General features: G+C 44.1%; 1 long non-coding RNA gene across 1 annotated transcript; it reads left to right on the top strand.

The window, feature by feature from the left end:
- Positions 1-15,890: 15,890 nt before the first annotated feature.
- Positions 15,891-68,958, top strand: LOC115892702. The gene is made up of 3 exons (XR_004052597.1): positions 15,891-15,914; positions 17,978-18,013; positions 68,868-68,958. It is a non-coding gene; the product is annotated as an uncharacterized LOC115892702 (long non-coding RNA).
- Positions 68,959-72,089: the final 3,131 nt, after the last annotated feature.

The raw sequence follows: 72,089 nt of genomic DNA, 5'->3' as shown, positions 1-72,089 counted from the left end.
AAACCAGGCATTGCCCTTTCTAACTGGAGAGTTCTGTGTGACTATGCAGGTCACATGCCTGTGAAGCTGGTCCTGTCTCTGTGGCAGCATGGACATTGTAGGTCTGGTTTATTGCCGCCTCCTCCTGGCCCAAGCCTCATGCGGTGCCTACTTCTCATGCACATCTCATTTAAACATCAAATGAATCAATGAAGGAAAGAAGATGCAAAAATAGAAGTTAAATAACCTCTGAAAAAGGGAATTATCTTTCTTCCCTCGTAGGTAGGCAGTGATGACTCTGAGCCTTGCGGCCACTGGATCATGTTACACATGTACTGAATCATCTGGGACCACATGTCCAGGTGGCTAGAGGACAGAAGTCAGCCCTGCGTGGGGCAGAGTGAGGCTGACCTGATAAGGTCAGTGGACTCTGCTCTCTTCAGGCAGCCAGCAGGCCTCCTATGACGTACTTCTATCTGGCTGGAGCCCAGGGTATGGGGATAGGCTGTGGCCTTCCTCTTCTTCATAAAACCTATTTAGTGAGCACCTACCATGTATCAGGTCCCGCAACAGGCACTTTGCATGCATTATCTTTTATCTGACTTCATTTTGCAGAGGTGCAAGTCAAGGGTCAGAAAGTAACAATGCCATGTCCAGGGTCAGTCAGCTGGTCAGGGGCAGTCAGCTGTGGAAGCCGGATCTGCCATGGCCTAGACAGGGGCTTGCAGAGAACAAATAATGTTCACTGAAAGGGGGATTTGTGCACAGAGCTCTGTGTGTGTTGCTTGTGCATGTGTGCAGGACTCCAGAAAACATCCCGTGCTTTGGCTTTAGATGCTGCTGACTTTCTCTGGGGCCCGAGCAGCGACTCTCCAGGCAGACCTGCTATGTTCCTGGGGCTAGCGGGAGCACAGATTTCCCACCAGCCTTGACTCCAGTCAGTATCAGGAATACCCAGTGGTATTGAAACTGTAAGACAAACATTGCTGATTTTCCTGGTGTAACGTTTTTACACAAACTTTTGTCATATATTTCCCTTTTTGTCTTTGTTTTTTTCTGATTAAAGAAGGAATAGTTTTTTAAGCTTAAATTTGCACTAAGACTTTTGGGATACTTGTATAAGCTTGTTTTAAAAAATTAAGAAAATGTACAATGTAAACAGAAAAAAAAAGACTCAGAGTCCTGAAACTCTTTGCTTCCACTACAAAGCCATCATGAACTTGTATGTGCACACACACCATGTGCACACACACCCCACACACACACTATTACACACACCACACACATGCACATATACACCCCCCCACATGCACACACACCACAGAAACAGACACCATGGATACACTCCACATACACCACACACACTCTCACATACACCATCCCCCTCACACACACATATATGCACACACACACCACACATACACTATTACACACACCACACACATGCACATATACACCCCCCACATGCACACACACACCACAGAAACAGACACCATGTATACAATCCACATACACCACACACACTCTCACATACGTCATCCCCCCACATACACATATATGCACACACACACACCATGTGCACACACTACACACACACTATTACACATACCACACACATGCACATATACACCCCCCCATGCACACACACACCACAGAAACAGACACCATGGATACAATCCACATATATCACACACTCACATACACCATCCTCCTCACACACACACATATATGCACACACACCATGTGTACACTACACACACCACACACATGCACAATACGCCCCCCACATGCACACACACAGCACGGAAACAGATACCATGGATACAATCCACATATACCACATATACTCTCACATACACCATCCCCCTCCAGCACACATATTTGCACACACACCATATGCGCACACACACTATTACACACACCACACACACCACACACATGCAAATGTACTGTATATACACACTAAACACATGCACACACACCACACACGCCACATGCACATACACATTATGCACACGCACCACATACATACACCACACACACCACACATATATGCACACATATACACCACAGATGCACATACATGCTGGACATGCACACACACACCCCACATGCACACACACACCACACACGCCACATGCACATACACACTATGCACACGCACCACATACATACACCACACACACCACACATATACACACATATATGCACACATATACACCACAGATGCACATACATACTGGACATGCACACACACACCCCACATGCACACACACACCATATACACACAAACACACGGCACCTGCATACCCACACATACCACATTTTTTTCACTCTCTTTTCAAAGACAATGGAGGTCAAAAGCCGACTGCCTGCTTTGAAAACTGGAATTTGAATGTTTTTACACGGAGCTTACGCTGTGCAGTTTGACACAGGCCTCACTTCTCCCTGGAGCCTCACATCTGTCCACTTTCTACCTCGTGACTTGAAAACATTTGCATTTTAAAACTTGGCAAGATGGATACTTTAAAAAAAATGGGTCCCACCCATACTTGGTGCTATGACACTCACTTTTTTCTTTTGCTTAACAATGTGTTTGGGACATCTTGTCTGTACAAAGTCTGACCTAATGCTTTTTCATAGCTGCTCGGTGTTCTGAGAATTTGCAATGTGAAACATTGCCCTTTATAATACGACAGCAGTGGGCATCTCTGGATTAGGAAGTGTAAAACAGGAGACTTCAAAGACATGCCTTGCTCAGGCAATGCACCGTGGTCAGGCTCGCAGAACTGAGGGGAGCTGTGTGCGCTGGCTTTAACTTTCAGGTGAACCTGGGTTGGAGGCTCTGGGCCCTCGGGAAGGGGCACGGGGCTGGGTTCTGCATGCTGGGATGCCCTCTCTTACACACTGATTTCCACTCTCCTGCTCCCACATCCACACTCTTTCCTATTCACAACACAGTCCCCCACCAGAACCTAGTCACAGTCCCTGATACCAGTATGGGCTTCCCTGCCACGCACCTGACTGCTGTGGCAATTGTGCATCTGACCTCCAGGTTGTGGAGAGGGCAGACTGACACACTTACTGAGCCCCTATTGCATGCCCTGCTGTCCTAGGAGCCTCGTGTGTTGTTGCCTGTGGTCCTCAGAAGGTTTACAGACTAGGAATCTTGGAGGCTTAGACAGGGAGCTGCTTCCATACAGACACAGGCAGAGCCTGGTCCACATTTTGCTGCCCTTTTGGATCCGGGAGAAGTTGCCCAAACCTGGCCAGATGTGGGACCTGGGGCCCTTAGTGGGGCTGTAGCTTGTCCGTCATGGGTCCAGCTGTCTCCAGCCTCTTTTAGCACCCAGAGCCCCAGAAGAGACGCTCACTGATGCGATTCCACCACAACAAATTGAGAGCCACGAGGGCCTGTTTCCATCATCCCCCTGGGCTAGAGGCAGAATAATGGCCTTCCAAAGACATCCACATCCTAATCCCCGGAACCTGTGAATGTGTTGCCTTATTGTGGCAAACAAGGACTTTGCAGATATGATTAAAGTCAATGACTTTGAGATGGAAAAGATTGCCTGGATTATTTGGGTGGAACAAATGTCATCAACATGGTTCTCCAAAGTGGAGAACTGTCCCAGGTGTGGTCAAAGGGAGATGTGGCCAGGGAAGCCAGGTTAGAGAAATGCAACAGTGCTGGCTTTGAAGATGGAGGAAGGGAGGCATGAACCAAGGAACACAGGTGGCCTCTATAAGCTGGAAGCGGCAAGGAAATGAATTCTCCCCTACAGCCTCCAGAACTGAATATTGCACCGAAGACACCGTGAATTTAGCCCAGTGAGACTTGTGCCAAATATCCAGCCTATAGAATTGTAATGAAAGCTATAATATAGAGCTACCATTTATCCAGAAAGATCCATTTGTTCATCCACGGGGTCCTTCTCCAATCATACCACACACATGTACATGAATACAATTAGTGCTACTAGTGAACTGGGAATGAGTGTTTATGGGGTCAGGCGTGTTTCTAAGTAATAATCATGGTCATGATAATATTATTAATACTAATTCTATTAATACAGATACTAATGATAGTAATGATGTTGAACACTTCAGTCATGTCCACCACCTGCCTTCTGCTAAGCGCTATGCATTCATTAAATCATTCAATCCTTATAGCCATGCTCGGAGGCAGGTTACTTTTCCTTTACCCATTTTACATCTACTAATTGTGGGGAAACCAAGACACAGAGAGGTTAAGTAACTTGCCCAGGGTCACACAGCTAAGAAGTGGAGCTGGGATTTGAACCTAAGGCATCTGGGTTACATTTACTTACTCATACAGTTTCAGACATGCATCCCTTTACATTCACATTCACAATCACATACACACATTTCATGCTGTTCCAACCAGCCTCCCTTCCCAGACTCTGCTCCCCTCCCCCACCTTCCCCCCAACAACCCCTATCACTGGCAAAGGGGCACGAAGCACTAGGTAGATAAAACAGTCTGGAGTCCCTGGCTCTGAAAGGGGTTTTCTAAGACAGGTCATGTCAAAGCTTCAAACAATGTATCTGTCAAGAAAAAAAGTTGCTATTTTTTTTTCCTGGATTTTACATTTCCTTTTATGAAACTTCACTCATTTCAACCAGATGATTGGTTCTATGTGTAATTAAACGTGAGTCAATGTGTCAGGCTTGGCAGAATTCTTTAGACCTGTCAGCTCACCGAAGAGGGAGGGACACTTTGGGATGTCCTGTCCCTGGACTGTGGTAGGGTCTGAAATGCAGTCCCCTTGTCCAGAACAGCCTGCCCTGCCCCCCACCCCCACCCCCAGGGCTCTGTGCTGGGCTGGCTGGGCAGGCCAGCAGACTGCAGAGGTAATTGGTGCTTTCAGACACCCCAGGAGTCGCCGCCCTACCTCCTTACCTGCCTGTAGGGCAGGGCCAGGCCAGGCCATCAGGTCCTCTGGGACCGGTTGGGCCGGTTTGGAGGCGGTTATTACCAGGGCTCTCTGGGAAGAGATGGAGACCCAGAAGAGGAGGAGGGAGGGGATGGAGGAAGGGGTGATGGGGATGCGGAGGATGGAGGTGGGGGAGGTGTGGGGGGGGGGATAGGAATTGGGTAGGAATGGAGAAGACAGAAAACCATTTTGAGAAGCTCCCCCTAAATCACCAGCAGCCCACAAGATGGGAGTTGAGCCCCGCCCTGCTTCTGAGGCTTTCCACTCAGTCCAGTCCGGGGTGTGGGGGACCCTAATTGAGTCTGAGATGCCTTGGGAGGAGAAGGTAAATGAGGCATGGAGTCCACTCCATGGGGATCCTGAGAAGTGATGAGCCTGCCTACACAGCCAGTTACCTGGGCAATCTGGCTGAACACAGTCACCCGTCTTCCTGTTTCCAGCCACTTTGGACCTAATTACCGAATAATTAAGGCCCAAGTCATTTTCCACTATTATTCTCCATTGTCCAATCTCATTTATCAACCCCCAGCTGCCTTCTTCTGACCCACTTAATTCTTTCCTCTCCCTCCCTTCTCTCTCCTTTCAATACACATCACACAGCTGGCCCTGTGCTGGGGTTCACAGCCCAGGGGCCAGCGCTTAGTCTGCCTGGTCGAGGCACTCACAGAAGGCATCTCAGGGGAGGGGATGTTTGAGCTGAAAGATGAACGAACGTGGAGAGATGGTGACCACATGGGGTCAGCACAGGGAATATCCACTGAGTTCTCACTCCACGCCTGTCACGCCTCATATCCCTTCTCAGGGAATTTCCATGAAAACAGTATGAACTGGGCCCGGTGGCTCCAGTTTTACAGTTGAGGAAATCAGTGTTCAGAGAGAGGGCATGACGTGCCCAAGGTGACAAAAAGGACCCAGGGACAGTAGTGGGATTCAGATCCCCGTAGGGCTGGCTCAAAACCTCATTGCCCAGTCCACTGGAGATTCCTCCACTGGGAAGGGTGTTCCAGGCTGGGGGAACTGAATGCACAAAGGCACAGGAGGGTGGAACATGCGGGAGTTTAGACAAGCTCCAGTGGTTCTGCACAGTTGGAGTGCGCCTGCTCCCCTGTGGGAGAGCAGTGTGTGTGGGAGCCATTGTAGGGTAGAGGCCAGACTAAGACAGGCCTTGACAGCCAGACTAGAGAGTTTGGGCTTTGTCCAAGAGGCACCAGGGAGTTTAACCTGGGAGCACTGCAGGCTTGAGAGGTAGGATGCCTGGTGCTTGGAGGCAGACAAGCAGAGTTTGAATCCTGACATAGCCTGTCTTACACACTTACGGCTGCTTGACCGTGGGCAAGTCTCTTGATCTCATATTGCTCCCCCTGAGGCGATAATAGCACCTACTTCCTGGAGTTGTCCTGAGCACGGGAGAAGTGTGGTGTTCAGCACAGAGCCTGGCATACAGTAAGGCCTGACAGTTATTCTTGTTTTCTTTCAGAAAGCTGACAACAGGGGCTGGTATGGGGAGTTGTCAGGAAGCCCCAGGAAGGGTGGTTTTGATTTCCAGAAGAGAGATACCAAGGTCTCTGGAGGCTGAGATGGGGAGACTTCTACAGCTCAGGGTGAGAGTGGGCCTACACGTTCCGAGAGGCTGGGCTGGGGACAGTTGTCCTCCAATCCCTGTGCCCAGTCTTCTTGCCAGGAGTGATGGGGGGAAAGACAGAGATGCCAGAGGTCATCCATGGGGACCCATCTCTTCCCAGGGAGCAGATGTCAATTGCTGGAGCCTGACAGTTCCAGGAGGAGGACACAGAGCAGCCGGAGCCTCTGTTCACCTCCAGTGCTGGGGGAGGGGCAGAGCTGGTGCTTCAGGCAGGCTGGATATTCCTGCCCTTGCTCTGTGTGCACTAATTTGGCCTGGTCTGAGTCTCATGGCTGCTGGGCCTTTCCTGTCTCTGCCTGTTCAGTTGAAGAGGTGGAGATGTCTCAAAAAGTGCCATGGTGACGGGGCGTGGTGGCTCATGCCCGTAATCCCAGCAGTTTGGGAGTTCAAGGCGGGTGGATCACGTGAAGCCAGTAGTTCAAGACCAGCCTGGCCAATGTGATGAAACCCTGTCTCTACAAAAATGCAGAAAAATTAGCCAGGCACAGTGGTGCATGCCTGTAATCCCAGCTACTCAGGAGGCTGAGGCAGGAGAATTGCTTGAACCCAGGAGGCGGAGGTTGCAGTAAGCCGAGATCACTCCACTGTACTCCAGCCTAGGCAACAGAGCAAGATTCTGTCCCTCCTCCAAAAAAACCAAAGAAGTGCCATGGTCAGGAGGCTGGCCTCCTGCAGGGGTCCCTGGCATGTGCCACGGGAGCACCCCCGACCCACTGGGTAGCTCCGGAGGGCTACATCCTCACAGAGTAGCTCTGGTTGGTTTGAAAGGGGACTGATTGCTTTCTTAATACAGAGATCACACCCATGAAGCACCTTTGACCACGGCCAACTTCACCAGCAGGCACAGTAGGCACTGTTCCTACAGCCTGCAGTATTTCAGGGGTCCATGGCATTGTTTTTATTTCTTTAAAATCAGCAGGAAAAAATGTTAATATAATGCATCCTGGATTATGTTCCTCTTTATTTTAATAGCCATAAATTAGAATTTTTAACATATTTCTGTGGAGAAAGGGGCACATAAAAACAAAAGTTGCAGGGGCCCATAAAATTCATATGCAGCCTGGTCTTTGCACTTCCTTCTCCTGTAGGACAAAATCCCAACAGACAAATAACTCAGGTGTTAGACTCACATGGAACTGGGTTCAAGCCCTGATTCTACTACTTACAAGCTTTGTGACCCTGGGTAAGCCACTTAACCTCTCTGAGCCTCTGTTTCCTCATCTGCAAAATGAGATAAATAATGAATGAAAGACCTTTAGCAAGGGTGCCCCTGAGCACATAAAAAGGATTCAAAGCACCAAAGCTGTCAAAATGCTATCAAAGCCGTCAAGAAAGTCCATCAGCCTGGTGGTCAAGACCATTTGCTTTATAGGTATTTCCTGAGCATCTGCTACGGGTCAAGCTGTATGCTGGGTACTCTTGTCATTTGCTCCCTGCCTGTTCCTCTCTCTGCAGACCCTGGTCCCCACCCCACCTGTGTCTGTATCTTCATCACCCCACTCACCATTTCTGTCTTACAAAGACCCTAAGATTCTCTGTCTAATTTCGCTTTCCTTTCTTTATCTTCACTTTCTTGCTTGCCACTGGATCCTTGGAATCTGCTCCCTGACCTGGGCAGGCAGCCCTACCTAATCTAATGGAGATCAGCTATCATCTTCTTACCTTTTTCTCACTGCAGAGGGATCTGCCCAAACTCTGTTCCACCTGCACCCCCACATCCCAGTGAGTCCCAATTGGACACAAGACCGACCCCTTCCTTCTCCTCTGCAGAGCCACATCCAAATTCAGCCCTGAAGTTGTCTTCTTTAACTTTTCCCCAACAATCTGCAGAAACATGGGTCAGGTAACCTCCCATTTGAAATGTTGACAACCTCAGCTTCCTAATACAATAAAAGCCTGCCTTCTATCTTTTTCCTGCCAAAGGCATCATGAATGATTGATTGATTGATTTAAAGAAATTAAAACATGTCACATAATTTTATAAGCAATGTAACCACCCGTATTGGAGCCTGGATACCTGATGTAAAGATTCCAGCTTTATTTTATTTTATTTATTTATTTGAGATGGAGTTTTACTCTTGTTGCTCAGGCTGGAGTACAATGGTACTATCTTGGCTCACTGCAACCTCCAGCTCCTGGGTTCAAGAGATTCTCCTGCCTCAGCCTCCAGAGTAGCTAAGATTACAGGCATGTGCTTCCATGCCCGGCTAATTTTGTATTTTTAGTAGAGACGGGGTTTCCCCATGTTGGTCAGGCTGGTCTCAAACTCCTGATCTCAGGTGATCCACCTGCCTCCACCTCCCAAAGTGCTGGGATTACAGGACTGAGCCACTGCAACTGGCAGATTCCAGCTTTAAATGTGGAAATATATATTTTTCAATACCAAAATCAATATAACATGAGAAAGATGCATAAAGAGCAGAAACAACTTTTTTCCCTTTTAAATGGGAGAAGTTGTTTAAGAACTTGTTTCTGGAGCTGAAGATTTGTCATGGTTTTATCTATGACTTAAAATAGGAGAAAAAACACAAAAAGTAGGTATTCAGAAGTAACCATGAATGCAGTCAAGGACACTAGGTCAACGGGTTGGAAGTTGACTCTTCCCCTTGACACAGCCAAATCTAGAACCCTCCCCTCATTCTTATCTGCTCTCAGGCACTCAGAGCCCTCTAGACCCTGGTCCAATTCGACAGCAGCTTCTTCTCAACTTGCACTTCACACCTGCTCCATTTGATGAACCCCATATTCTTCCTCCCCAAGACAAACCTCTTTCCCTCCCTGCTCTACCTGCTCCTCCTGGAAGAGCCTCACTCCCTGGTCCTCTTGAATATAAGTCCCCTGAGGACAAAAATCTTACATCCTCACTGATGGATCCCAAACTCCTAGAACAGTGCCAGGCATACGATAGATGGTTATTAAATATTTGGAGACTGAATGGGCAACCCAGAAAACTCCTATGTAAGCTTCAAAACCTCAATCAAATGGAGTCTGCTTTTTGTGCTACCCTTGGTCCCCTGGCAATGTCCGGCACTGTGGTTTCTGTTTCCACACTGCTTTGTGTTGACTCCTCTTAGTGCACATTTTACATGTCTGCAAATCAAGAGGCATCTTGGCCTTTGGAACAGACAGACCCTGCTTCCAGTCCTGCTTCTGACACTTCATTTATTTATTCAACTCACTTGTTCCACAAAGATTTACTGGGCATCTACCTCTATTGTACCAACCATTGAGAATTAAATGGTGAACAAAGGCAGATTAGCACCTGCTCCTCATGTACCTTCTCCCAGGCATGCCCATTAGCCTTGCGGTGCCTCTGTTTCCTCAGCTGTGACACAGGTAATGGCCCCTTCCTGAGAGGATTGTTGAGCAGATTAAATTGGGAGGTGCAATAAGGCACTCACTGCATGGTAGGTGCTCAGTAGATTTTGCTCTGTGGAGACTGAGCTCCTCCTCGGGGCCAAGGAAGGATTCCCATTTCTTTCCTCTTTCCTTGGGCACAGAGGAGGTAGTGGTAGATGTTGGCTGGTAACGAGGATGGTGGAGATGCACTTTGTGCCTGTCTCTCTGTGGCTGTCTCTGGATACACACACCTACACAGACACACAGACCCACACATGCATACAGAGAGAGAGAGAGAGAGAGAGAGAGAGAGAGAGAGAGAGAAAGAAAGAGTCAGATCCAGCCTGTCCTTACCACACTAGCTCTTCCAAGGCCCAAAACCATCCTTCACCTCTGAGTGGGTCAGTGCTAGGGGCAAACAAGAGTCTCTAGCACACTGGGACAAAAACCCAGGATTCCCAGGCCTGGGAAGGTGCAGGATTGACCTGGTGGCCCAGTATGCCCCATCCCTGACCCAGGTGGCTGAAGCTCCAGAGATGGTACACTTTCACCCAATTTCTCAGTATCTCTGGGGACAGTGACGCAGAGCAGTTTAAAAAATTACCCCCCACCCTGCGATCCACCCCCGCACCTATGCCTCTGTCTGGCCATTCACACTCCAATGCCTGACATGTGACCAGATGGCCACAGGCCCGCTCCCTTGAGCAAACAGCAGTGCACGTGAGCAGTGTCTGGCCTCAGGCTTGGACATGGCCAGCTGGCCACTCAGGACTCTTGCCCCATTCTGCAGGAGTGGAGGGGTAGATGGAGCACTGGGACATCTGGTTTCTAGCCCTAAGTTCAACCTCAAGGCAAGGTCTGGCGTGAGTCCTTTTTTGTCTCTAGGTCTCCTCAGTTTCCCTATATGTATCAGGCAGGGTCTGGCTGGCTGGTTGGAGAAGTAAGCCTGAGAGCCTTTTTAGCCCCTGTGTTTTTCTATCATATTCTTGGGTTCAGGGCAGAAATAAATGTATGGGCCTTTCAGATTTAGATCCTGGGCACCTTGGGCACCTGCCATAGTCCATTCTCAGCAATTGCTGAGATCATCTCCAAACTTATTTCATTCTGAGTTTCAACCTCTCCAACCTGCTGTTTTCCTCAATTCTCTCTAAGACTTTTAATGTTTTTAGGAACCTTCCAGTTGATGTGGAAGAGTTTGAAGAGATGAGGGTGGTGAGAACCCTCTGGACCAAAATGGAGCAGTGTCTCACATCTAGGAGTTGGGGTCAAGGCCTCGGGAGGTGTGGTTAGAGGGGCATGGTGGAATTCAAAGGGTGCAGATTACATAATTTTATTTGAAATTATTATATAATTTCATATTTGGAAAGATTTGAAAATGACAAACCTCAGAAAATAATGAGTGTCAAGGCTTTCTTTGCTGATTGGGACATTGCAGAAGATAGCTTGAAAGGGGCAATAGCTTAAAATTAACCTGAACCATTGAAATTGCTGGGTGATTTTTTTCTTCGGTCCCACATGGTCAACTATTGTCGTTTCCTGTGTTTCAACTTAATATTTTGGGGTTATCAGAAGAGCACATGAGCAACTGAGAACTACGAGTGTTTTGTGAGGCGGGAACACTCACATGTGGCAATGATTGGAGAAAGAGAAGGCAGCCAAGGAAACGGAGAAGAACAGTCAGAGATGAGAAGGAAGCCGGGGGCTCCAAGAAGCAGAGGTGGTCAGCTGGCCAGCAGTTTGGGACTGGGGCTGGATGGGGACCTAGGCTGGGATACCCCATCCATTTCCACCCGGTAGCCCTGTCCAGTGTCTCCTCTCACCACTCTGCCTCAGTGTCTTTGTTCCAGCCACACCAGATATCTGTTGTGTCCTTGAATGCCTCATGTATTCTCTCAACCCAGCCTCCCCTCCAGCTGTTCTCTCTTCCTGCAGTTCTTGTCTCTGCCCCTTCCACATCAGATGGGCACTGCCTCTGTTGTTCAGCCCTCTGATGGTCACCTTCTTAGGCCTGTCCCGCTCCCTTTGCCAGACATGGTTAGATGACCCTAAGGCTGTGCGTCTCCATTTTTAACTTAAAATTTCTTATGTGATGTCCGTCTTCCCCACTGGACTGTGAGCTCCTGTGGGCAAGGCTGGTGTCCATTTTGTTTATCGCCATATCTCTATGCCTAGCACAGTGCCTGGCATAAGGTAGCAATGCAATAACTACTAATAAATGAACAGATGGGACACCAAAATTATCAGGACGCTGAAGTCCAAGTCTCTAGCAAGCCTGGGCTCTTACTCAGCCAAAATATCTGGGTCAGATATGACTTTCTGAACGGTCCATGCGGAGCTTCTGACTTTGAAAATCAATGTGCATTTCCATCAACAAGTTGAGAGCATTGAGAAATGAGGAGCTGTAGGATCAGATGGTGTTCTGATTATCTCTCTTTTGCTGCAGAGCAAACCACCCCACAACTTGCTGGTATAAAACAACACCCCTTTCAGTACACTCACAAGTTCAGTGGGTCAGAAATTAGGAAAGGTCACAGAAGAGACAGCTCATCTCCGCTTCATGACATCTGGGCACCTCACCTGGGATGACTTGAATGGCTGGGACTGGGGAATCCACTTTCAAGATGGCTTCTTCATTCTTGTTTCTGGTGCCTGGGTTGGGCTGGTTGAAGACGGGGCTCACATGCAACTGTCAGGTGGAACACCTACATATAGCTTCCAGCATTGTGGTCTCAGGTTAGTAGAGCATGAGAGTTTCTTAATAGCCATCTCCTGACTCTCAGTACAATTGCTTCATTAAACAAGGTAGATGCCTCATGGCATATCATGATGTAGCCTAGGAAATCATATAGTGTCACTTCTGTACTCTATTGGTCAAAGCAGTTGTAAGTCCCTCTGGTTCGAGGGGACAGATCATAGGCCCACATCCTACTAGGAGTAATGTCACAGGATTTATGGCTATGTTTTAAAATTGCCGTAGAAGGTTTATGCTGCTGTAGATCTCTGGGATCAGGCCTGTGAGCAGATGCTGAACTGCATGACCAGACACATTTTCCCCTCAACTCTTAGCATTAGAAAAACACTTTAAAATCTTCCAAGTCACCAGGTGTGGTGGCTCATGCCTGTAATCCCAGGATTTTGAGAGGCCGAGGTGGGTGGATCACCTGGGGTCAGGAGTTTGAGACCACCCTGGCGAACATGGTGAAACCCCGTCTCTCTAAAAATACAAAAAAGTTAGCTAGGCGTGGTAGCGCATGCCTGTTGTCCCAGCTACTCTGGAGGCTGAGGCAGGAGAATCGCTTGACCCTGGGAGGCGGAGGTTGCAGTGAGTGGAGATAGCACCATTGTATTCCGGCCTGGGCAACAAGAGTAAAACTCTGTCTCAAATAATAATAATAATAATAATAATAATAATAATAATAATAATAAATAAAAAAATTCTTCCAGGTAGAGGAGGAAGGTGACTTGTAGCTTTGTAGGCCTGGGTTCAAATCTTGCTTCTATCACTTTGTGTCCATGGGGTCTTGGGCAAGTCGTTTAACTCATCTGAGTCTCAGTTTCCTTACCTGAATAGTGGAGGCAGCAGTGATGCCGTAGTGAGGATTTGGTGAGCCAGTAAAGGAAGATCTGATGCCTGCTGAATGCTTATAACAGTTACCTTTGTGATCATCAATGCTCTTTCATGTAAAATGAGAATAAAAATAGAGACCTTACAAAAACTGTCTTCCTGGCTCTAGGCCATCTGTGAATAGGGGAAATTCAATTCATGTTCTTGGACCAATCACTCGGCAAGAATCTGCAGACGCAGAGATGAACGCAGCAGCGCGGTCAGCCCTTGGATCTCCACATCCAGTGGACAGGGGAGGCATAGCGAGGCTGAGGGAGGTGGTAGGGGGCAGAGCATTAATTCCCGTGGAATGGTCATCAGTGCACTCATGGCATTCTTGATGGGGGTCTCTGGACCATGCCAAGGGGTCTTCTTTGGTCCATTCTTAGCCAACATATTTAACATGTACTCAGTTAAAGTCTGACAAAGTCTTGCTGACTTTGTTGGAAAAGACCAAAGATGGGAAAAACGCAGTTTCATAAGACCTCATGTGAAAGAGACATAGCTATGACTTTTAGCCGGCTCCCAATATTACCTACATTTTTTCAGTATTGTGTTAAGAGCTTTTCATGTATTGTTCCATTTAATCATTCCAGTAGCTTTATGAGGTAGGTGCCTGTATTGTCTTCACTTTATGGGTAGACACTGAGACTCAGAGAAACCAAATGGTTTGCCCAGGGCCACATGCTGTGTTCCAGCTGCCAAAATGCTAATGCTACCCCTGACTGCATGAATAGAAGAAAGTGTCCTGAGCAGGGGATGAGACACATTGTGTTCTGCACTGCCTAGATCACCCTCAGGGGTGGCTCTCATTTAATTCAGAGGTACTGGAGACCTTCCAGTGGAGGGAAAGAGTGAGACCTTGGAGACATAAGACCTCACAGTCATGTTCTGTGAGGGAACATGCTCCTGATGTGGGGGAGAGAAAGCTGACATCAGGACCACTCCTTCATATTTCCAAGAGGCTGTTGTGGGGCAAAGAGAGCTCCATGTTTCCTGTGAGCATGGTCCTGTGTTAGCCATTTAGAGCTGTTTGAAAATCTATCTGGTTCCCTTGTGATGTAGTGAGCCTCCTATCACTAGAGGTGTTCAAACAGGTTAGAAGTGCCGTTGAAGGCAGGCCTGTAGTGGATGGGCTGCTGGATGTGTGTAATGCCTCTAGCACAATGCCTGGCATAGGGTAGGTGTGTGCATCAGGGAACCCTTAAGGTTTAGGAGTAAACCTGGATTCTCTTAAAAATCATTTTTTTTTTTTTTTTTTTTTTTACATCCAAGCAGCTCCTTATATACTTAGGAGGTAATAATCATTTTAATGATGACCAAACATATTACATACACAATTTCATTAGAATTTTGTAACAATGCTATTAATTGTGCCTACCTTATGGGGTTACTATAGTTGAGGAAACTGAAACACAGAGAGATTGAACAACTTGCCCAAGGCCACACAGTAATTGGCAGATCTGGGATTTGAATCCAGGCCTCTGGCTCTCCCTACGGTTGTCCTTGCCCATGGATCTTCCAGGGGCAAGTTTGACCCTCGAAGTCTCTGGCCAATGTTTATAATAATGGAAGGCGTTCCAAGTTTCTTCTCATGGCTCTGCCTCTGGGATCTTTGGATTTACTAACTGGAGAAGTGAGGACACGTGATAGAATCGCTCAACCAGTGGTTGGCTGGTGGACCCAGCCCAAGCAGGACATAATTTTGATTCACCCAATGTGCCTATGTAGGGAATGCAGCCATAAACAAAATGGAAGAGATGCCTGTCTGCCTGAAGCTTATTTTCTTGTTGAAGAGACAGCAGGGAAGAGGCAACTGCAGTGTGGGCTGGTGGGGCTGTGAGTAGAGCGGATGTCAGGGCCCCACTTCCCTCCCTTTGGACCTCACTGTTGTAGTCCTGACTTACCCTTGACCACTTAGTCCCTGCCCGGGACCTTTCTCTCCCTGCCCAAGTCCACTGTGCTACACTTAAGGCAAGCTAGAAAATTGACGTCCGTCGGGAATAGCTCCAACCAATGATTGATGGGCCTAGTGGATTAATACCATGGCTCCTTCCCTCTACGCTGAGATAACTCAGAGCTGTGTGTTCTACACTGAACTCTTAGCTGAAGTTGCCCACGGTGGGAACTTGCCTGATAATATTCTTTATTGGCTGCCTTCCTGTCCCTGCCTCATTTCTCATTTCCCTGCCAGCAGATGCTGAGATCACCTTCTACATACACTACCTTCAATCTTCATTATAGACTTTGCTTCTGGAGGGACCCGAATGACCATGGCATAGGACAAAGCTCAGGGACTCTGTGAGCCTAGAAGAGGAGGCGCTGAGCCCAGCCAGGACAGAGGTCCACAGAAGATCCCTGAAGGAAAAGAAGGCTAAATGGAGACTTCAAGAGTGAGTGGGAGTTAGTCAGCTAAAATGGGGTAAACAGAGAGAGAAGAGGGACAAGTGTTCCAGCAGGGGGACTGGCATTTGAGGAAGCTCAGAGGCAAGGAAGGGTGGTATGTCTGTGAATGGTGGATGGACCATTACAGCTGGTCTGTGACAGTGGAGGATGGGGGATTGTGAGTGATGAGGCAGACGCCAGACTTGGAGGCCACAGGGAATGATTTGTATTTTATTCTAAGAGTTCCCAGGGACAACTGAAAGATTGTTGGCAAAGAAGTGCCAGCCAGTGGGCCAGGTAAGAGGACCTGGGAGCTGGGAGGGTGTCTGAGGAGGCCAGGCCCCACAGTGCCTCCTGGCTCTGCTTTCAAAGCCCCTCAGAGAGCAAGGAGAAAGAGGCCCTTCTGGGAAGATTCCTGGGTGCCTTTCAAGGAACTTCCTCTTGCTGCAAAGTCCCCCTCGCTGGAGCCCATAAAGCAGGGCACTGAAAGTAATTACAGGCTGGGAGAGGCCAGGGCAAGGACGCTGGGGACGTGCGGGGGGCAGGGAGGCAGACAGGAGCCGTCATGCTGGCCTGGCTGCCAGGGAGGGAGTGTGCAGACACCAAAGCCCCCATAAAGTCGCCCAGAGTAGGCCCTTTTACAGGCATTCTGGGCTGGGGCATGACATCACCAGGAGCCAATCAGAGGCTCCCCCAAGCCCCTTTTTCTTCTTTGGGGCCTGTTTCTGTGGTTATTGAGGTACATTCTTGGTGAAGGGGGTGTTTTCTTTTGGAATGCTTGAACCCAATAGATTTTGCAGCCGCTGGCTAGGACAGTCCTCCTTCAGGCAAAGTCAGCTAACCGTATGTTCCCTTTCAAGACAGAAGGGCCTCCCAGGCAGCCTGAATGGGCTGCTGGGGGTTCCCTTCAAGCCACAGCTTCAAACTTCTTTTAGTGAATCAACTTCTTTTAAACTACATCCATTTGAGAAAAATAATCAACATGAATTGAGAAACACAACAACAAACAGGCTATGGAGTAAAGAGTCGTGGATTTGAATCCTGGCTCCTCTCCTTACCACCTGTGTTATTCCTGGACAAGCCTCAGTTTTCCCGTCTGTAAAATGGGGATGATACAATCCACTTTGCAGGGTTGTTGAGCACCAATTTTTTTTTTTTTTTTGATGGAGTTTCGTTCTTGTTGCCCAGGCTAGAGTGTAATGGCACAATCTCGGCTCACCGCAACCTCCGCCTCCCAGGTTCAAGCGATTCTCCTGCCTCAGTCTCCCGAGTAGCTGAGATTACAGGCACGCACCACCACGCCTGGCTAATTCTTGTATTTTTAGTAGAGATGGGGTTTCACCACGTTGGTCAGGCTGGTCTCGAACTCCTGACCTCAGGTGATCTGCCTGCCTCGGCCTCCCAAAGTGCTAGGATTACAGGCGTGAGCCACCATGCCTGGCCCACGAGGACCAAATTTAATGGATGGGTCTGAAGTGGTCAACTACCATCAGCCATTGTTTTGACAAATCCATTCTTCCTCACAGCACTGGACTTAAAGACTTAAAAAGGCTTGCCAGGCCTATTTCCCACACTATATTTATGGGTGAAGGATCTTAAGGAACATGGAAACGAGGCCCAGACAGGCTGAGGGTCTTGTGAAAGCTGCTGTGTCTAATTAGGCACTGTTTGTAGTTCTTTTGTGAAGCATGATCGTTTGTTAGCTCCAGTTAAAAGAAATTATAAAACCATATAGAACCCAACTGAAAGTTTAGAAAACAAGGGGCAAAAGCCTTCTCCATAAGGCTACCAGCCTCCCATTGCAAGTACAGTGACTTATATGTTAATATGTAGTTTGTACATGCTGGTCTTGATAATAAACTTGAAAGGTGAATACAGTATACGCGTGCCTTTGCTTGCTCCACCAATAGTACAGATTATCATGTTAATGACTCCCTATTATTTCATCAAATTGATGCTGAGTATTGTTGAATTTTACTTTCAATTTCCCCCTATTTGAAATAATGCTTCAATGAACTCTTCTCTTTTTCCACAGAAAAATAATTTCCATTTATTTGTCTAATTTCCTTAGGATAAATTCCCAGAAGCAGAATCAGTGGGTCTCAGGGTAAGTACATTTTTGTGGTTTGTGATACATATTTTCCAATTTACTTTCCATAAAGGATGTTCTAATTTACATTGCCTCCAGCAAAATATGTCCGTTTAGCCACTTCAAGGAAACCTCACCAGCATTAGGTATTATTGTTTATTATTTTGTTTGCTGCTAGATAGACAGTTATTCCTTATTCTTCTAAAATAAAATATATAAAATGATTGATTTGTGGATTCAAAGATGCATATATATATATAGTATACATACCAATAGATTTATATTCTCTCTTTAACATTATTTGATATTTGGGGAGGTATTGAGTCAGGTGAGTCTTTTACTACAAAATGCAAGAATGCCATTCCTGTTTGCTTGTGAAAGGCAAGTATATTCTCTCCCATGCCAGACAGTGATCATTGTAATAAATTGGGGCTGCCGCCAAAGTCGAAATAAACAAACTGTCACAGCAGACAATGGAAGCTCAATCCTGACCCTGATGAATGAAGTTGCTAATGTGACTTCCTGGAGTGGATGTCAGCCAACGGCCTCCCCTGTGACTTACATTAGGTCCTAGTGACAGTGGTAAGTGATTTGAGGAGGTAAAAAAGGTGCTTATGGGGCTGAGGAGGGGGTGCTATTTGGGGTGAGTGCACAGTCTGGTTTCTATAGCCAGCAGAAAAGGACTGATTTGGAAGAACTTCACAGGGAAAGTTTGCAGGGTGTTCATGAAAAGATAGAAACTGAGAGTATTTGAGGTAGGGGCATGTGGTGGTGAGGTTAGCCATTTCAAACAGAGGCTCATAAGCCAGCCCAGAACTGAGCACCTCTGTTGGGTCTGACAGAGTGTCATGAACAGCCAGATGTAGGTTCCGATCTTGGTGCTGCCATTGAGACTTGTGGAAGATGTCACTGTGGATTGAGGGACAACTGAGAACTCAGTAACACGTCCTGCCCCATTTGCTCCTCCTGGTTCCAAAGCTGAGCCTGAGTCCAGCTGGCTCCAGGCTTCTCAGATTTCTGTCCTCAGAATTCCAACACTTGTCTGTACACTGGATGGGTAGCGAGTACAATCTGCCTGTGTCCACCCCTCTTGTGTCACTGAAGACATGCTGATTCTCTTATTAGAGTGGAAGCTTGCTCAGACTTAAAAGGTGAAGCCTCAATGCTCATTCATCCTTGCAGCACCAATGCTAACTCCCTTTTCTTCCAGGAAGCTTTCCTTGATCTCACCAGTTAGCTAATGACCACCTCCTTTGCCCTCCTCTGTGGAAGCTTTTATGGCTGTTCTTATTGCATCAGGATCGTAATTGATCTTCATTCGCAGACGCCGGACTCTGCAGCCACATCTGTGTTTCCCTTACTTCTTGCTCTTGTAAGATAACCTCATTCCTAGCTGTAGCCTTGGTCCTTTGCAGGCTGTCAAGGAATGGTAAGCTAATGAATGAGTGATAAAATAAGCCCTCCACCATTTATAAAGCACACTTAGCACACATTATCTTATTTGGTACAACCTCATTGTAAAGGTGGAGAGGCTGGATATTGTTATACCCATTTTACAGAAGGGATCAATAATACCAGCTGGCACTCACTGAGAGTCTCAATGCAGCAGGCTCAGGGCTCAGCACTTTACAAGCATTGTCCCGTGTCATCTTCCCAACAACCAAGGAGGTAGGTACCATCATCATCCTCATTCCACTAAGAGGGGACTGAGACTTGCTGAAGACAAATCACTTGGTGGGGCTGAATTTCTAGGAAGGGACAGATCTGGAATCTGACCCCAGTTCTGTGTGTTGCCAAAGTTTCCACTCTGCTGCGCTGCCCCTCCTGACGATATCACCTCCACTGTCTCCACCTCTGGCGTTTGAGTTCTTAGAAACAGTGTCTTATTTGTCCATTCACTTCCAGTGCCAGGTCCGAGGTTGGGCATAGGTAGGCATCCATAAATGCTGATGAAATGGAACGATAGGTGGATGAATGGTCAGTTGGTGTCTGCTCCAGCTCTGTTGCAAGCGGAGGGAGTTTCTGCTTTCATGCAGTGCAGTCAGGGGATGGGAATTGGGATTAACTTGGGACTGATCTTGTACCTGAGTTGTTCTGGTCATAAAACATGAGGGTGTGTCTTCTTGGGGACATGGTGAGCCATGTGCCTGCTTTCCAATGCATCAGATATGTCTGGCCAATCTCTGAGGGCAAAATGAAATGTCTTGGGAGAACAAAGAGCTGCCTCCCTCCTGTGCCAGGAGAGCAGGATCATTTTGCTCTGTCTACACACGCATTCCTGTCCTCTCCCTGCTGATGGCCTTGGGAGATAATGTGTTTCATGTGTGTCCCTGAGCATTGTGACAGCTGTCGTGAATTTAGTGGGAGCTGCAATGGCCCGTGTGTCTGGGTGAAGTGGGTTCCATGTCTTTCCAGGTTGCAGACTCTTGAGGGAAGCAGGATCCCATATCGCAGGGCTGTAATGTCAGACAGGGCCTGCCAGGGTCAGTATTTGCCTCTCTACCTAGCTCTGGGCAGAGCCTGAATGGCTGGCCAGCAGACTCCAGCCATGGAAGGTAGAGCTGGAATTAGTCCTTCTGCTCTAAGAATGGAGTGTGGGGCCTACCTGGCTGGACATGGAGCTTCGTTTTTGATGTGCACCCAAGGTCCCAGTGCAAAACACAGGGCGCCGGTTTGCACATGTATCTTATCTGGTTTCCCCATCAGAGCACTCAGCTTTGTTGATGAGACTGTGGATTCCAAGATAGGCAATGATAGAAATGAGCAGAACTGACATTTATTGTGCATTTGCTCCTTGTCAAGCATTTTACACGGAATTTCTCTTCTAAGCTGTTGATATCTCAAAGTGCTTAACAGCATGGATATCAGAGTTAGCAGGACTTGGGTTTAGATTATGACTTTTCTGCTCAGAGCTGTGTGACCCTGGGCAAGTCACCTGTCTGAGTGCCTGTCTCCTCACCCTGAAGCATGTTCTGACTAGTGACAGCCCTCGTAACTCGCAGGTTGACAGAGAGCCTGCATGTGTGTGTTTCTGTTCAGGACAGTACAGTGCTGGTGGGCAGGCATCATCATTCCACGAGGCCTGCCATTCTGCTGTTCCCTGAGATCTCTGCTCTCCTAACCGTGAGCCCAGGCTCCTTCCTGGCCAGGGTTCTGACCTTCCTTGCCCTGTCCCTGTCAGCTCCCTCTTGCTGCAGCCTCTGGCCTGGAAGTCCTTTTTGCATTCTCTCCTCACTTGTGTCTTGGATGAGGGCTTCCTTCTTCAGTGCTGATGAGGACTGTGCCTGGGAGGGCTTTCCTCTGCCGCATGCTCCATTCCCTGCCTGCTCCATTCCCCGCCTGCTCCATTCCCCGCCTGCTCCATTCCCCGCCTGCTCCATTCCTGTGTGCTGTCTCCATCATGAGACTCTGGGTGTGTGAAGGGGTGAGAAATTCATGTGAGTGTCTGTGATTGTGAGGGTTGTACCCATAGCTGATATCTGGATGTTTGTGTATGTGTATGTGTGAGTCTGCACTGGCATGGGGAGGAGCACGGATATCCATGGTGGTGAATGTGCAGGTGTGACACGCTGTGTGCCCATGAGTGAGACCAGGAATGCAGGACTCTCACTTGTGGCATTAAGCCCATGTGTGTACAGCCTGCAGACGTGTGATGTCGGAATGTGCCAGTGAGGGGCTGTGTGTGAGATACACACATGTGCATATACACACAAGCACTGTGTGAGGAGGTATGTAGGAGAGTGGGCAAGGACATCAGCCTGTCAGGGCCCCACTCTGTGCTGCTGGGGGCTCATTCTCAGCTCTTTACGAAGTGCAGGGCAGGGGCAAGACCCTCCCTGGTGGGCCAAACCTGCCTGCCCTCTCTCTGTCCCACGTAGGCTGGACTAGAGACAGTTCTGGGATTCGCTGAGGGTGAGGCAGGCCCAGGGCCTGGGAGAGGTGGTAAGAGGAGGAGGCCTGGCCTAGGGCAGGTGGATGAAGTAAAGAAGAGACCACCTCAACATAGTCTCTGGAGTGCTAGTGGGGACCAGAGCCTGCCTGGTCACACTTAGGTCTGAATTCAGCTCTCACATTCCCAGCCAGGCTCTCTCCAATTCTCTGTGCTGCTTCCCCAAACTGAGGTAGGAATCACAAAGCAGGTGACAAAGACTTTCTTCCCCAGCTCTATTCAGAAGACCAGGGATGTCTCTCATCCTTATCACCAGTATCCTAATGAAGCTTCAAGAAAAATGTTTGTTGAATGAATTAATGAAATGAGAGAGAATGCTTATGGTTGCTGGGGGAAGGAGAGACTATGTGAAACAAGCTCATCCTACCACGTGTGGGACAGGGCATGCGGTCGTGCAGGGCAGAGTGTGCGTGCATGTGTGTGTGTGTAGATATAGGCGTGTGGAGGAAAGAATCAGGTAGCCACTCCCTGGCTGCTCCTAGAGCTGAAGTTTCCCAGGCGGGATTACGATCTCAATGTTTCACCTTCCGGCTACTAGGAGTATGGGATGGGGGCTTTGGGGGGCTGAATGTCAGTCTGGGGTTCCGATCTTCCTGGGAGGGGGTACAAGTCCTCAGCGGAGGATTTGTACCAGCCGCTAAGCAGATAATTGCTTGTCAGATTGATTGAAGGCTTTTCAAAATGTCTTTTCCTTGGAACACCCTCCCATCCCCCCCGATGAGTGGATTATTTGAGTTGGAACTGTTCCCCCTCAGTTTTTTTCCCCTCCTTTCTCAAAGTAGTAATTACTGCCGAGTAGCCCTCCGTGGCGTTTCCTGTCATTTGCAGGCTGAAGCCAGCGGCTGTTTCCTCTGCTGGGTGAAGGACAAGCAGGCCAGTTAGGGAAATACCCCACCCCCTAGCCTGGCCCTGAGCCCCTGGGGCCCCTGGTGGCCTTGGTGGGGCTAATGGGGCCTGGCAGGTGGAAAGGAACTGGCCGACTGATCAACTGAGGTAGTCCTGGCTCTCTTCCAAATCCTGAGACTTTCTTCACCCTTTGTGTCCTTGCTCCCTTGTGTGTGTGCGCGCACACACGCACGTGCATCTAACTGTGTGTGTACATGTAAACTGTGCACAGGCTCTTGAGCCCCAGTAAAAATCTCCACCTGCGTCACCCACAGTGATTTTCCCAAGGGAGCTTAGCCTTGACCATTTCTTCAGATTTGAAAAAGTCTGTAAAGTATCTTCATTGTAAGTGGATCTATGGCTGGTGAGATGCGTAGACGGGAGATCAAGCAAGAATAGTGAGAGGCTCATTGCCAAATCAAGGTAGTGGGTTTAGGGGCGCCCATGGCACAGTGCTTTCAACTTTTCCATGCTTTCAGAATATTCACAATAAAACGTGGGTAAAAAGTTTGCAAGGTCGCTCTACAATCCTCCTGTGCACCCCACCCACACTCAGGATTCGTAATCTCCGCTAGCCTTGAGTTTTGTTTTAATGCTGCTCCTCTTCGTCCTCCTCCTCCTTCCTTCCATCTTCTCCTCTTCCTCCCTCTGAGAGTTTGTTCTCAGTCACAGAGGCCAAAGCTGAGCAGGACGCAGACTAAGATGAGATGAAGAGTTGAGGCTCATGAGTCAAGACTGTTTGAGTCCATTCCAAGTTCTCCCTCTTTGTGACCTTGGGGGAGTCTTTGTGCCTCAGTTTACTCATCTGTGAAATGAGGCTAATAACAATAGAACCTTCATAAGGTTGCAGTGAGGGTTGAATGAGAGAATGCATGTAAAATGCTGGGCACAAAGCCTCAGTCCATAATCTGTGCTTAACAATTGTTTGGTAAACAAATGATAAAATGGATCTCATAAGGAGATGTGGGCCGGGCGCGGTGGCTCAAGCCTGTAATCCCAGCACTTTGGGAGGCCGAGACGGGCGGATCACGAGGTCAGGAGATCGAGACCATCCTGGCTAACACGGTGAAACCCCGTCTCTACTAAAAATACGAAAAACTAGCCGGGCGAGGTGGCGGCGCCTGTAGTCCCAGCTACTCGGGAGGCTGAGGCAGGAGAATGGCGTGAGCCTGGGAGGCGGAGCTTGCAGTGAGCTGAGATCTGGCCACTGCACTCCAGCCTGGGTGACAGAGCGAGACTCTGTCTCAAAAAAAAAAAAAAAAAAAAAAAAAAAAAAAAAAAAAAAAAAAGGAGATGTGGACCTCAGAAAGAGATGGGAGGGAACATGCCAGAGAGATGAGCATGGCAGCGAATTGTGTGTTTGGGGGACCCCATGGGTTTCAGCGTGGCTGGACTACAAGATGGGTGGTGAAGTGTGGAGGGCTGGGAGCTAGAGGGAGGCTGAGAAGGAGGCTGGGACCACGTTGCTGTGGTGATTATGAGCATGGTCTCTGGGATCAGGTGTGGCTCAGGTTGAATCCCAGCCCTGCCACTTCCTAACTGTATGACTTTGGACAACTGACGCATCTCCATGGCTTGGTTTTCTTATCTGTGGAAATGGGAATCCCAGTAGTTCCTACCTTAGAGGACTGAATTAACTGAGTTAATAAATGCAGAGAACTGCCGCCTGGCCTGTGGGAAAGTTGAATAAAAGTGTTTGTTATGATTGTCATTCTTGGACATGTGGACATGGGCCGCATTTGGTTGCACATGTGTGGTTGGCTCACGTGTGTGTATGTGTGTGTGTGCACGTGGGCATCTGCAGCCAGCGCTTGTTTGTGGGTGTGTTTGTGTCTATATGTAAGTGTGTGGTGGGGACTGGGGTCGGGGAATCCATGGAGCGATTAAACCTCTGGGAGAAGACCCATCCATCCTGGGCAAAGAAACCCTTCAGTGAGAAGTAGATGGCATCACTTATAAATAATAATCTATATTACTTCCCTGCTGAAAAGCCTCCAGAAGTTCCTCTTCGTTCATTCAGTCGACAAACACTTGCAGAGCTCCTACTATGCACCAGCCCCAGCCTCATTGGCCCTTTCCACTTGCTATTGGTTACATACAGCTTGTTCCTCCATGCACATTTCTCTTTGGCCTGCTAGACCCAAATCAGATGCCGCTTTCTCTGAGAATCTTTCCTGACTACAGAAGCCCATGCTGATGGGTTCCCTTGGCACCCAGGATTTTATGCCCACAGCAAGGTCAGTGACTCTTGTCTAGTCACCACTGAATCCCCAGCACCAGGGGAGAGCCTTAGCACAAGTGTTTTGAACGAATGGATGAGTGAATTGTTCAACATGAGGACACCCACAAGGGGTCCCAACTCTGCAGACCAGTTCAACCAAGAGCCTGGGAGCTGGGGTTCACTAGTTTCTTAATTTCTGCCACTGTCACTTCCATCTGTGCCACTGGCTCCCCACCAGGAAAGCCGCAGAGCCTGGATGCAGGTGGCTCAGTAAGAGTTAAAAGAGCAGTAGGCGTTGGCTCCTGGGGACAGTGAGCTCCCCAAGGCTGCTAGAAGTGTTGGAAGCAGAGGGAAGCAGGGCAGGAAAGTGGTCAGCGTCCTTCAGATAAAGGGGGCATTTGACCTTGGGTGCAGTCCAAGGCCCTTCCCTGGAGGCCCCCAGCATGCCAGGCCCTGACCTGCAGGGGAGGCCAAGGAAGCTGCCTTGACTGCAGGAGCCACAGACGGGGCTGGACACCAAGCCTCGCGTTATCTCCTCAGGCCACACGTCGGCTAGGAGTGTTGGGCACACAGCAGGACCGGCTCACAGGAAGCTGGAGGAGTTTCTGTCTTTCTAAGGGTCAGAGGTGGCTGGGATTTGGCAGCCAGGGAAATGGGAACTTCCTGTGTCCCTCCCTGGAGCGAAGACTGGCAGCAGGAGCCCAGATGGAACTGGTAGGCCAGAAATGCAAAGATGTGATTTTCACGGCCTGTTCCTCAGGCAAGACGTGGTGGGATTGGATTTCACTATATATACACGCATAGTGTGTGTGCAGGTGTGTGTGTGCTCACACGTGCATAGTGTGGGCATGTGCACATGCATGTGCATAGTGTGTGTGTGCATGCACACATGTATAGTAGCTGTGGGGCAAAAATTCAGGGTTTGTGTGTTTCTAGATGAATCTGTTTTTGTGCCCAAATTTGTCTGCCTTGTTGTGAATACTCTTGGTATATGTGTGAAGCAGGAATTTGTGTGTGTCCATATGTGCTTATATATGTAAACAGACATCTGCCAGAGGTATGTGTAAACCTGTGTGCTGAACACATGTGTATGAATGCATAGGGGGCCTGATTTTAATGTATGTATGTGTGTGTTGGGGGCTGCACATCCTGACAAACAGTTTTGAGCCCAGCAAGATGGAGCCACTGAAGGAGGGGACACAAAACCATGATGCTGGAAACATCTGTCCCTTCGTTTAGCCCTGGGGTCTCTGGAGAGGGTTTTATGTTTCCTTCTTGCCAAGAAGGAAAATGTGATGCTTCTCACTCAAATATACGAGCACAGTCACTCTCTATTCAATAAGATACCCAGTTCAGCTCACCCTGGGTTATAATCAGAGACAAGTGATTGGAAGAAGTGGCAGGAGGATCATCTTTAAGGATAAGGGGTGAGCAGAACTTCCCTTCCACTAGGGAGGGGTCCTAAACAAGATCCACCCCAGCCCAGCCCCATCTGGTCCCAGCAGGGGCACCTCAGGCAGGAGTAGGTGCAGCATCAGCAGTGGGTCTTCAGGCATCTGGTTGGAAAGGTTGTCCCTGCCTTGAATGACCACAGATGAGCCCCCTAAACTCAGGAGCTCTGAAAGCACAGAGGAAGAGGCCACTGCTATAAGGTCTCACAGAGTGGGGAGAGTTTGAGTGGAATCTTCGCCTTCACAGGATTGAAGAAAGTTTGTTAAATCTGGCATTTGTGTGATATTTGCTCAATGTCCATTTCGAACAGATCAGGAGTTGGTGAACTACCACCAATAGGCCAAATGTGGCCTAGTGCCTTTTTTTGTAAATAAAGTTTTGTGGGAACACAGCCATACCCAGCTAATACCGTCTATGGCTGCTCCCACGCTACAACAGCAGAGTGGAGTAGTTGTGACACAGACCCTATGGCCTGCAAAACCTAACTATTTGCTAACTGTCTCTTTACAGAAAAAAATTTGTGGACCCCTGCACTAGACTGTTGATTTCATAAGGGCAGGAAGGATAAGCTCAACACATAGCAAGTGCTTAATAAGTATCAGTTGAATGAATGAATGAATGAATGACTTAACTTTGGAGGATGATTCCAGGAAGAGGAAATAGTGTGTGACAAGGCATGGGGCCAAGAAACAGCCTTAGGTGTACTGGTCATGGAAGGGTGGAGCACAGAGAAAACACACACACACACAAACACATGCACGCACACACACACAGAGTACACACACACACACACATGCATGCAAGCATGCTGGGGAATGTGGTAGTGCAGAGGTTCACACAGCAGAACGAGTATTTGGCTAGGGAAGGCATCTCTGAGGAGGTGACACTGAGCAGTATCCTGCAGACCTGTAGGCATTTTGCAGGAGAAGATGGAGGAGCAGCATTCCAGGTGGTGGGACTGGCAGAGGCAAAGGCCTGGAGGCCGGATGGAAGGAAGTGTGGGTGCTGGGCACCGCTAATTACACTGAATCTGCATATGCCTGATGGGACCCTTGGGCCGACATGAAGCTACAGAGGACTTTAGGGGCAGATTTGCAGGGCCTGGAAGGGCTGCCCTCAGGGAGTGTGGAATTTGTTCTCTGGGCACTGGGGAATCAATCAGTGGGGGTGTCAGTGGAGACTCCAAGGAGACCCAGGTAGGCAAGGAATTCAGGACTCTGGGCAGGCCAGTTTTCTTCTCTAGACTAGTTTTCATGGCAAAATGGGAATGATAGTGGCTGCCTCCCAGAGTAGGGGAAGGATTACCTGAGGTCAGAGATGTGAGAAATTCAGCCTGTGCCTGGCACAGAGTGGCTAACAAGCAGTTGTTGGACAAAACACAGGACACCCAGTTAAAGTTGAATTTCAGGTAAATAACAAACCATGTTTTAGTATAAGCATGTTCCAAATATTGCATGGGACATTCTTACACTGAAAAATTCTTCATTGTTTTTCTGAAATTCAAACATTTCAGGAATTCAAAAGTTCTAACTCGGTGTCTTGTATTTTTATTTGCTAAATCTGGCAACCTAACTGCCCAGGGATAGTGGCTGAATCTGGGTCTTTGTTGGTGGCTTCAAGGTCCTGAAAACCTGACAGTGATGCCAGAAACAGGATGACAAGCTTGTGGGACTGAACACTGGGGAGGTGAGGTGTCATGGAACCCAGTCCTCTTGGCTAATGGGGAAGGAAGTAAAGGCTCAGAGAGGGGAAGGAACTAGCTGAAGGTCACCCAGCCAGATGTAGTCCTAGTGTTCTACTTTTCTCTCTGGCTGGTCAAGAGAGAGCTTTGACTCATGGGGGTGCTCCCTGGGACAGCTTAGAGGGATTCTATCAGTTGTGAGAATTCCGAGTACGGCTTCTAAAATCTTCAAGGCCATCCCAGCCTTGGCAGCCGATGCAGCGTGTGATCTTCACCACATCCCTCACCCCATCTATGCCTCAATTCATCCAGCCATAAAATGGGTCTAATTACACCCACCTCACAGGTGAGTTGTGAGGATTAATTAATGTTTGTAAAGGCTTTGTAATCCTTGGATGAAAGACGCTCCTTACATATAAAGGGTCATTATTTTTATTATTATTATACAAGTGCCAAGTATTATTACCTTAATTAGCTTTTCTAGATATCAAAAGCAATTAGACAGATCACTTGTTGAATGCCATTTCGGAAACCCAAGTCACAGAAACTCACACATTCACCTGTCATCTCTCACATTTTTGGCAAGGGGCCAACCTGGGCCAAAAGGAAGGGCTGAGATTTGCAAAAAGAAACATTGTTTCTGTTTCTGGCCAAGTTTCACCCCATTGCAAAATTTTCCAGGCATTTAAAATTCCCTAAAAAACAAAGGTTTTTGTTTTCGTTTTTGTGGAAATTCTTTTTTTTTTTTTTTTTTGAGACGGAGTCTCACTCTGTCGCCGGGGCTGGAGTGCAGTGGCCGGATCTCAGCTCACTGCAAGCTCCGCCTCCCGGGTTCACGCCATTCTCCTGCCTCAGCCTCCCTAGTAGCTGGGACTACAGGCGCCCGCCACCTCGCCCGGCTAGTTTTTTTTTGTATTTTTTAGTAGAGACGGGGTTTCACCGTGTTAGCCAGGATGGTCTCGATCTCCTGACCTCGTGATCCGCCCGTCTCGGCCTCCCAAAGTGCTGGGCTTACAGGCTTGAGCCACCGCGCCCGGCCAGTGGAAATTCTTATACAGGGGGCTTTTGGGGGAGAAAGCTTAGTTTTGCAGCCCAGGCAACCTGGCCTAGGAATGGCAATTTGTCCTGTTTTCCCTGATGTAGAGAGAAGACCAGGACTTAGCCATCAGAGCCAGTCCAAGTGAGGTGAAAGCATCTCTTGATGGGGGACTACTTTATTTCAAGCTCTATCCCAATGTGTGTATATTTTAAAATCATAATCCCATGCAGTAGTTAGGAGCTTTCTGACCTTAATTTTACAAACAAGAACACTGCGGCTCAGAAGGGTTAAGTGAAACAGCCAGGAAGTACAAGAAGAATGCAAACCCAGGTCTTGCTGATTCCATAACCTACATCTAGGTTTGATGCAGTTTCTACCTCTCTGTGTTACCTGGAATCTACCTGGCCTGGGTCTAAACTGGCTCATAAGTAGTCAAGAGGGTTTCTGGTATTTAACAGATGGGACCACATAGGCTGAATAGGTCACTGCAGTGCTGGGGGCCACTTGCAATCCCAGCCTGGTGAATCTGCTCAGGCCTTGGTTCAACATGGCTTTGGCTAGTCAGGGTCTTTGGAGTTGGCTCAAAACCCCAGGGTTTAGACAGAGGAGGGGACTGTGGCCTGGTTGTGTCCATTAGGGCAGGCAGAACAGGTCAGGGCAGAAATCAGCGGGGTGAGGCTCCCTCTGTACTGTCCAGTTAGCTGGGGCGGGTAGAGAGGGGTGAGGAGCTGGCTGTAATTAACTTTACCAGCGTCCTTAACACAGGTGAGAGAACCTTTCCCCTACTTTCCTTTCTACTCTGTCCAGCTTCCTCAATGGCCTTGAGGACCCTCCCAAAGCTGTGACTATGTCAGGGAGCACTGAACTGAGCCATGCTGCCAGTGTGTTCCAAACCAAGATTATATCCCAGCTCTGCAGTTCTACAAATCTATTTTCTTTTTACAGAACTTCCCTGAGGGCTGGGTTGGGGCCTTTGTGAAGTCAGTGAGTGCATTAAGGATCGTTGGAGTGTTGGGGGATTGAAGGATGGAATGCGGGAGGAGTTGATAGTGTAGGAAGAGGTTGACATATTAATGGAAGGGTTGCTGAATGGAGAGATGAATGAGATGGTAGATGGAGTTAGGTATTGGTGGATCAGTATGTATAAACGGAAGGAAGCATGGCTTACTGAATGGATGGGTTAGCATGTGAATGTAGGAATTTATGAGGGTGGAAGTAAATGTAGAGAGGGGTTGGAAATTTTGGTGGTTGGATGGAGGATTTGGAAAAAGATAGAGGGGCTGCTAGGTGAGGAGTTGGAGGAAGGGGGAGGGGTTGACAAATGTATGGACAAGTTGGCAGATGGGTGGAGGGATTGGTGGATGGATGAAGGAGTTTGGAAGATAAATGGAGAATGGTGCCTGGATAGAGAGAAGGTCAGATGGAGAGGAGTTGGGAAATCATGGATGGGAGGATTGGCTGAATCATGGATGGGAGGATTGGCATGAGGATAGTGGAAATGGTGATGACTGAAGGTTCTGTGGAGGTTGAAGGAGTTGGAGGAAGGGTGGAAAAGTTGGCCTATAAGGGAGCATGAATCGATGGAAGAGCATTTGGCAGGTGGGTAGGGAGTTGGTGGAAGGATGAGGAGTGGGATTTTGGAGCTTCTGGTGGGTGAAAGTTTAGATGGATGGGTGGAGGTAGGTAAATGGAGGATGGTAGATACATGGAGGAGATGTCAGATAGGAGAAAGGATTGACAGATGGGGAGAGGAGGTGACAAAGCGGCAGAAAAAAAATGGCAGACTGGCAAAACCCTCTGGGGAAAATTATAGAGCTAGGTAGAAGAGTAGGAAGGCAGTCTAAATCAATATTGGAAGAATTGGCTTTGTGGCCTAGGCCTTAGCCTGGACAGACCTCCTCTTATTTCCCTAGGCCTCAGACATCTTTTGCCTGTGGGTGCTTGGGGGCCGTTCCAGGTAATAGAAACCTTCAGTGCCCAGCTCAGTAGGTAGCTCTGACCATCCTCTCCCTCACGTCTTCCCTCCGCCTCCAGAGCCAGGCTCTCCTGAGGCTCATAAATCCCCAGTCTGGCAGGCTTTCTGTAATTAACTCTGCAACATTAGCCCAAAAGGTGGGGCAGGTGGGGCTGTGAAGAAAGGAGCTGACTCAGAGGCAGATGTCTATCTCCTGCTGCTGTGTCAAGTGTGGTCACTGTCCAGCACAACGGGGGCAGTGGCCAGGGGGCCTCCCTTCCCACCAGCTGTCTTGGGTTCCACTCTGGTCTCCCCCACAAGTTTTTGGGAACAGGGGAGAAAGTTAATTAGGTAGGAACCTGACAGTCACCTCTCTCTCTCTCTCTCTCTGTCTCTCTCTCTTTCCCTTTCTCTTTTTCTCACTCTCTCTCTTCCATTCTCACCTCTTTCGTTCATCTTTTTCTCTTCTTCTATACCTATTTCTCCCATTTATTTTCTGTTTCTATTTTTCTTTGTCTCTGATTGTTTCTCATTTTATGTCTTGTTCCCTTTCTCTCCCTCCTCTATCTATAGGTTACTTCCTGCTCACTGTTTTTGGTGGTTCCCCCTCTCCCTTTTCTCTGTCATTTTCTCCATTTTCATCTGTTTTCTTTTCTGCCTTTCTTTGCCTCTCTCATGGGCAGGTCTCCACACCTCACAATGGAAGCCTGTTCCTTTCTTCTGCACCATCTCTCTTCTCAATATGTGTCTTTACACAAGAGCAGAGTAGTTTTGAGGGATGTTCTTTCCTGGGTTTATTTTGTTTTGTTTTTGTTTTTGTTTGTTTGTTTGTTTTTTGAGATGGACTCTCGCTCTATCGCCCAGGCTGGAGTACAGTGGTGCAATCTTGGCTCACTGCAACCTCTGCCTCCTGGGTTCAAGCAATTCTCCTGCTTCAGCCTCCCTAGAAGCTGGGATTATACACATTTGCCACCACACCTGGCTAATTTTTGTGTTTTTAGTAGAGGCAGGATTTCACCATCTTGGCCATGCTGATCTTGAACTCCTGACATCAGGTGATCTGCCTGCCTTGGCCTCCCAAAGTGCTGGGATTACAGGCATGAGCCATCATGTCCAGCCCTCTTCTGGGTTTTTCATTAGGCTTAGAATCTTCTCAGAAAGCATTTCTCCTTTTCCTATTGATTTGTAGTAAAAACTGTGGAATCAACCCACCGGGAACCTCTGGCCAGAGGTGGAGGGGAAACAGGGGAGAGAAAATAGTGGCCACTCTGCAGACAACAGACCCTGGTCAAGGAAGGCTCTTCCTGTGTCACAGTGGATGAGCCTTTGTTGGGGGCACAGAAGAACAGGATCCTGGCATGGACACAGGTGAAAACTTGATGTTGCGTTGACCATCTCATGGGGCCCAGTTTTCTTCTCAAGGAGCCCACATACCATAGTGGTCAAAGTACTGGTGTTTGAGAGGCCTAGGTTCAAGTGCCAGCCCCAACACCACTCACTAGCTGTGGAATCTCAGACAGGTGACTTAGCCTCTCTGATTCTCACTTTGCTCATCTCTAAAATAAGACTAACAAGAATGTTCTTGTGGGGATGCTCAGAAAATTAAATGAGAATGTTGGAAGAAAAGCACCTGTATCAGTCATGATTCAGCTAGAGAAGCAAAACTGCTAAGAATAGCATAAAATGAGGGCTTTCTTATAAGGGTTTGGTTCTGTGCAGTTGTGGAAGCTGGTTCAACTGTCTACAGGAGGCTGTTGCTTCTGTGTCTGGGCCTGCAGTCAACAGAACAAGCAGGTGGGGAAGGAAAAAGGATTGACAGGAACTGGAGGGCAAGGGCAAAGCAGAATGTGAGCTGGATTATAAAAGGATGCGTTGAATCCGCATAGGTCTCTCATCTCCTCGAAGTTCCCAACTTTGAAGATGTGAGTAACCTGCTGGAGAAGTGATGGCTATTGTCACATTGCTGCACACACTCATGGCCCAGGAGTTGAGGAGGCTGGAGGAGGAGGCCTGGCAGGAAGTAGGGGAGCCACCGTCTGCGTGCCGCCCCACATCAACCAGCAATACCCACTGGGGCAGAGAGGCCCGAAGTTACACAGCTGGTGAGTGATGGCTCTTCCATCTGACCGCAAGTGCATGGTTCCACTGTACACACTGCGCCCTCAGCAGGAGTGGAGACATTCATGGACTTGTGTCATTGAGAAGCAGTCTAAGGAGGACGAGGCCCAGGTATCCATCTCTCCATAGATTCTGCTCCCCCTTCTCCCATGACTTCCAGAGCATGTTCTGTTCATAGTACATTTTTAGCTCTAGGAATCTGGCTTGGGGTTGTGGCTGCGCGAATCCACTTCTCAGTGGCAAGGCCCGAGATTTGGAGATGAGGAGAGGACTTGTCATGTGTGGCAGTGGCAGTGGTTCAACACTAAGTGATCTGTGACCCCTTTGCATGCCTGGGAAGAAAGTGGCTTACTAAGAAGAAGCCCATCCAAGGACGAAATTTCCCAGGTCCTCTTGCAAAGGTGGGGCCTATGACATGTGAGTGGAAGTAATGTGCATCATTTTCCGGCCAGGGAGCTTAAGAAGAATGTGGAGCTTCTTCGTTTGTTTGCTCTCCCGCCAGTGGGATGTCAACCATCAATGTAATCTTGGAAACCACGTGTTGATTATGGCAGAACCTTCGTCAGCATGGGTCATTGACCTAACCCAGTGGTTCTCAAATTGTGGTCCCCGGACCAGCAGCATCAGCATTGTCTGGGAACGTGTTAGAGATGAAAAATCTCAGACACCACCCTAGATCTACTTAATCTGAAAACTCTGGGGTGGGGCTCAGTCATCTGTGCTTTAAAAAACTTCCAGCGGAATCTAACACATGCTCAAGCTTGAAACCCCCTGCTTCTCTTAGTTACTATTCCATTCATAGCTCCTGAATCGACAGCCAGGCTCAGGACTGCTCAGGAGGTTTCATGCTTACCCCCATGGCCATCCTCACCCTCCACCCTACCCTTGCCTCTCAGGGGGTTTCATGAAGAAGACAGCAGTGGCACATGCTCTATATAATTCTTAACATGAAGGAAGCAGAGGAAAATGGCATTCTCATGAAATAATTCATTAATTCCTTCCTCATTTTTTCATTCTCTGAAGTGTCATAGAGAAGCATTAGGTTGACTGGAAAACTTCCCTGGAGGAGCTACAAAATACAGTTTGGATCAACAGCCCTATAGGTAGGTTTTATTATCACCACAGTTTTATAGATGCAAAACTTGAGGTTCAGGGAGTGTGGGTGAGAGGTGGGGCCAGGATTCAAGCCTGGTTCTCTCTGCCTCCATCTTCCACATTTTTTTGGCACTCTCATGGCTTCCACGCCTGCGTTTCCAGGTGGTTGGTCTTTTGCAAACAGAACTCACCAATTGCAACCTCTTTGCACCTAAGGAAGAATCACATCGGGCATCCAGATCATTTGAGAAAAATCTGCTTGTCACCTTTCCCCAGATACGTTACACAGGGGCATATGTTTGCATTATGCCTGTGACTATGAGTTCAATACATTCTGAAAGAGTGAATTAATGAGTTAATTAGCAACTGGGTAGCTAGCTTGAACACCTCATCTAACTTTCCTTATCTAGAAACTTCTCGTATTTTTCCAGATTGAGAAAAAGTTTTCTGCAAAGAAGCTGGCACCCAGCTGTAATTGCTGCAATTGCTTGTGGAGGGCAAACAAATAGACATAGTCCTCGTGGAACATGAATGACATGGTACAGGTTAGGGCAGTGGTTCTCAAACTTGAACATGTGTTCAAGAATCACCTGTAGAACTCCAGAACACAGATTTCTGTGACCCACCCCAGAGTTTAAGATTTGGTAGTTCTGGGACAGACCCCAAAATTTGCATTTCTAACAATTTCTTAGATGAAGCTGATGCTGCCTGTCTGGGAATCACACTTTGAGAACCATTGGATTAGGGTAATACCAGATCCTGCAACAAAACGGCAATGGCTTAACGCTGTGAACATGTATTTCCCACTTCCTTATAGGGGAATGACTGAATACGGTGTAATATGACAGAGGATATAGCTGTGAAATGAATCAAGTATAAGTGGATTGATCTGAAGTGATAGCTGTGGCCTGATGACTGAGATAAGCAACTTGCTAAGAAATTTATATAGCATAATCTCATTTTTGTAAAACAAAACAAAGAATTAAACCAAAGCCAAAATAAAACAACCTACTTCTCCAAACCTCAAGCTGTATCTATGTTTTATAAATATAGGACAAAATACATAAGACTATACCTGATTATTAACTTAAGGGTACCTCTGAAAGTTAAGGGACATTATTAGCTTTCTAATTACATTTCATTATTATGGATTCGTTCCTCAAAACTGCCATAGTTCTGGCATCATGTGCATCCTAAGAGGATGTAATGTTTAGAATAATTTTAAAATGCAAGAAATAATGAAAATCACTCAGCTCATAAAAGGGTAGATCCAAGGCTGCTTTGTTTCTTTGTATGTGTAGCCCCTGACAGGGATGGGGCAGGGTTTCTTCTGTCTATAGAGCACATGATGCTGGAACCATGGCAGTTCTGTTGAATGAATGAATGACCATGTCAGTGACCACATGCATTCACTGAGAATCTTACTTTTGGGGGTCAGGGCATGCCCATGAGAGCAAATCATCTAGGAGCCCCCAGATGGGGATGTATTGAGAAGGCAACCACTCCAGGATGTACTCTATGATGCCCTGGCTTTAGATGGGTGAATATTGCATCAGCTCAGCCCTTCCTTCTTGAGTCTAAGTCTCTGTTGGATCCCAGAGGTTCATCCTCGAGACGGATAGTAAGTGGTAGAGGCTTCAGCATTGATAAGCAAGGACGTGTTTCTCTCAAAGGAGGGAAGTAGAGATGTGACTCAATAGACACCAAACGTAGAGTCTTTGGGCCCAAAGTGCCCCAAATAAAGCCAGGGTAGGATTTCAGGCTCTACACTCATAGGCTGCAGTCTCTTCCTCTTTGGTGAATGGCTAGGATGACTTTCACAGGGATATTAGAGACCTGGTTCCTTGGGGTTTGGGAGCCCACACTGGCAGGGCTGCTTTCAAAGCTCACTTAATGACACCTCTGAGCAGGTTCAGGGGGCTTTTGGGCACAGGGGCCTTGGGCTGTGTGTTGGGGTCTCCGACAGCCCTCCTGGGTGCTGGCTTTCAGGGAGGCTGAGGCTGAGTTGTACTCTGCAGCTATGCCTGGGGATCTGGTTCCTTATGGGAACTTGGGAGGACAAACCAGTTTGAGAGCCACTTGCAATTATTCAGTGGGGGAAGAGAGGAGATCGTTTCATGTGGCAGAGACGGTGGGGAGAGGAGGGAAGGGAGTTCTTAGGGGGAAAATCTCTGAGGAAAGGATCCAGTCCACAAGGTTAAGAGAGGAAGTCCCTTCATGAGAACTCACATCATGAGCAACTTGATTCAGGCTGCTTGGCACAGGGGAATAGGCACCGAATAGGAAGTTTGGATCCCAGTTCAGTCAGTGTTCAGCTGTGTGGCCATGCGTCAGGCTTTTTGCTTAGTTAAATGTCAGAAGTAGTGGCTGCATTCATCTTCACAACAGTCCTATGCAGTAGGTGCAGTCATCATCCATATCTGCACGTGGGAAAACCGAGGCTCAGAAGATCTCACAGCTAGAAAGTGTCAGAGTTTAGACCTGAGCTCAGGCTCTGTGCTGGTGTTTTCGTTACTGGCATTTGTTTTTTCTTTCTTTTTTCTTAATTACTCATATTTCTATATCTTCTTTCTTAAATTCTCTGAACCTCACTTTAGGGTTCACCTATAAAAAGGGTTTGTATTCATCAATTGCCAGCCAAGAAATGGGAATTGCTCAAGGTTTTTCAAACAAAGAAAATTTAATACAGAGAGTTAGTCACACAAATGACTGAAGACACTGAGAGGCAATTCAGATTTTAGTAAGAGCCGGAAGCTGCGCCTGCCCCCTTAGGGCTGCATGAACAATGGGAGGAGGTATTGTTATCAGATTCTAGGAGTCTGGCCATTGGCAGAAGCTAAGACCATGTTGGTTTTTGCCCCGTGGGTGGGGCACCTTGGCAGTAATTACTGCCAGAGATGCCACTAGGAGCAGAGGGGAAGGGAGAAACATATCCTGGCTTCTCCCTTCTAGTCTTGCTCACATGCTTCCCATTGGTTAAAACTACCCTGAAGTCAGAGGACAAAGGACCCCGGGGAGCATAGATCCCACAGCAGATCAGCGGAAGGGTGCCAAATGGATCTGAGACCAGACAGGCTGTTGACGAGTTCAGAGCTAGGGGTTCTTGGGAGCACTAAAAAAGACCATGCGGGACACAATGTGACATAGGGTTACAAAACGTGTAGGGCACCACGTGTGTGACCAACCCGGTTGATTACCGGCTACCACTGTCACAGAATGGAAGTTGCAGAGAGTGTGCTTGAATGCATGGCTGTTGAGGCTCCTTAAGGTAGGAGCCAGCAGTTTAAAAGAGATGCAGAAGGAAGGCAGTGCCCTTTCCAGCCAGCGGGGGACTGCCCATATACCTGACCTGCTGGCATCTTCCCAGGCTCAGCTCCAGTCATCCAGGTTACTTCTTTATTCTCTGTCCTGCTGCCTCAGAGTGAGCACCCAGGGGACTGTGGGGGAGATTCTGCCACCTGTCTTCTTCATCTGGAGCTGGACACCTGGCTGGCAAGTGTGGGAACAGGGAGAGCCACAGAGGGAAGGACATTTGGGTATAAAATTTAGATATTCCTAAACTTCCTCTGAGACTTTCAGGATTGGGACTGGGGCCGTGTGCTACTCTCCTCTGCTTACCTCTGACCATCCTAACATTTGTCCTGGCAGCAGAACTGTTCCTCTTAAACTTTTGGTTAAAGCAGTCAAGGTCATTTTAGCAATCTCCCTTCCTTCACCCTTCCCTCCTTTTTCCCCCTTCCTCTCTCCCTTTTTGGTTTACAATAATTTTTGGTCATTTACTGTGTGTCAAGCATTCTGCTATGTAAACAATAGGAATATGATGGTGAGTAAAATAGCTTAAAAATATATGTTTTTGAAATTTAAAAACCCACTTCGAAATAGCTCATGGTTCAAATTAGACATTATAAAGTATGTAATACAGAAAAAAATTTGTAACTGAATAGTAAAGGAAATTCTATGTAACAAAACTTGCAAAATACACCTCAAGCAGTACTTTGACTGATAACTTATAACCTTGAATGGTGATAATAAACTTAAGAAGATAGGAACAGAATAATAGAGTGAACCCCAGAAAGGTTTAGAACATAGGAAGGAAATAACAAAATAAGAGCAAAAGTTAATAATACAAACATAAGGCCTATTAGGGAAGTTCATCAAACCCAAATTGACTCTACAAAAAAGCTAGAAATGAAAAGGAGAGTCTCTCTACGTATACAGCAGACAGACATTACAAGTAACAAAACAATAGGTGAATAATTTTATACCAAAACATTGGACATTTTTTTTTTTTTTTGAGACAGAGCCTCTGTCTGTCATCCAGGCTGGAGTGCAATGGTGTGATCTTTGCTCACTGCAACCTCTGCCTCCCGGGTTCAAGCAATTCTGCCTCAGTCTCCTGAGTAGCTGGGATTACAGGCATGCACCAGCACACCCGGCTAATTTTTGTATTTTTAGTAGAGACAGAGTTTTGCAGTATTTGTCAGGCTGGTCTTGAACTCCTGACCTTAGGTGATCTGCCCACTTCGGCCTCCTAAAGTGTTGGGATTACAGGCGTGAGCCACTGTGCCTGGCCACCAAAACATTGGACATCTTTATGAAGGGAACACTTCTAAGAAAAATATAATTTGCCAAAACTGGCTTAAGTAAAAATAAACAATTCAAATAGATCTATGGCCATTATCTTATTATTCCAGATAAAATAGTATAATTCCTATTTTATGAATAAGGAAACTGAGGCCTAAAGAGGTGAAGAAAATTGCTTAAGAGTCTGCAGGTTGGAAGGGGTGGAGGCAGAGCCAGGTTTGTCTGGATGGCAGGATTCTTTCTCCTGTGCTGGGAGGTGGGGGGAGGTGGTAGGGTGGGGACTCTGCTGGGAAATTCCCCAGAGATGCCTGCTATTTGGGTTGGTTAACTACCAGACACTTTTAATGCGCCTCTAGGAGAGGCATTTGGCACCTGAATTTCCCCTGAAGGTTTCACCATCACCATCTCCAATTAAAGTGGCACAGCAGCCCTGCAACGCCTGGAGAACATTCAGTACCGCCTATCTAAGGGAAGCAGGACGGGGCAGCCGGTACCTTGGCCCGCAGCCCTTTGACTCAGCAATCGCCCGGGCCCAAGAACGCCCACATGACTGTGCGCCCGCAGCCGTGGCCCAGGCCTCTGAGCCAGTTTGCCTTTTGTGAAGAAGCAGGTGGCGGCTTGCTGCAGAGTCCATGTGGGTGACGGACTCCCACCATTTGAGGCCTCCAAGAAGCCCACACCCTTTGGGTGGGAAACGAGTCTTGAAATGGAAATTGTGGTTGAAGACGCAATGGCTGATCTTGGCCTTGAGAACCCTTGTGAAGTGGCATCTCTCTGTCTGTTTTGCATCCCTTCACCCTTTCTCTTGGGAGTATCACCTCACCCTTCCCTTCTTGGGGTTCTGGTGAGGTTTCCAAGGACAGTATCCTACCATCTGTGGCCACATGAGGCAAGCTGACGGAGCTCTTCCTTGGTTGGGCTATATGGATACTCCCTCTTCCTCTGGGTTTGCTAAACAAAAATGATGTCGGCCTGGGGTTTTCTGGGGACATGCCCACTGCCCTCTGCATCACAATAGCTAGAGGAAAAAATGAGGAAATGTACAGAGGGACACAAAGCTGAGAGAAAGTGGAGATGCCTGACAATATTATTTGAGCTCCTAGATCCAGATGAGCAAGCAGCACCATTCCCCCATTTCCCTTCTGTCGTAGGGGCCAATATTGTCTCAAAAAAAAAATTTTTTTTTTTTGAGACAGAGTCACATTCTGTCGCCCAGGCTGGAGTGCAGTGGTGCGATCTCAGCTCACTGCAACCTACACCTCTGGGGTTCAAGCAATTCTCCTGCCTCAGCCTCCTGAGTAGCTGGGACTACAGGCACCCTCCATCACGCCTGGCTAATTTTTGTATTTTTAATAGAGACAAGGTTTAGCTATGTTGGGCAGGCTGGTATCGATCTCCTGACCTTAATGGATCTGCATACCTTGGCCTCTCAAAGTGCTGGGATTGCAGACGTGAGCCTCCACTCTCTGCCAATCTTGCCTCTTTATTCTTAAGTATGTTTGAGTTGGGCTTTTGTCTCTTAAAACCCAGAGTTCTGACTGACACAGTTTGTCTTGGCTTCCCTCTTTCTGTGTCCCTTCTCAGTGACTAATTTCTCCAACACCATACGACTCCCCTCAAGTGCTCTCAGGAAACGGGCCACACAACGCATTCAACTAGCTGTTTTTAGTTGAAATGTTTCACTTGGCTCTGAATATTTTAATGGTTGGCATAATGATAAAGAATCATGAAAAAGAGCCTGCAGAGGTGGGGACTCAGTAAAACATATCTGCTTGGGGAAGAAGTAGACAAAAATCTTCATCACTGCTAACATTGATTGAGTCAGAAATGGTGCCCTGTGCTCCCAGTGAATCAGCTCATTTCATCTGCTCAGTGACTCTACACTTAGCTTCCATTGTTTTTTCTATTTTACAGATGAGGAAACTGAGGTTGCAGAGCTTAGATAATTTGCCTAGGGTCACAGAGTTAGGAAGCAGTGGTGCCAAATTTTGAACTGAAGAATTTTACTTTGCAGTCTATGTTCTGAACCACTTTGTTCACTTAGATAATTAAGTGATTTAAACAAGTTTAGCTTGGTGGAATTGGTTGGCTGTGGTAGCGCGGAGTTCTGGGCTTTTTTCAAAATTATCTTTAATGTATTTAATATAGTTTTCTTAATTTAAAGATGCTTAAATAGAAAAGGTATTTTTTTTGGAGGGGAGTTGCATAAGAAATGCTGTGAGTTACAAGAAGAAACTAAAACAAACAATAAACCCTGAAACAACCCTTTCCATGGCTGCCAGAGTTCCCCCACCAACACACAGTGATTCTGTTCTCTTGGTTAAAGGAAAAGCCCCTCTGCCTGGAGGTTAAAGGCTGTATTTCAGCACCTGACTGAAAGCTCTCCAAATCTGGTCCTGACAACTTTCCCAAAATTACTCGTGGCACCCATTGCCCTGAAGCAGACTCACTGAGCAGCCCCTGAGGTTTTTCATCTGTACAGTCCTTGCTAGCAGTCCTAGCAATGTACTCCCATGGCCATGTGGTTCTGCCAAATTTGTGAAAATAAGATATTTAAACTGAACATAGGTTAAGGCCACTCTCTCTTCTCTGATATTTGTACAATTTCTCCGTCTCTTCTGTACTGTCAGAGTGGTCCCAAGGACTTTGAGAATCTGGCTAAGAAGAAATTGAGTTGGGGATACACTTAGTTTGGGCTTATAGCTGTGTGATTTGCAGCCGCTTCCGTATACAGGTAAGTAATTGCTAATCATCCCAGTGTAGAAATCTGCTTCCAAGGACACTGGTACCACCTACTGTGCCGACTCACATGTGACGAGTGAATGTTGCCAAATGAAGGTTTGGGGCCAGAGGCTGTTTCACGACGTGAACGTATTCTGTGGTGCCCAAAGTATGGCAGAGAAACCAAGTTTGAAATGTACAGAACTGGAAGCTAGTCTGTGGACAATCCTTACAAGTTCCAGAGCTCAAATGAAAAACATTTCATGGAGGCTTTGCCAAACTTTGTGACAATCCTTAAAAACTATAGAGGATATAAACAAAGATTTAGGAAGTGGACAGACATTTTCTAAATTATCAGTAATAAAAGACAAACTGATTAACCATTAATATTATACAACTTTTTATGATATTATTGACATGGGAAGAGACAAAGAAAATGAAGCCAAAACAAGTAGGAAAAATAATGTTATCGAAGGATGTTGGCAGTTAATTAATGCACAATATGGCTATTTTTCTGAATGGCTGAGATGTTTCTGGTATTTTTTAGCTTTTTATCGATAAAATTTATAACTAGTTGTAATTTCTTTTCTCATTCTAAATGAATATTCCCTTTTGCTCCTACATTTTTAGTTATTTATTTTAAAAATCATCTTTATCGAGGTATAAATATACAACGAAATCCACACACCTAAGGGGACTGTTTGTGAGTTTTGACAAATGTATATACCTGGGTAACCATCACTGTAATCAAAGGCCACTCCTTCCTGTCCCTTTACACACAACCTCTCTGCACACTTTGCCCCAGACAAGCACTAACTTGCTTTTTTATTTTTATTTTTTAAATCACTATAGATTTTGATTACTCTCGAAACATCACTTAAATGGAATCATGCAGTACCCTTTTATGTCTGGCCTTTAATGAGGGAGAGATCGGCATTTTGGTGGGGGACTCGGAACTGTACCTCATTTTGTGTTATTCACAAGTTTATCTTATTTTCTTTCAATAAGACTTTCTAATTGGGATACTCTGCATATGGTCCTACCGCTGCTTTGTACTCTGGATATGTTGGGCATCCCTCCTCCTCAATAAACTTCCCATGCACACCTCTGAGTCTATGCCTAGAACACACTGTTCTCTCTGCCTGGAATGCCCTTCCCTCCTGAGCCACTGGATGGATCAGTGATCATCCCTCCTTGTCCAGGTCCGATGTTTCCTCCCTCCTGGCTTTTCTCAGGCAGAATAGTGCACTCCTTTCTTAGATGCCCTAGGAAGTTTGGCTTGTATTTCTCATCAATGCTCAGTTTATATTGAAATAGTTTTATTTTTGTCATTCTTTCCTTCATAGAATCTGATGTTTTTAATGGAGGTTTTTTGATGGGGGCATTGTGTGTTTAACATGTGACACCTGCTCCTCTCTGCCCCCCTGCTCACCCTAAGTCAGTAGACTGTCTTATGCATAGCAACAAATGTTCATTAGAAATGAAAAAAAAGTGAAACTCTTCACATGACATAGAAACAAGATAAACAATTCCTTTAATTTAGTTGTAGCCATTACTATTTGGTTTCTCATGTGTCAAGAGAAACCAAATAGTGGGGGCAGTAACACTCACCATTCAGCTAATGGATCGGAAGTGAACTGACTCCATGGGGAACTTCAAAGGAGCCCGGCTTTGGAGGCACAATGAACTGAAAACTGTTCCTTAAGGGATATGTCCAATCTTAGCCCCTGGAACCTGTGAATGTGACCTTATTTGGAAATGAGATTTTTGAAGGTGTAATTAAGGTAAGGAGCTTGAGGTGAGATCATCCTGGATTAGGGTGGGCCATAAATCCAATGATAAGTGTCCTTCTAAGGGACAGAAAAGGAGAAGAAGATGCAAAGAGACCCAAGGAAGAAGGCCATGTAAAGACAGAGGCAGACATTGGGATGATGCTGCCACCAGCCAAGGAATGTTAGGAGCCATCAGAAGCTGGAAGAGCCAAGGCAGGATCCTACACTAGAACCTTTGGAGGAAGCATGACTTTGCTGGCACCTTGAATTTGGACTGCTGGCTCCAGAATTGTGAGAGAGTAAACTTCTGTTGTTTTAAGCCACCAACTTTGGGGTAAGTTGTTGCGGAAGCTGTAGGCAACTAATAGAGGTTGGCAATCTTAAAAAACTACATATATGGAGAACATGACACAAGTCAGTTGAGATGTGATAGAGAAACTCTATGGAATTGCAGGTTTGAATGAAGAACCAAAACTCCAGAGGGCTTGGTGAACATTTCAAATAACCAGTCAGCAGGGCAGAAGGCGCTCCTTGTTTTAAAATACTTATTTTTTTTTTTTTTGGAAATAATTTAAATAATTGTTGAAATGGTGAAAAAAATAAAAAATAAGTAAAAAGATACCATTTTCATCCATCAAATTGACAAACATATTTAAAAAATGATAAGCCCTAGTTCTTGCCATGGTGTGGGGAAAAATGAAATTTTATTCCTAATGTGGGAGTTTACCTCCTGAATTTCTCAACAGATATAAACAAAATCTTAAAAGATACATATGCCTTGACCAATTAATTCTGCTTCTCAGAATTTATTGCTAAGGAAATATCAGAGATATGAATGATATAAATAAAGATACATTCAAGATTTTTCATTATAGCACTGTTATGGTTTGACTGTGTCCCCATCCAAATCTCATTTTGAATTGTAGCTCCCACAATTCCCACATGTCATGGGAGGGACCCAGTGGGAGGCAACTGAATCATGCGGACGTATCTTTCCGGTGCTGTTCTCCTGATAGTGAGTAAGTCTCATGAGATCTGATGGTTTTATAAAGAGGAGTTCCCCTGCACAAGCTCATTCTCTCTCTTGCCTGCCATTGTGTAAGACATGCCTTTTGTCTTCTGCCATGATTGTGAGGCCTCCTCAACCACATGGAACTGTGAGTCCATTAAATCTCTTTTTCTTTACAAATCACCCAGTCTCAGGTATGTCTTCATCAGCAGCATGAGAATAGACTAATACAGTTGAGGTGAGACCATCCTGGATTAGGGTGGGCCCTAAATCTAATGACAAGTGTCCTTCTAAGAGACAGAAAAGGAGAAGATACAAAGAGACCCAAGGAAGAAGGCCATGTGAAGACAGAGGCAGACATTGGAGTGATGCTGCTACCCCAGCCAAGGAATGTCAGGAGCCACTAGAAGCTGGAAGAGCCTAGGCAGGATCCTACACTAACCCTTTGGAGGAAGCATGACTTTGCTGGCACGATTCAACAGACTTGTGACTTATTACACTGTTTGTAAGAGTAGAACGTTAGAAACAATTTGATATGCTCTAAGAGTGGATTGGTTAAATACATGTTGGTATAGTGGCAGAATGGAAAAATGCAGCCCTCAAACTTTATATTTTTATTGTAGTGAGATACCTAATAACTTGAGGAAATGCTCAAGATAAAATATTATATACATATACCCACATACATATCATGAAATATAATACATTATCCCTGTAAGAAATTTTGGGTAAAGAGAAGGGACATTTCTTGCTGAGGATTATATAGCTAGTAAATACTGAACACAAGTTCCAAATCCAGGACAAGGTCATGCTGTTATGGACTGGTTTGCATTCCCCCAAATTCCTGTTCTCGCAGTCTTCACTCTCTAGTACCTCAGAACATAATCGTTTTTGGAGATAGGATTTTTAAAGAGGTAATTAAGATTAAATGAGGCCTTTCTTTCCTGTGGGCCTTTTCCAGTATGACTGATGTCCTTATAGGAAGGGGAAATTTGGACGCAGACAGGCGCTGAAGACCACGTGAAGGCACAGGGAGGAGGTGGCCATCTGCAAACCAAGGAGAGAAGCCTCAGAAGAAACCAACCCTGCCAACACTGTCACCTCAGACTCTAGCCCCCAGGACTGTGAGAAATACATTTCTATTATTTATGTCAATCTGTGACACTTTACTATGGCAGCCCTGGTGAAGTAATGTACATACCCAAGAACTTTTCTCACTATGCCGTATTTTAATTATTTAGAGCTGTCTAATAGAAATATGCTATGAGCCACATATGTAATTTAAAATTTTCTAGGAACCACATTTAAAAAGCAAAAACAGAGGTGAAATTAATTTTAGTAACACATTTTATTTAATCCAATAAATCTAAAATATGATTATTTTAACATGCAACTTCTCAGAGACATTGTTAGTAAAATACTTTACATTCCCTTTTCCGTACTATGTCTTTGTCTTTGTATGTGTGTCTGGTGTGTGTTTACACGTATTAATTTGGATTAGCCACATTTCACATGGGCTAATATCCCCATGTGGCTAGTTGTTACCATGTTAGACATGACAGATATAGATGTCATTTTTTTTTTCTGCAGATCAATTAAAAAAAAATCCTTGTTCTATTCTGTCAATACATGATCATTATTAAAACGCATTTAAAAATTGAGCAAGTTTGGTCTGGAATGTTATTCCTTGAAATTTTGTCTTTGCTTTGACATTAGCAACTCAAATAGCTGAGTTAGTTGTTCATCAAAAGACTAAGCTATTTAAATATTTTGGCCATTAGCTTTCTTCCCTGGCATAAGACTGTAAGTATTCACAAGCTGATTCTAATCCTAGAAGATACAATCTTAATGCCATAATTGCAAATGTTGAAATCCCAAAAGATCAAAGTCCTGAAAATATGATTCTGGAAAAAATAATAAAAGATGCTTTAAAAAACATTTATTTACATGTTAAAACTGGTTTTCCTGAGAAATATATAAAAACATGACAGAATACTTCATAGGCCAATTTATACAATAAAATAGGGAATAATAACACAAATATTTTTATAAGCATAAGTACCCAGGTATACTAAAAACATTTGCAGGAATGTAGCAGTTATGATCAGACAAATGTATTCATGAAGAAATAGATCAAAAAGCGAAATGTACGAATGCATATCATCATGGTTGGTAATTGGCTGCATCCGGCTTTATAACTGTGGTCACAGGTTGTGTCAGACAACCTGTATTTTGATGAGACTGATCAAAACCCTCAATGGGTCACCACTGCATATGCAGTCTTGCAAAGAGCTGAGATCTCAAGAAATTTTAGCTTTCAAAAATGAAGATGAACAAAAATAACATCACTTACTCTACGGAGGAAATGTCAATGTTTTTACACTTGAGATCCAGAGAAGACTGTGGTCTGTCAGTCGAGAACTGAAAGTGTCAGTACCTGGGGGGCTTCGTTGACCCCACATTTGGGGTCAACAAAGTTAATAAACATCTTCCCTCAAAGAAAATTCTAGGTCTCAAAATTTTCACAAGTAAATTCTCTCAATATTTAAGAAGAAATAACACAGATTACAAACTCTTTCAGAAAATACAGGAAGAAGAAACACTCCCTAATTCATTTTATGACACTCATTTATGAAGCTATAATGCCCAAATCTGACAGATATTTCCTCCTGTTAAAAAAAAAAAAAATTAAAGGAAGATAGAAAGAGAATTACTGACAAAAATCCTGGATGACAGAGCCTCAAAAACCCTTAACAAAATGTTAGCAAATCAAATCCGGTAGGTATAATAACTGAAGTCCAAAGGCCAGCGAGCCTGGAGTACTGACGTCCAAAGCAGCAGAAGAGTCTGTCCCAGCTCTCAGAGAGAAATAGATTCACCTTCTGTACCCTGGCTGATTGGAGGGTGCATGCCAAGGTTGAGGGCAGATCTTCCCTACAGAGTTCACTCAGACTCACACTCATCTCCTCTGGAAACATCCTCACGGACACTCCCAAAATAATGCTTTATTAGGTTTCTAGGGTTTCCTTAATCCAGTCAAGTTGACACCTAAAATTAAATTCACAAGTCCACCTCTTGTCAACTTGGCACCCATATGTGTGTCCTTAAACCATACTTAACTTCCAAGCGAAGACACTAACAGAGTAATCGTTCTCCCTAACCTGATGCAACTATCCTGTGATTGTGATTTTTGGAGTTTTAGACCTTATGAATTTTAGACTTTAGAAATGTGGACATCAGGGATTTCAACATTTGGGGTTATGGCATTTGGCATTGTATCTTGTGGGATTATAATCCAAAGGAAAGCATGAAATTCAGAATGTTCTTAGGCCTGGAGGGAGATCCTTTTTGCCCCTCATCCCTTTCATTACATACCTCTACTAGCTCACTTGATATTATTTGTAGCAGTTAAGGGACCATGCTTCTCTTTCCTTCACTGATATCTCACATCCAAGTTTTAATTTGCTGATGGCTAGGGCACGTGAGCCAGAGATAACTGAATGGGTCTAGTATTTCCAGGATCTTATAAAAACTTTGCAGTAACCAGGAATGCAGATGAGTTGAGGAAGACTCAGTCGGAACCCTTCGCCATTGCTCTCCACCCTTACTGATTCACGAAGGGAATCCCTCATTTCTGAGTATAATTGAGGACATGATCAGCTGAAGGAGCAGAAGGAAGAGAAAAATGAACTACTAAATGCTGAATGTGTGCTTACGTACCAGTCATTTCCTTGTTGCCAGCCAGCAGTGTGTCTATTGAGCAAAGCATGGTAGGTTTTCAAAGAAATCAGCTGGATAAATTCCAGTTAAAAATGGCATCTGGCTAGCTATTCCTGCCCCTGACACAGCCTCTCTTGATTTCCAATTAACCTATCTAATGAAGACACAGAAACAGTGCAGCCCTGCCATCGTAAAAGTGGAGACGCTCTTTCCCTCTCCCTCTCTTTGCATTGGCTCAGAGACATAGCATCTGCAGCAATTAAAAAGTTGGATGGACATCTCTCAAGTCTGTGAGTACTGCTTTTTAAGGCAGCCAAATCTTGCTATCCTCAATATATTTGTTGAAGATCATATGTTTTGTAAAATGTCAGGGTAGAATGTTGTGACCTTAATACACAGATCCTGGGAGGAATAGATACTGTAAGTAAAGTCGTGTGATAAGGACAGAGACAAGGATAGACTGAGCAGCAGGGCCTACTGGACACTGCAGACGGTAATGTGTTCTGCTGATTTTGAATGTCAGAGAATAAGGCAGGGAAAGTTGGAAGGAATTCCACTACAGTAGAGCAGAGCTCTATTAGATAAAAAGCTGGAAAAAAAAAAAAAAAAAAAAAAAAAAAGAATAATTGGTTTCAAAATAAACCCCTTCCCCAACACACAAATAAACACATACCAAATTTTCCAAGTAAATATGGGGTCAACGAAGTTAATAAACATCTTCCCTCAAAGAAAATTCTAGGTCTCAACATTTTCACAAGTGAATTCTCTCAATATTTAAGAAGAAATAACACGGATTACAAACTCTTTCAGAAAATACAGGAAGAAGAAACACTCCCTAATTCATTTTATGACACTCATTTATGAAAGTATAATGCCCAAATCTGACAGATATTTCCTCCTGTTCAAAAAAAAAAAAAATTAAAGGAAGATAGAGAATTACTGACAAAAATCCTGGATGACAGAGCCTCAAAAACCCTTAACAAAATATTAGCAAATCAAATCCAGTAGTGTATATAAAAAGAATAACACATTATGACATATTTATTATGTCAGAATTATCTCAGAAATATAAAGTTGGTTAAACACTTAAAAATCCAACAGTATAATCCACTGCATTAACAGAACTAAGAAGAAACAGGTATCAAGGAGGAAAGAGACTTGACAAAAAATGAACATTCCATGATAAAAACATTCTAGTAGTTAATCTAGTAATAAAACAATTTAGTAATAAAAGAGAAACTTCTCAATCTGATAAAGATACTTATTAAAAAGGTACGTCAAACATCATACTTATTGGTGAAATATTGAACACTTTCTCACTAAGGTTGGAAACAAGGCAAAGATGCCCTCTCTCACCATTCCTCTTCAACACTGTACTGAGATTGCAGCCATTGTAAAAGGACAAAAACCAAAAATGAAAAAAATGCATACAGACAGGAAGAGTTAAAATCGTATTTAATTGCTGGTGTCATGATTGTTTACATAGAAAACCTTAATGAATCTATGAAACAACTACTAGAACTAATATGTGAATTTAGAAAGCTCATAAGATTCCAGGTAAACATACACAAATCAATTTTATTATTTATATACTAGAAACAAATGTTTGTAAAGTAAAATTTTAAGAAACCCTTTACCGATTATCAAAAACAAAAAATACTGAGGATTAGATTTCAGTATATGCACAAGACCTCTACACTGAAAACTATAAAACATAGCTGAGAGTACATAAAGAAGACCCAAATCAATGGGTATTTATGGATACAAAGATACAATGTTGTCAACTCTCCCAACTGACCAATAGAGTTTCAACATATTCACAATAGAAAGACTTTCGCAGAAACTGAAAAAATGACTCTACTATTTATATATAAATGCAAGCACCTAGAATACTTTGATAAAACAATCTTGATAAAGAAGAACAGTTAGAAGACTTACACTATCTGATTTCAAGACTTATTTTAAAACTAAACCAATTAAGACAATGTGGTACTGGCATAACCATCAACAAGTGATTAGTGGAACAGAACAGAAAGCTCAGAAACATACTCCACTGGCTAACCAATTTTTGATGGAGTCACTAAAGCAATTCAATGCAGAAAGAAAAGTCTTTTAACTAAGGATGCTGCAATAGCCAGTTATTCTTGTGAAAAAAAGGACTTTAACTGCTACTTTATACAATACACAAACCACACAGTCTTCAATAGAAATATAGGATAGTATCTTTATGACTTAGGGATAGACTAAGTTTTCTTTGACAAGACTCAGAAAACTGATAAATTAGACTTCATCAAAGTTTGAAACTTCTGCTCGTAAATAGACATTGTTAAGAAAACTGCTCATAAATAGATACTGTTAGGTAGGCAATCTACAAACTGGATAAAATTATAAGTAAAACAGATGTTATCTGACAATAGACTGGTATCCAGGATGTGTAAAGGACTCCTGGAATTTAATAATAAAAGAGTAAAAACCCAATAAAAATGGACAAATTAACTGGGCAGGCATTTCACAAAATATATACACCTGGCCAATGAACAGATACAAAAATACTCAATATCATTAGTCATCAGGAAAAATCAAACCACAGTGTGATATCCTCATTCACCCTTCAGAAGTTCTAAAATGAAAGATAGAATCAATCCCAATTGTCAAGAATGTGGAGCAACTGGGACTCTCATACATTGTTAGTGGGAGTTTGGCAAAATGTCTGATAATTTTTCATAAATCTGAACACATATCTATCCTGTGACCCAGAAATTTGAATCCCAGGTAATTAACCAAGAAAACTGAAAATAAATGCCTACAGAAAGGTTTGTACAAGAATGTTCCTAGCAAGATATTAGTAATATATAATAATAATAAACTGGAAACAGCCCAGGTGTCTATCAATAGGAGAATGAATAAACACATGATGGTATATTCATGCAATGGAATACTACTTGTGCAAAGGAACAAATTATTGAACATACAACAGCACAGAGGAATCTCAAAAGGTTTTGCCACGTGAAGCAAGTCATCCACAAGAGCACATATGGGAACTGTATTACATAACATGTTGTTCTAAAATAGGCGAAACTAATTCATGGTGGAGAAAAACAGAATAGTGACTGATTCTGGGGGAAGGGATGGTCATTGATGAAAAAGGGGCATGAGGGAATTTCCTGGAATGATGCAATGTTTACATCTTGATAGAGTTTTGGGTACATAGATGTATGCATTTGTCAAAACTCAGACAATATATAGTTAAGATTTTTGTCTTTCATTGTGTGTACATTTTACCACAACAAAACTATAAACAAATACTGAACTGCAGTTAATGATATGTGTTCTGAAATATTTAGGAGGATATGTACTGATATATATATATATACATAATTTAATTAAAGTGTATAAAAGACTCAAGATGGATTGATGTTTGGTTAGATGGATAGGTATGTGATAAAGGAATTGCGTTGTCAATGGGAGAATCTGTGTAAGTGCTCACTATAAAATTCTTTCAACTTTTTTATACACCTGAAACTTTGTTATAACATATTGGAAAGAAACCAAAATCAGATCTGCAAACTTCAACTTAGAAATATAAAAAAAGAATGAATAGAAAGACAACTATATATCTAGTTGGAAAGATTTTATATTGCAAAGATATTAATTAGTCCCTCATTAATTCATATATTTAACGTGGCTTGGAATTTTGATTTTGAAAGTGATTCTGAATTTCATTAGACAAAACAAGCATTGCCTCCTGCAACAGAAGTAAAAATGTCATTCTTATGTGTTTGGCATATATACTACTGTAGTTAAAACAATATGGCATTATACAACAATTAAAATATAATGTCATGAAATAGAAGAGATAGTCTTGAATTGCATGCTAGAATACCTATAAGCTTAATAGAAGATAAAAGAATTGTTGATTATTTGGAAAGGGATGAATTTTTTAATAAACGTTGGAATAAAATAAAATGAGAACCTTACCTCACGTTATCTCCTAAATTAAATTATTAATGGATTAAAGAGTTACTTTTTAAAATACAACCAGTTATTGCTTTGGGCAGTTATGATATACACAAATTTTACTTAACACAGCATAGTGAAAAGTTAAGATTGCCAGTATGAAATACTAGAATAATATATAATAAATATTTAATTGATTTTCAGATGATGAAAGACATTCTAAGCCTAAGAGCAATAGAGGAGATCTTAAGGATAAGAATAATATATTTGGCCACTGAAAAAAAAGAATCTATATCTTTAAAAATATTATAAGCAACAGTAAAAGAAAAATGTCAAAATTGGAAAAATGCTTACAGTATATATGGCAGAATGGTTACTATCCTTAATACATCCAGAGATTTAAAAAAAAAATCACCATATAAAAAAGAAAACCAAAGAAAAAATGGCCATAAGACTTGCACATATAATTTGCTGAAGCATCAAAAGACAATACATTTGTAAAAATATCTCATTATTATCGAAAACTTTACATTAAAAATGAAAGATACATTTTTTTTTTTTTACATTCACAAAGATGAAAAAAAGAAAAACAAAAAACCTTCCCTGAGATAGTTTTGTTAAGTTTGTGTTTCTCTTGGAGACGAAGTCTTGCTCTGTCACCCAGGCTGGAGTGCAGTGGCGTGATCTCAGCTCACTGCAACCTCCACCTGCTGGGTTCAAACGATTCTCCCCCCTCAGCCTCCCAAGTAGCTGGGATTACAGGGACCCGCCACCACGCCTGGCTAATTTTTGTCTTTTTAGTAGAGATGGGGTTTCACCATGTTGGTCAGGCTAGTCTCGAACTCCTGACTTCAGGTGATCCACCCCCTTGGCCTCCTGGAGTGCTGGGATTGCAGGTGTGAGCCACTGCACCCAGCCTTGTTTTGCCTTAAGGGTGATGCTGGGGTGAGCATCTTATACATCTTGGATAACCTCTGATTATTTCCTCAGGATAATTATGCATATAAATGGTGTTTTCTTCTATTGATGTTTTATTCCTTAAGTTGGTTGGTAAGCATGTAAGCGTTTGTTATATAAATATATTTTAAGATGTTCAAAAGGGCATCTAATACATTAAAAGGATTTTGAATGGAAGAAACAGAGAAAATGCATGAAAAATATAAATAATGGCTGTCACTGGAGGATATGATTATAGATTATTTCTCTTTTCTTCCTTACAGTTTTTCTTAATTTTCAAAAATTGAAGAAGAATCACTTAAAAAACAAAGAAGACACTCAGTTTACGTATTTGACATAGCTTTTATATCAGCACCGGTATGGTGCCTGGGATGTATGTGGTACTCAGTACACTTAGTAAAACAGCTTCATTGAGATATAATTTACATATCATACAATTCATCCATTTAAAGAGTACTATTCAATGGTTTTTAGTATAGTTACAGATACGTTCAGCTATCATTACAGTCAATTTTAGAGTATATTCCTCACTTCACAAAGAAACTCTGCACCCTTTAGCGATCACTCCCCTACCTCGCTATTTTCCCCAGCCCTAGGCAAACACTAATTTACTTCCTGTCTCTATAGATTTGCCTATTCTGGCCATTACATTTAAATATAATTATATAATATGTGATATTTTGTGACTGTCTTCTTTCATGTACCTTAATTTTTTCAAAGTTCATCTATGTGGTAGCATATATCAACATTTCATTCATTGTTTGTGGCTGAATTTTATTCCAATGTATGGATATACCATATATTGTCTATCATAAGTTGATTTATGTTAATATTTGGGTTATTTCTACTTTTTGGCTACTATAAACAATTCATAGTATAATGCATTATTATGAATAATTGCATAAACACTTGTGTAAAAGTTTTTTATGTGACATATGTATTCATTTTTCTTGGTTATCTATGATGAGTGAAATTGCTGGGTCATATGGTAACTCTGTGTTGAACTTTTTGAGGAACTTTCAGTCTGTTTCCCAAAGCGGTTTCACCATTTTACATTCCATCAGCAGTGTATGAGGGCTGCAGTTTCCCCATGGTTCCAACACTGATGTTTTGTTCTTTCTGATTTTGTTGCTATCTAAGCAATCCTAGTTGTTGTGAAGTGGCATCCCATTGTGGTTTTGATTTGCATTTCTCTGCTTAATAGTTGAGTATCTTTTTATGTATTTATTGTCCATTTGTATATCTTCTTTGGATAAAGGCCAATCCAAATCATTTGCCTATCTTTAAACTGGGTTATTTGTCTTTTTATTACGCAGTTTTAAGAGTGCTTTACATGTTCTAGAACAAGTCTCTTATCAGATACAGCACTTGAATATATCTTCTTTCATTCTTTGGGTTGCCTTTTCATTTTCTTTTCTTTTTTTAAATTTTATTTTTTATTATACTTTAGGTTCTGGGGTACATGTGCAGAACATGCAGTTTTGTTTTAAATTTTACTTTAGGTTCCGGGATACGCATGCAGAACGTGGAGGTTTGTTACATAGGTATATGTATGCCATGGTGGTTTGTTGCACCTATTGACCCATCCTCTAAGTTCCCTCCCCTCGTCCCCCATCCCCTAATAGGCCCTAGTGTGTGCTGTTCCCCTCCCTGTGTCCATGTGTTCTTATTGTTCAGCTCCCACTTATTAGTGAGAACATGTGGTGTTTGGTTTTCTGTTCCTGCGTTAGTTTGCTGAGGATGATGGCTTCCAGCTTCATCCACATCCCTGCAAAGGACATGATCTCATTCCTTTTTATGGCAGTGTAGTATTCCATGGTGTAGATGTACCACATTTTCTTTATCCAGTCTATAATTGATGGGCATTTGGGTTGGTTCCGTAAGTTTGCTATTGTAAATAGTGCTGCAGAAAACGTATGTGTGCATATGTCTTTATAATAAAATGATTTATATTCCTTTGGGTATATATCCAGTAATGGGATTGGTGGGCCAAATGGTATTTCTGGTTCTAGATCCTTGAGGAATAGCCATATTGTCTTCCACAATGGTTGAACGAATTTACATTCCCATCAACAGTGTAAAAGTGTTCCTGTTTCTCTACAGCCTTGCCAGTATCTATTGTTTCTTGACTTTTTAATAATTGCCATTCTGACTGGCATGAGAAAGTATCTCATTGTGGTTTTGATTTGCATTTCTCTAATGATCAGCGATATTGAGCTTTTTTTCACATGTTTGTTGGCCATGTAAATGTCTTCTTCTGGAAAGTGTCTGTTCACATCCTTTGACCACTTTTTGATGGGATTGTTTGTTTTTATTCTTGTAAATTTGTTTAAGTTCCTTGTAAGTTCTGGATATTAGACCTTTGTCACATGGGTAGATTGCAAAAGTTTTTGCCCATTCTGTAGGTGGCCTGTACACTCTGATGATTGGCTTTTGTTGCAATTGCATTTGGTGTTTTTGTCATGAAGTCTTTGCCCATGCCTATGTCCTGAATGGTATTGCTTAGGTTTACTTCTAGGGTTTTTATGGTTTTGAGTTTTACATAATAGGAGCTATTTATGACAAACCCACAGCCAATATCATATTGAATGGGCAAAAGCTGGAAGCATTTCCTTTGAAAACTGGTACAAGATAAGGATGCCTTCGCTCACCACTCCTGTTCAACATAGTATTGGAAGTTTTGGCCAGGGCAATCAGGCAAGATAAAGAAATAAAGGGAATTCAAATAGGAAGAGAGGCAGTCAAATTGTCTCTGTTTGCAGATAACATGATTTTATATTTAGAAAACTCCATCATCTCAGCCCCAAAACTCCTTAAACTGATAAGCAACTTCAGCAAAGTCTCAGGATACAAAATCAGTGTGCAAAAATCACAGGCATTCCTTTACACCAACAGTAGATAAGCAGAGAGCCAATTCGTGAACGAACTTCCATTCACAATTGCTAGAAAGAGAGTAAAATGCCTAGGAATACAGCTAACAAGGGAGTGGGGACCTCTTCAAGGAGGTCCTCTTGAAGGACCTCTTCAAGGAGAACTCTTGAAGGACCTCTTCAAGGAGAACTACAAACCACTGCTTAAGGAAATAAGAGAGGACAAACAAATGGAAAAACATTCCATCCTCATGGATAGGAAGAATCAATATCGTGAAAATAGCCATACTGACAAAAGTAATTTATAGATTCAATGCTCTTTCCATCAAACTACCATTGATATTCTTCACAGAATTAGAAAAAACTACTTTAAATTTCATATGGAATCAAAGAAGACCCTGTATAGCCAAGACAATCCTAAGCAAACAGAACAAAACTGGAGGCATCAGTAACCAAAGCAGCATGGTACTGGTACCAAAATAGACATGTAGAGCAATGGAACAGAAGAGAGACCTCAGAAGTAACACTACACGTCTACAACCATCTGCTCTTCAACAAACCTGACAAAAACAAGCAATGGGGAAAGGATATCCTATTCAATAAATGGTGCTGGGAAAACTGGCTAGCCATATGCAGAAAACTGAAACTGGACCCCTTCCTTACACCTTATACAAAAATTGACTCAAGCTGGATTAAAACCTTTTCATTTTCTCAACAGTGTCTTTTAAAGCACAAAAATTTCTAATTTCGAAGTCCAATTTATCCATTTTTTCTTTTGTTCCTTGTGATTTTGGTGATATTTCGAAGACTTCATTGTCAAATACAGGGTAATCAAAAGCTACCTATTTTTTTTTATTTTTCTGGTTTTACCTCTTGTATTTATGCCTTTGATCTGTTTTAAATTAGTTTTTGTATATGGTATGATGTAAGGGTCGACCTTCATTCTTTTGTGAGTGGCTGTGCAGTTGTTCTAGCATTGTTTGTTATAAAGGCTGCTCTTTCCTTATTGAATGGTCTTGGCATTCAATACCAGTTGGCCTTGTCAAAAATCAGTTGGCCACAGACATATCAGTTTAGTTCTGGATCCTCAATTCTATTCTATTGGTCTCTGTGTCCATTCTTATGGTAGTAGTACATTGCTTTGATTATTGTTGCTTTGTAGTGAGTTTTGAAATTGAGAAGTGTGAGTCGTTCAACTTTGTTTTCTTCAAGATGATTTTGACTATTGTGAGACCTTTGAAATGACATATGAATTTTATAATCAGTTTCAATTTCTACAAAGAAGCAAGCTGGGACTCTGATAGGGATTGTGTTAAATTTGTAGATCAATTTGAGGAACATTGCCGTCTTAACAATATTAAGTTTCCCAATCCATGAACTTGGAATGTTTTTAGAGTTTTATAGGTCTTTTTTTATTTCTTTCAACAATATTTTGTAGTTTTCAGAGTTAAGTTTTTTTTTTTTGTTGAATTTATTTATATTTTACTATTTTTTAATACCATTGCATATTAAATTATTTTCTTTATTTTTAGATTCCTCATTGTCAGTGTATAGAAATACAGTTGATTTTTGTATATTGATCTTGTGTCCTGCAACCTTGTTGAATTCATTTATTAGTTCTATTTTTTAGTGGATTCCTTAGTATTTTATATATATAAGATCATGTCGTATAAAAATAAAGATAGTTTTACTTCTTCCTTTCCAATCTGAATGTCTTTATTTCTTTTTCCTTTTCAATTGCCTGGGATGGAACCTCCAGAACAATGCTGAGTTGAAGTGGTAAGGGCAGACATCCTTGTCATGTTCCTGATCTTAAGGAGAAAGCATTCAGTTTCTCACCATTGAGCATGATGTAGCTATGAGTTTCTCATGGATGCTCTTTATCAGGTTGAGGAAGTTCTGTTCTATCCCTAGTTTGTTGAGTGTTTTTATTAAAAAAAAAGGTGTTGGATTTTGTCAAAAGTTTTTTTCTGCATCTGTTGGAATGATCATGTGATTTTTAAATTTTTTACTCCTTTGTTTTTGCTTTCTATTCTATTGATGATTACGTTAGTTGATTTTTAGATGCTATCACTACACTTTTGCTTAATGTGTCCTGGGCTAATAGGTACATTTGGAATTGAAATTGAACCCACAATGTGGTCTGAGGGGTACAGGCTGTGTGTAGCTGTTTTGGGAGGGCAAATGCCCAATCGGAATCTCTACTAGCTCTTTCTTTGCTTTCTTTTTGGTGCCAATGCAGTGCCCTGAACTAGTCAAGTCCAAACTCACACCTCCAGCCAGGTAGACGTGTTTCAGGTTAATTAGGGGCCTCAGTCAATTTAGTTCATGGGCTGTAATTACAAGCACCTAAGACCTGCAATTTCTGTTTTAATTAAAATAAACAATGTGGAGGGTCTGACATCACACCAGGGCAACTGGTGTGCAAGGAATAGGTAATTACACCAAAGCAGAGTCTCTTGCTGTGAGGCAGGCTGTTGGGATCCACAGTGGAAGCTGGCCTTGGCCATCCTGGTGAATGCTAATTATTTGCTGCCAACCACAGCTCAAAACAGATGGGTAGGTCATGGCGATGACATTAGAACATGCTTCCTTCAAGTTGGGACTTAGCTGTGATCTTTGGGGCATGTGTGTGTGTGAGAGTGTGTGGGTATTTACATGTGCGATGTCCCTTTAAATGTATTTAACATATAATATGCTTCTATGTATAAGTGCAATAGGATGAAAAAATTCTGATTTCAACTGCAGTATTAGGGATCCTCTTGGGGAGGAAGTTACCCTTGCTTAGGAAAATAATCACCTGGAGAGGGTAAGACATATCTTAACTGCTCAGTCTTACAAATTGCAGGAATTTAGGGAAGGGGTAGAGCAGAGAAAAGGAAAATAATAAAAAAGAATGAAAATAAGCAGTCTGGGAACATGGTAGAAGGGGAAAGTCTGGAAAGAAGGTAGCCGGGGTGGGTCAAGGATGCATCAAAACGAGATATTTAATGCTTAATTTAAAATTGTTTGCATTCTATGATGTCAACTCCATCTGGCATTACAAATCTTTAGTAAAGTCATCGACACATAAAAATGTCTTGTGTGAGTGAATTTTTTTGGGGGGAGGGGTAAAGATCAAGGAAGAATATTTTAATTCTGCATTTGAGCAGAAGTGCAAGAGATTTGCACACACGCAATAGGTAAGAGAGAAAGTATACATATGTAACAAACCTGCATGTTGTGCATCTGTACCCTAGAACTTAAAATATAATAAAATTTTTTTTTTTTAAATTAAAAAAAAGAAAGGGAGCCAGGAGTGACAAAAGAGTGAAAGCCTTTGGGATTTTTCAGAAACCTCGATCAGGGAGCGGACTTGCCACAGGCCATGAGAGAGTCCATCTCATCATGGCACTCTGCCACCAGAGACCTTCCAATGGCTCCCTGGTGCCACCAAGATGTAGTATCAGCTTATTTAGATGGTGTAGTAGGCTGAAAATGCCCCTGAAAGATAATTGTTCCTAATCCCTGTAAATAAACCTTATTTTTTCTTTTGGAAAAAGACTGTTGCAGATGTGATTAAGTTAAGGATTTTAAGATGGGGAGATTATCCTGGCTTATCCAGGTGGGCCCTAAATACCATCACATGTCTCTTTATAAGAGGAGGGCAGAGGGAGGTTTTACCACACACAGACCAAGAAGCAAAGTGATCACGGGGGCAGATATTGGAGCAATGCAACTGAGATCAAGGGAAGCTGGCAGCCCCCAGAAACTGGAAAAGGCAAGCAACGGATTATGCTCTAGAGCCTCCAGAGGGAGCACAGCCGGGCTGACACCCTGACATTGACCCACTGAAACTCATTTTAGATGTCTGGCCTCTAAAGCTGAGAGATAGTAAATATTTGTTGTTTTAGGCTGCCAAGTTCAGGAAACTAATACAGATGGCTTCACTAGACCTTCAGGAGCTGGCCTCTGCCTTCTCTCTATCCCCACTGCCTGATGTTCAGTAGGTCTTCATTTCTGGTCCACACACCTATATGTGCTGATCTCCCTACACTCCTCTGGTCTCCACTGATTCTGAGAGGTGTGGCGTGCTAGACCAATTTGCAGATAAGGAAACAGTGTGCAGGCAGGACAATGCCCCTTACACCACTGCTAAGCTGGTCTTTTGAGTCTGCACCCTTTCCCTGGCACAATTTCAGGGAGAGACAGTGCTTTCTTGTTCAGTCACCCAGGCTAAGGCTACGTGTCAAGGCAGATTGGGAAATCCCAGCTGCCTCAACTATGACCTTGCCAGGTGCACCAGACTGGTACCTTCGAGGGCACAGTGGAATAAGCACAGGTTTTGGTATAGGATGGAGCTGCGCCAGGATCCTGTCTTTGCTGCTTATGTGCCCTGGGACCTTGTGTAAATTGCTTAAATATTTTGAACCTCAGCTCTCTTATCTGTAAAATGGGTCTTATAAAAGTGATCATTGAGGGTCGTTGATGTCTTTATGTTTATGGAGCATCCACTCTATGTGGAAAAGCCAAAGTCCCCTCCTTTGTCACGGTGCATTTGCTTAGTTATTGAGAGAGGAAAATAAGATCTGGAGCAGGTGTCCTCTCCCCTGGCCCCTCCACATTGTCTGAGGCTCCTTTTTCCCAGGTGGCTGTAACTGGCTCCCTTCCCCAGCCTAAGGGAAATCTCTGAGGGGTTAGTTTTGGGCCAAGAGTCAACAAATGGGCAGAGCGAGGGGCTGAGCATGCATTTGGGAGTGGAAGCAGCCTAGATCTTCCACTCATGCCATAACCCAGACTTTTAACAGCTGGGAGGCAGCCATCACTTTGGTAGAAAATAAAGTTTCTAAGTATGACAGGCAAATGGGTATAATGAGTGAGCTCTGGACACCTTTTCTGGACCCACAGTGCATAACCAGGGGCTCTCAAGAGAGGAAACAGAGATGAGTTCTGCTACGCACGCTCACATGTGAATGCATGTACACACAAACGCGCAGACCTGCCCAGGGAGCTGCCACACACACAGACACACATGGGCCACACAAGTGTCTGTGTATACTCACTCACGCTTTGTATTGCTACTGCATTTGTTCTTGTTATTTCAGAGCCATAGTTTGTCTTCTACAACTGGAGATTTGAAAAGAATGATGAGGACATTGAATCTCAGAGATGTAAAGTTCTTTCGTCAAGATCACACAGCTTTTATAGAGCAGAATTAAGCTTTGAGCCCAAGATTCCTAAATGTCTCCACTAAATATCTCCACCAAATTAGGCTGCCATTCTACACACACGCGCGCACGCGCACACACACACACACACACGCTCTTTCACCTGTTTTAGACAACACAGTATCATGGTGGGACTGTCTGAGCATAGACTGCAGTCAAATACTAGCTCTGCTGCTTTTTCATTATGTGACCTTGAGCCAAGTCACCTCACCTTTCAAAGTCTCAGTTTTCTCACCTGTAAAATGGAGATAATAAAAGAATGTATTTCATAGGGTTGTAGTGAGCATTAAAGGAGATAAAGAATGTAAAGTTCATGGCGCCTTGCCTATCACATAGTGCTCAATAAATATTTGTTATTTCTAGCACATACCAAGCACCTTTCTAGGCACTGGGGATCCCCAGGAAGTCAAGTACCTTCGGTTAGGGTGATTACTGAAAAGTTATTTTTAATGTGACTTAAAAGGAAAGGCAATAAACCATCTAGCAGATCCTGGTTCCAGAAGCCAGATGAAAGGAAGCTTAGAACAGAGGCTCATGGTGGTGCTAAAATTCCCACCAGGGTCTACTATTTGGGGCCACTTTTCTATCCACCTCCCCAACCTATAGACCTGTGCATGGTTCAGTTCAAGGTCCTGGGTCTGGGCAGGCCTAGAGAGATGAGCCCTATGGCACACAGGGCAGTTTCCTCATGAGCACTTGGGACGGGGGGCCAGTCCTTGATCATCTTATCCCAGAGATCTGCACATACAAGCTGCTACAAGTTTGTAGAGGACAGGAGACAGCAGCGTCTCAGACGCTTCTGCGGTTTGTCTGGGCAGAACGTCTCCCTTGCCTGGGTTGGGCTGGGCTGTCTGCTCCCTGGGGCTGCCTGCCTTGGGGTCTGAGAAGCCAGGATCCGCTGCGGGGCAGCCTGTTTCCAGCCTGTCCTGCATGCCAACCTCCAGCTCCAAGCCCCAGTAGGATTATTATTGTTCACAGTGACAATTTGAGCCCCTTTGCACTCACGGCTGAAGAGGGGTTTATGATAGCCCTACCTCATTGTGTTGTCATGAAGATTAAGTGAGGCAATGCATGAAGCGCACCAATTTTGGCATATTGCAGGTGCCCCATAAACGTAACAGCAATCACCGTTGTTGTTACTATCACTGTTACTATTCCTGTCACGTTGTCATCAACATTATCATCATTGGATCCTTAAGGCAGGCTGGCCTGGGATTAGAACCAGTCACTAACCATGTGACGTCAGGCGAGTAACATCTCTGTGCCTCAGTTTCCTGTAATGCAAACTGGTTGTTCTTTTTGAAGCCTCCTCCCTCCAGCCTTGTTCAGAATCTCTTGCTGAATGATTCTAACAGCCAACCCTGTGGGAAGTGGAAAGTGACCTTACTTTTTTGAACCTCAGCGAATAATGGGACAAATATAATAAGTCACTCACAATGCAATTGGTAGAATTAAGAAGGTCAATCAATGTAAATTGCCTTGCTCAGTGCCTAGCACACAGTAGATGCTCATAAATGTCTGCAGCTTGGTCAAGAGGCCTGCCTTCCATGACCATTCACAGCAAGGAGCTGGGAAGGTGAGTGTTTCAGTCCATGCACTGTGGAAACAGAAGCAGAAAGATTTCTTGTTTTCACCTGGTCCTGTCATCACTGGCCTTTGATGGCATGTAGCTCCACAAAGCTCAGCTCTCTGGGGCAGTTCTTTGTTTCCTATGAACTTCTGGCAGTTTTCCTCAGTGTCTTTTGTGAGCAGCTCCTCAAGTTATCTCTTCAATGCTGATATTTTTCAGAATTCCATTTCTTGTCATTTCTTCTTTGCACTAGGGCATTTTTTCCATTTGCAAAACTCACTCCTCTGTCTGGGTCACCCCCAAGTCATCTACTGCCCTGAGTTTCCTGCTGAACTCTAGATCTAAGTATCCAACAAGCTACTGAAATTGGCACTTGGATGTACTGGAGGAAACTTGAACCCAGCAGTGCCAAACCTGACTCATCGTTTTCTCAAACCTGCTCTGTCTTCTGCCTTTCACGTCTCAGTGATAGCACTACCATCCATAAAGTTGTCTAATATGTGTTATCATCCTACACTCCTTCCTTTCTCATATTACATACACTCTGTTTATCCTTCCCTTCATCCTTCGTTTCTTCTCCCCTTCCTCTCTCCCTCTCTGCCTCCCCTCCCTTCCCTCCCTTCCCTTCCCTTTCCTTTTCTTCCCACCTGCCTTCTTTCCTTCCCACCTGCCTTCCTGCCTTTCTGCCTCTCAACAAGTATTTGAAGTATACTGAATGTTTGCTATGTGTCAGTCACTGTTCTAGTAGTTGGGCTACTAGGTCACTAAATCCTCTTATTATTACCCATAAATATCTAAGAATTGTGTCAGCCAGTTTCTCTGTTGCAAATGACAGAATACAGAACTAGGAAGAAAAGTTATTTAGCAAAATATGTCAAGTAGCCCCCATAATTGATGGAGGAGATGGAGAAACTGGCTTGAGGCCAAGCTTCTAAGAATATCCAAAACCACATTGCAGATCTGGCTTAATGTTGAGACTTTGATTGCTGTTGCTGAAGCTGCCACTGAATACTGGATGCCAGAAACCTGACTTTATTGCAAGTGACCGCTGTCACCAGCATCAATGTCACTTCTGGGTTGGCAATTTGGCTTGGCAAACATGCTGCCCTGAAAGCTGGTGACTTGGTTGTTTCCTACACCAGCAAAACTGTGCATGAGCTCCAAATAGACCATTTCCTCAAATTGACCACTTCCCAACTGGAGTGTCTAGTTGCTGAAGGCTGGTTATGTGCTCATGGCATAGCAGCAAGGGAGTCTGGAAATCATTTGAGTTCTGACTTCTACATCAGAAACTGGAACACATTATGTCTTATTTCCTCCAAATTGCAAAAAAACCTAAAAAGATAATGAAAAAAAAAAAAAAAACTGGGCTTGGTGGCTGATACTTGTAATCTCAGCCACTTGGGAGGCTGAGGCGGAAGGATCACTTGAGACCAGGAGTTCAAGAGCAGTCTGGGCAACCCAGTGAGGCCCCCAGCTCTACAAAAAACTTAAAAAACTAGCTAGAAGTGGTGGTGCATGCCTGTGGTCCCAGCTACTTGGGGAACTGGTGGAGGGGTATCACTTGAGCCCAGGAGTTTGAGGCTGCAGTGAGATGTGATCATGCTGCTGTACTCAGCCTGGGCAACAGAGCAAGACCCTGTCTCTAAAACAACGAACAAACACAAACATTAGTGGGCAGCCACACACGTGAAATAATAAATTTCTGCCATAGAAATCTATCTCCTACCCTTCGTCATCACTACTGATGCTCCAGGCCCATCTTGAGATCTCTCACCCTGGTCTGTGTCTGATCCAGTTCTCTCTCTGACACAATTCTAACACTGGCTGCTCAGCATTCTTCTGCTCCTCCCCATTGTCTTAGTACCTCAGTCACCTCATGTGGTCTGTCAGCCTCATCCTCTGCCACTACACTTTCTACCTCCCCCTACTTCCACTCTTCCAGAAGAAATAAAGAGGGGAAAGCCATGACAGTCATTGGATGACAATTTCTCAGTGGCATTTTGACGATGACATGGTGACTCCTCTCATGGATCCAACATAACCTACAGTCTTAAAGGAGGGTGGGGAAGATTTTGACTGAGGGCACATACAGAGCCTGCCTGTGGCTGTCTTGATAACACTTTAAGTAATGACTTTCAAATATTTCCATTGGACAAGAAGTCTCACCACTGGGGCTCCCGTGTCTGGGTTCAGCAACTCTGTGTATGTTCCTATAAATAGTAACCTATTGAGAAGGGCCCCTTATGCCTAAGACTTTGAAAAAAGGAGTGTTTCTGTGTCTGTCTCTGTCTTTTTGCTTTCTTCTCTCTCTGGCCTCTCTCCATTTCTTAATTCCAAAGCTGGGGCCCAGCCCTCACCCCTCCTCGCTTGCCTTAACCTGATGCAATTGCACCTGACAAAGCCAACAGGGCAGTGAGCCATGAGAGAACTGGTGGGGAGAGGGATTAGGGGGAGAGCTCATCACCCAGTGAGCACGGGCCACCAAGCTTAAGCAGAACAGGATGAATAATTGTTTCAGGACCAAAGTCATGACTACAGGGTGTGATCTCACCCTTCATAACTGCAGACTCAGAGAAGCAGGGGAATTTTCAAAGGAAACCTTTCCTGGTGTTAAAAAGAGGGAGAATCTGAGGTTAGAAGCAGCCATGTGAAAACTTTTCATTCTGCTAGGAGTGACTGGTCTCAGATTGACTAGGGGCCAGGGAGGACAGCCACACTGGTCAACCAGGCTCTTCAGATTGGCCTCCAACCTCGCCCAGCCCTGACCAATCCTTGACCCACCCTGACAAGTACAGGAAGTACGTTGGGAACCTCAGCCCCACCCTGGGTGGGGTTCAGAGTTTTCTCTGTTAGTTGGAGCCCCAGGCCTGGTGTGCGTGTGTGTTTCTTGGATGCTCATGTCCTTCATGCTTTAGCCTATGTGCACACCTTTGGTTTCCCTACCCAGCTCTCTTTTGGCTGAGGCCTATGATAAAATTTGTCTGATCCAGCTGGGGTGCTGACATTCTCTCCAGTCCCTGACTGGGCTGTCCTTCAGGTTAAATGTACCCCACATGCCTGTGATCTTGACACTCCCAGGGGTGGACTTTCAGTACCACCTCTGCAAATAACAATACAAACACATTATTAGTAACAATCATTTATGTACTGATAATTACTCAAGTGTACACAGAGAAAGTTTCCCATGCTTTGAAGGCCATATTCTCATTGATTAATACTACCTAAATTCTAATCCTGGATTGCTTATTAGTGGGGAACTTGGGTTACATTATTTCACATTCTTTCATGAGCCTCTGTTTTCTCCTCTGTGAAATGGGCATGATGTTAGTGTGCATAGATGAGAGGGCGGTTGAGAGGATTAAATGAGATGATACACATAAAGGGCTTACCACAGTTCCTGGGAGATAGTAAATAATAATAATAAAACCAATAGCTTTCATTATTCATTTAAAAAAATCATTTTATTAATAATTAAGGTATACTTATCACATGACAAAATGCACTCATTTTAAATGACCAATCCAATAAATTTTGACAAATGGATATACTCATTAACCCATTAACTACAATCATAATCAATCTATGGAACATTTCCATCACTCCTAAATGTCTCCTTGTGATACTTCCCAGAGACCCCCTCCCTATTCCCCCACCCCTGTCTTCCACCACTGGACCCAGGCAACCACTGATTTATCTTCTGTTACTTTAGATTAAACTTATTCTTTCTAGAACTTATAAATAAAATCATATAGATTTATTATTTTGTGTTCTGGCTCATTTTGCTCAGTCAGGTGTTTTTCAGACTTATATATGTGATGGCATGTATCAGTACAGTGTTTTGCTTCTTTTTATTGCTGAGTATGATGATATTATATGGATGATACAACAACTTTTGTGTCTGTTCACCAGTTGATGGGAATTTGAGTGGTTTCCAGTTTTCAGTTACTATGAATAAATTTGCACTAAACAATTGCACACAAGTGTTTGTGTGGGCATCTGTGTTCATTTCTCATGGGTAAGATTACTAGGTTATATAGTAGACATATATGTTTAACATTGTAAGAAACTGCCTGAATATTTTCCAAAATGGTTGTACTGTTTTACATTTCCCACCACAGTGTATGAGAGTTCCAGTTGCTCCATCTATTTGTCAACACTTTTTGTCAGTCTTTTTAATTTTAGTCATCCTAATTGACATACCATATGATCTCATTTTGCTTTTTCTTCCAGTCCCTGATTATTAATGATTTTTTAATGTGAACATTGACAATTTGTGTATCTTGAGAAACATTTTGCCTACTTACAAAATTTAGACTCTTCCAACTATTGAGTTGGAAGTGTTCTTTAAATACTCTGGATATAAGTCTCCATTCAGACATGTGTGTTGTGAATATTTTTTCCTATATGTAGCCTGTTATCTTAATGGTGCCTTTAAAGAGAAGTCATTTTTAAATTTTGATGAAGTCCAATTTATCATTTTTTTTTACAATAGGTCCTTTTTTCAGGTTCTATATAAGAAATACTTGCCTATCCCAATCTTGTAAAGATCTTCTGTTACTTTTAGAACATTTACAGTCTTAACTTTTTTTTTTTTTTTTTTTTTTTTGAGACGGAGTCTTGCTCTGCTGCCCAGGCTGGAGTGCAGTGGCTGGCTCTCAGCTCACTGCAAGCTCCACCTCCCGGGTTCACGCCATTCTCCTGTCTCAGCCTCCCGAGTAGCTGGGACCACAGGCGCCCGCCTCGTCGCCCGGCTAGTTTTTTTGTATTTTTTAGTAGAGACGGGGTTTCACCGTATTAGCCAGGATGGTCTCGATCTCCTGACCTCATGATCCGCCCGTCTCGGCCTCCCAAAGTGCTGGGATTACAGGCTTGAGCCACCGCGCCCGGCCTACAGTCTTAACTTTTAAAGTTAAGTCTGTGATCAATTATTTGAATTAATTATTATGTGTTGTGTGAGGACAAGATTCTTCTTTTTTATATTTACTTATTATTTGTGTACATGTATGTTCAGTTATTCCAACACCATTTGTAGAAACAGTTATCCCTGTCTCACTGGGTGACTTGGCATATTTGTCTAAGACCAGATGACCATATATGTATGAGTTTATTTCTGTGCTCTCTATTGTGTTTCATTGATCTGTATGCCTATTCTTTTTTTATTCTTTGCTCTTTTGAGATGGAGTCTCGCTGCGTCGCCCAGCCTGGAGTGCAGTGGCATAATCTTGGCTCACTCCAAGCTCTGCCTCCCAGGTTCATGCCATTCTCCTGCCTCAGCCTCCCAAGTAGCTGGGAATACAGGCGCCCACCACCACACCTGGCTAATTGTTTTGTATTTTTAGTAGAGATGGGGTTTCACTGTGTTAGCCAGGATGGTCTTGATCTCCTGACCTCGTGATCCACCACCAGCCTTTGCCTCCCAAAGTTCTTTTTTTTTTGGTCTTAGCAAGATGCAGTCTTGCTATGTTGCCCAGGCTGGTCTCAAACTCCTGGGCTCAAGTGACATTTCCACTTCAGCCTCTTGAGTAGCTGGGATTACAGACTTGTGCTACTGCACCCAGCTTTTCTATTCTTATGCCAATACCACACTGCCTAGATTCCAGTAGCTTTACTGGAAGTCTTGAAACCAGGTGTTGAGAGTCCTCAAAATGTTATTCTTTTGCAAAATTGTTTTGGCTTCTCTAGGATCTTTGCTTATTTACACACATTTTAGAATCAATTTTTAAATTTACTTTTAAAAGTCTGCTGGAATTTTGACTGGGATTGCCCTAAAATTATAGGTTAGTTAGGAATAAATTTATATTTTAACAATCTTGAGTCTTCCAACCCATGAATATAGTATATACTTTCACTTATTTAAATCTTCTAAAATTTTCTCTCAGCTATGCCTTATAGTTTTGATTGTGTACTTCTTATATATATTTTGTTAAATCTATCCATAAGTATTTCATGGTTTTACGATGTATTTTAAATATTTTGTAAATAATATTTTAAATTTCAATTTTTAATGGTCTGTTGCTAATATTTAGAAATGCAACTGATTTCTGTATTTTGACTTTGTATGCTGTGATCTTGCTAAATTTACTTGCATTTCTACCTGTATTTTTGCAGATTCCATAGAATGTTCTCTGTTTCTTCATCTATGATGTGGGGATAATGTGAGTATACCTACATCAGAGGGCTGCGATGAAGACTAAAAAAGGTAACACACCTAAAGAATTTGTGCATTTTCCTGGTACATTTTAAAGTATAGTTAACAAAACAAATAGTACCATCTTTTTTAAAAAATCAGCTTTTATTTTAGATACAGGGGATACATGTATAGATTTTTTACATGAGGAAACTGTGTGATGCTGAGGTTTGGAGTATAAATCTCGTCACCCAGGTAGTGAACAGAGTATCCAATAAGCACTTTTTAAAATTCCCTATCCCCCCTGCACCCTCCACCCTCTAGTAGTCCACAAAGTCTATTGTTCTCATATTTATAATATGTCTGTATTAGCTTCCACTTATAAGTGAGGACATGTGGTATTTGGTTTTCTGTTCCTGCATTAATTTGCTTAATATTATAGCTTCCCACTTCATGTTGCTGCAAAAACCATGATTTTATTCCTTTTTATGGCTGCCTAGTATTCCATAGAGTATATGTCCCATATTTTCTTTTCCAGTTTATCATTGATGGGCAACTGCGTTGATCCCATGTCTTTGCTCAAATAGTACCATCTTCAGTACAGGTGAAATTTATCTATGCTGTAAGAAGTAAGGATGGGGGTTACTCTTGGGAGGAAATAGTAACCAGAAAGCTGTAGTCTGGGGGCTTCTGGGGTGCTGAGAATGCTGTTTCTTGAATTGGGTGCTGGTTCCACAGGTGTGTTCAATTTGTGAAAAAACTGTGCGCTATGCACTTACACATTTTTCTGGTATGTTCATTATACTTCAATAAAAAGCAAAAATGGAGACAAGTGACTTGTGTTTCCTGAGCACTTGTCATGTAACTATCCCTGGCAGACTCTCTTTACATGGGTGATTTCATTTAACACTGTGTCCTGGGTGCTACTATCATCCTTATCTCACAGAAGACAACACAGGTTCTAAGAGATGGAGCCACTGTCCAAGTTCAGAGTGAGTGAGTAGTGAAGGTGGGTGTCATTACAATTCTTGTGCCCTTCACTGCTATGCTGTATGGCCTTGTTTTAGAGTTGGGTTGGAAAGCATGTAAAATCCTTAGTTACTGGGTCCAGGGGAAGGCTGGTGGATCCTGCCTCACCCAGGCAGGATGGACAGTGGGGGAAGGTTTCTGAGTGGAAAGGGCAGTGGGAGAGGGGCCTGAGGGGTCCTGGGAAGACCCAACTGAACCAGCTGGGTTCTCTCTGGCATCACCCCTCCCTATCAGTTTGGTCTCTCAGAACCAGTCCTCTTCCCACACAAACACTGTGTAATTGCTTGATATAGCCTAGTGCACAGGGCAGGGGTGGGCAGACGTTTATTTTTCATTAAAATGTTGGATTGAAATTGTGGGAGGTGGTGCTCAGCAGGGGGGAGCTGCCTCAGAAAATGTGCTGATGGGCCCAACTTTATCAGCTGGAAACACCTGCTTCTGGTACCTTCTGCCACCTATCCAAGCCTTGCTTTTTTCATCTGAAACTACTAATATTGCCAACATTACCATGGCTCTCAAGATGGTGACATAAGACAATACAGGGATGGGAGTGAGAGGAAGCAGGAGGTCAGGATTTAAATTCTCCTTCTGTCACTTAACAAGGTGGACTTTGATCTAGTTTCTTACACCTCCCTGGGCCTCAATTTCCTGATCTGAAAACTGGGATATATTACTTATCCTGTAGGGCTGTCATGAGAAGCCAAGTTCATGCTAGATATTAAAATACCTAGCAGAAGCCTGGTGCACAACAAGTGCTAGGTAAACCTCAAGATGTTTGTAAACCATGAAATACTGTTCAAGAACTTTGCCATTCCTCCAATCCCAGGTTGAAACAACACACATTCCTTAGGAGATACTTCTTGGCTGTTGAGTGGAGTAATCACTTCCAGGAAGCTTCCTGGAGCACCTACCCAAGAGGGTTACTTCCATCTATTGTGGAGGCTTGTAGACCTCTACCATGTCTACTTCTACCATGTAGACATGGTAGAGGTCTACAAGGCTCCAGAAAATGTGACTGAAATTCAGCCTTTTGTCTCTTTTTTTGATCACGTGATGACAACCAGCTTCTCTGACTGAATTAGAGGGGTGTTTGGGTCTCCCTCCCCAACACCCAAACCACCCCACCCCAATGTCCTTTCCCATCCAAGATGGCAGCCTTCTTGCTGAGATGAAGCCACCACAGAGCAGGAAGCCAGGCAGGGCAAAGAAAGGTCTTCAGTCATGGCTGCAACTTTCCTCTTACTCTTCCTTACATGATGAAATCTGGGAGATTCTGAGCTGCTGGGCTTGGGGGCTCAAGGACCGTTTGACCTTAGAGCCCTGATGAAGCTGAATCTTCAAATCCACAATTGAGGTGAGAACGGAGTATCAGGTGGGGGTTGATCCTGAGCTGTGCCCCCAACATTCTGGTCTCTTCCTTGGTAACACATGTATAGATGGACTGAACTGGGCTGGGCCCATACTTGGACCTGTCCTGCTCTTCTCATGTTCCCTTAACAGGCCATGCTCTCTCTCAACTTCAGGTCTCTGCATATGCAGTTGCCTAGCTTATATGCCTGGAGCATGCCTTGTTTTCCATTTCCCTTCACATCATCTAATGGGATGTCTCAGCATGGACATCAATTCTCCAGTAAGTCTTTCCTGCCCCTATTGGTCTAAAGCAGAGTCCTCTTCTTTGTGTCTTTGTACCCCCTCTAATGCCCCATCACAGTACAGGGTATTGTGCATAGACTGTATTGCAAGCCCTGGCTGCTTGTCAGTGTCCCTTCTCCCCTTAGACTATCAACTCCCAGAACACAGGGTCTCTTCTTTATTATTATACTCCCAGTATCTGGCACATAGTAGGCACTCAACAAATACTTGTTAAATGAAGGAATGTCCCATGTGGGCATCCAAATCTTGTTTTCATGTGTCAGGTCAGAGGCACCCAGGTCGGGTATCCTTATGTACTCACTGGAGAGACTGCAATTTAGGACTTTAACCACAAAAATGTTAATAGAAAGTATTGAGCTCATATTCTAGAATGAGAAACCTATGTGGACAACTTGAGGACACTAGTACAGAGAAAACTACACATGATATAGTATGGGGTATACAAGAGCCTGATACAAGCTGCAATTTCACTGTCGCTATGGGCGAAAACCCAAGGCTAGAAGCAGCTCAGAGAATGGACT

This window comes from Rhinopithecus roxellana, chromosome 13, assembly GCF_007565055.1.
Source record: "Rhinopithecus roxellana isolate Shanxi Qingling chromosome 13, ASM756505v1, whole genome shotgun sequence".
In the NCBI taxonomy this organism is placed as follows: Eukaryota; Metazoa; Chordata; class Mammalia; order Primates; family Cercopithecidae; genus Rhinopithecus; species Rhinopithecus roxellana.
The sequence above is the reverse complement of the archived record's forward strand: the minus strand, read 5'-3'. Positions and strand labels throughout refer to the sequence as shown.